Source organism: Ranitomeya imitator, chromosome 2 (assembly GCF_032444005.1).
Source record: "Ranitomeya imitator isolate aRanImi1 chromosome 2, aRanImi1.pri, whole genome shotgun sequence".
In the NCBI taxonomy this organism is placed as follows: domain Eukaryota; kingdom Metazoa; phylum Chordata; class Amphibia; order Anura; family Dendrobatidae; genus Ranitomeya; species Ranitomeya imitator.
Genome location: NC_091283.1, coordinates 88500079 through 88572167, shown reverse-complemented (window position 1 = coordinate 88572167; position 72089 = coordinate 88500079).

Here is a 72089-nt window from a genome sequence, read left to right as displayed (position 1 = left end):
AAACTTCTTGAATGTGGTTTTGTGCACCTTGAGGGGTGCAGTTTTTAGAATGGTGTCACTTTTGGGTATTTTCAGCCATATAGACCCCTCAAACTGACTTCAAATGTGAGGTGGTCCCTAAAAAAAATGGTTTTGTAAATTTCGTTGTAAAAATGAGAAATCGCTGGTCAAATTTTAACCCTTATAACTTCCTAGCAAAAAAAAATTTTGTTTCCAAAATTGTGCTGATGTAAAGTAGACGTGTGGGAAATGTTATTTATTAACTATTTTGTGTCACATAACTCTCTGGTTTAACAGAATAAAAATTCAAAATGTGAAAATTGCGAAATTTTCAAAATTTTCGCCAAATTTCCGTTTTTATCACAAATAAACACAGAATTTATTGACCTAAATTTACCACTAACATGAAGCCCAATATGTCACGAAAAAACAATCTCAGAACCGCTAGGATCCATTGAAGCGTTCCTGAGTTATTACCTCATGAAGGGACACTGGTCAGAATTGCAAAAAACGGCAAGGTCTTTAAGGTCAAAATAGGCTGGGTCATGAAGGGGTTAAGGCACAAGAGTGCATGCGGTGCCGCACTGACGAACGCCACTAACCACCCAGGCTTGGGTAAGGAAAGCACAGAGGAAGTGCACGGCGCCGTACTGGCGGTCACAGCAACTGGACGCTGTAATGTGTGATTCGTGCTGTAGGATAAGTCGGGCGCTAGATAGCAACCATACACCTTCCGCGAACAGACATTCAATAGGGTAGGGGTATCCAAGGACGACTTGCACTCACAACATACACACATTAACAATTGTACACTAGCGCATGGCCGTGCGGTCATGCGCAGTTTATATAGTTGCAGCACAGGAAGTGGCCACAGAAACTTTGCCCTTCCAAGACCTGCCAAGAGGACCAATGGAATGTGCTGCAGAGCCTGAGCACATGACCCTCGATCTCCAATGGGAGATCTTGCCCTGGGCATGCTCAGTGTGTGCAGACAAGGACTTAGTCCCAGAGAAGTCCGCTCGCTGCTGACCAGCACTGGCTTTAATAGCAGAAGCTGAAGAAGCAGCAGTAACTCTCTGTACAGAGTGAGACCGAGCAAGACGCTGGGACCGACGTCCCTGCTGAGCAGACTCCACTGCGGCTGGATAAGAATGGGAGACCGCAGCAGAGATGGCTCGAGATTCCCCCTGTGCAGAAGCGGGAACTCGAGACCTAACACACCTATACAGCATTCCATAGTTTGGGGTACTTTAATGTGATATCTATCACTACAAAAAAAGTGATTAAAAATTTTTCAAGGTTAAATTTCTCTGTCATACAGTATTTTGTGGTATGGGGTACATTACTGTGACATCTATCACTCCAAAAAAGTATAAACATTCAGATGGATTACACTTCTCACCCAAACAGTATTCCTCAATCTAGAGTACATTTCTATCTTGTATAAGACTCCAAAAAAGTGTAAATATTTTTTGCTGAATTCAATTAGTCATTCATACAGTGTTTAGTGAGCGACAAAGATGGCAGAACAATGTGAGGCTTTTGAGGGAGTGACGGGAGAAATGTAGGAGCCAGAGGAAGCTGATGAACCAGCAGAGGTGGTAGCAATTTGTGTTCTGGATTCGGTCGATTTTGATGAAGCACCAAGGCCAAACCCCGATCGCATCCTTTGCCACTGTGGTTCATGTGGACTGCAGACGGGAGAGTCAGGACCAAGGAACTGGTGAGCAGACTGTGGGGCCTATTATGGTTGGAAGAGACAAGGAGAAAAGCCAGGACCAGGTCTGGAGAAATGCTATCAGGCCTGCAACCCGCAAGGTACCAAAGGATAGCATCCCGGAAGGTGGTCATTACTTACGACCCTAGCAGAGATAGGGCACATTGAAGAGTTTGGGACCCATCATCACATCTTGTTCAAGCATTGGGCTGTAGAAATGGACCACTTGCCTTGAAGGCTGCAAGAGCTAATGGCTGGAACTAGGGTCACATTCCTGAAAATAGAGTGGCAACATTGCTGGTGTGCAAAACAAGAACACATGAGCTGTGCGCACAGTGAACAAGTGCGCAACTCATGTGATCTGGTTTTACATACCGTAATTGTTTTCTTGTGTCCACAAGACTGGGGAGGCCTCCACCCCTCTTTTTTTGAGCTGTGCGCACAGAAGCTGTTCTGTCCATTGTGTCCACATGGACATTCCTTTTCTGAATACTGCTCATACAGGTATTGTACATATGACCAAGTTTTAAATACATCAGATAGGATTGCATACATTAGTTAGGAATGCTCTGATATGGGTATACCTTGACGTTTGGTAGAGCGGCTTAATATACATTTTTTACAAAAAACGTATCAACCAAATACCCTGTTTTTTCCATCTTTTTACTAGCACTTGCTGTTAACTGAGATTTTTTTGCAACAGAATGTTTTTGGTTTTACTGTGCTTCTTTTTGTTTTCAAGTCTCTTGGTGGTTTGAACATGTCTCTACGGGCTTGTTCACTGTGCAGGCAGCTCATGTGTTCTGGTTTCACATAATTGTTTTCTTGTGTCCACAATACTGGAGAGGCCTCCATCCCTCTTTTTTTGAGCTGTGCGCGCAGGAGCCGTTCTGTCCAGCGTGTCCACATGGACATTCCTTTTCTGAATCCTGCTCATACAGGTATTGTACATATGACCAGGTTTTAAATACATCAGATAGGGATTACATACATTAGTTAGGACTGCTCTGATATGGGTATACCTTGACGTTTGGTAGAGCGGCTCAATATACATTTTTTACAAAAAACGTATCAACCAAATACCCTGTTTTTTCCATCTTTTTACTAGCACTTGCTGTTCACTGTGATTTTTTTGCAGCAGAGTATTTTTGGTTTTACTGTACTTTTTTGTGTTTTTATTGCTGGTATGCAGTGGGTGTAATCCCAAAAGGAAGGGAGCAGGATGAACCCTTCTTGAGGAATGAAGAAGCCTGGGAGATGCTCCTTGGGGTGGTTCAAGATGGGGCTACTACCACCTCCAAAAGACAACAAAAGTCCCCCAACACAATATAAAGAATAAAATAGATAATTTATTAAATATACAAAATGTTTTTAAAAAAAATTTTTGGAGATGAGAGCAAACCAAAATGACAGGATGGAAAGAAACACACATTGGACGAAACATATATAAAATCAATGTCCTGGATATAAATATATCAAAGGTAGAGATTTAGTATAACCTGTTTGAGACTAGTTAAGTATCATGTATAAGTAAATACAAAATAAAGTGCATAGTGCTCATAACTGAAAGTCTCAAAACAGAAACAGAGCAACTAACAAATCACACAGATATATCTGGGAGTTCCTCTCTCCCTGATTGACACCAGGATTAAAATGTAACAGAAAGATTTAAAGTGCATAATCTCCTAAGGGCAATCAGGGACAGTGTCATGCACATTCTAAATCGAGGGAACTAATAGTAGCAACATAAAATGTATGCACCCCTTCTGAGAAAGACTTTGCCATTGAACTGCGCGTTAAGGATTGCATTGGACAGAACTGAATTCTGGGTATCTATGTTTATCTGTGGCTTATAATTTTTATGCTACTACTATTAGTTCCCTTGAGTTATGATGTGCATGACACTGTACCTGATTGCTCTTAGGAGATTATGCACTTTACATCTTTCTTTTACATTTTAATCCTGGGGTCAATTGGGGAGAGAGGAACTCCCAGATATCTGTGTGTGATTTGTTATGCTGTGGACGAAATGTGCGGGGGCAAAATGTACCTAGGGACGAACTGCTGGGGGCAAACTGCTTGGGGCGAACAGCTGGGGGCGAATTGTGGGGGGGTGAAATGTGCGGGGGCGAAACATCCTGGGGGCCAAAGGCTGGGGACAAAATGTGCGGGTCAAAATGTACACAGGTGCGAACTGCTGGGGGCGAACTGCTGGGGGCAACCTGCTGGGGGCGAAACATCCTAGAACCGAAGGATTGTGTACTGATTTTCTTTGTATAAAATACAAGATGCGGTCTTAACATTTCTCCACTCTACCACGGTCAGTATTTTACCCAGATATTCCTCCCATTTGAGCATATCAGAGCGTCTTGTTAGGGGATCTGTGTCTGGAGCCTGTAGAATATTGTAAATACTAGATATTAAACTCATTTTTTTCTTGCACAGTCTCTCAAAGGAGGTAGGAACGGAGGTCCGTCGATTGTGGAGTAATGATGTGGCAAAGTGCGTAATTTTAATATATTTCAATAATGTAAGAGAAAGGAGGGAAACATTTGTTTTCAGTTCATCATTGGAATGTAGAATTCTCCGTTTTATAGTTGACTATGTCCGCGAACTTAAATAAAGAAATAATCTTTTTGATAGAGCAATTTGCTAGGTTTTTTGCCATCTGAAGGCCAATGTTGCTTGTGTCTTAAAAAAAGTATTACTGATTTACAAATTCTTATTTTACAATATCTATTTTTTTATAGACATATGACATAAATGTGCCACTAATTTGTTTGATGAAGTGACTGATAGCCAAGATATGCAGGCAGAGAAATACATAAGAAGTCATTGTTCCTTCTATTATGTTGTATTGGGATTCAAGAAATGTCTGAAAAAGGAATATTCCTTCAAGGGAATAAAATGAGAAGTCAGATATTTTATGACCCAACAGTTTTATGTCGAACATGTTTCCTTTGAGATTTTCCTCTTTCTCATATGTTGACATCTTATCATGGAAAAATATCAATCAATCCAGTTCTATTTTCACAATGCTAGCACCAAAAGCAAACTTGTACAAATGTTCTGTAAATGAACACTTAGGGGGGACAAGCGTCCTTTCATCAATATGTTCAAGCACTTTCCAAATATAGTAATATCGTCAGTCAATTTCCACATATATTGATCTGCGCATTCTTTGTGGCTCAAATCAGAATTTCTATCCTAAGGGTAAATATGGAGCATGTCCGTGTCTTTCCATCAAAGTTTCTCTCTCTTACCTATTTGCAGTTAGGTATATAAAATGTCACTTTTTTACAGACTGAGTTATTAATTTCCTATAACATATTTAATTTATCAATGTACACAAATCCTTGTAGTTATAATATTTCTTCTGTGCAGACTAAAGTAGCTCGCTATTTGTAACTTGAGACCATGCATTGACATTATGGAAAATAATAATTGAGTCTGAAGGTAAAAAAAAATAAGATTAAATAAAAATAACCAAATAATATTTACAATGTCGTTCAGCTTAACAGTATTTTTTTAAGAACATTAAAAGTGTAATTTTACAATAAAGTAGCACATGTTGAACTTTAAATTGGAAATTCACCTAAAAGCTAAGTAGATTTGATACCCTCAGAATTGTAATGTTTGAGCAGTCATTGAAACCTCTTCAAACTTTACTGAAAGAAATGTAATACTTTCCACCCATTTTAATTAAAAAGTGCATCAATTTCAGTGATGAGTATTAAACATGAAGAGGCACAACCTTTAAAAATAAGAATTATGTAGGAAAGAAATGAAGAGCGTGCTGGGATAAACAATATTATTGTCGTACATCAGACTATAAGTGATCTTATTGGAAATGTCTTTATTATAATCACATTTTGAATGACTTGTATTCTCGACAACTAATTATATTTCAATTATGTGACATGGATTTTTTATGTTATTTGTGAAATTATGTTTCTGTTTTGTGTTTTTTTTCTTATTTCTGTTGCTTTTGTCCATGCAGTTGCATTTGTGTTGATTTGAACTCTTTAAAGCCTCTGCTTTTCATTGTGTCTTTAGACCATATTATTCTTCTCCTCCTAAATAACCTCTCACACTATTTTGATGTTTCCAGTCTTTCATTTGATAACTTTATACATGGCTAATTGCAAGTCTTAAAATGAAAATTATACTTTTCATTTCAGTATTTGATATATATATATTATTTTGACCAGTCACTGAAAATCAACAAAAAACGATGGAAATGTGAAATTCTGCTCCAAATAAAAGAAAAACTCTCCCACACCTATTCACACCTTTCACACCTATTCAGTGCAGTTAGATGTGGGCCCATTTGTTGCTCTACACCCATCCAAATGATAGTGAAGTTCTTGCCACACACGGGCAAGGACACCTGGTGTAACAGAGTGAATAACGTCTGTGATACAATCTTATTCAAAAATCTTAAATCATTGTCGATCTCATGAAGCATATCTATATCAAACATGCATCGTTTGGATCTGCCCGCCGATTTGATAGCGTGCAACAGCCACAATTTCTACCCCATAAACCAGAGACGTTTCTTTAACACCTTATGAACTGTAGTCTTGCTTAGGAGTAATTGTCAAGCACATGCACACACAGATTTTTTAGGGCTCCTTAGGAAGCTATCCCGTGTAGCCTCTACAGACTTGTCACTGACTGATGGCCTACCAGAATGAGGTTTATCCACCAAACTGCCGGTTTCCTTCAACTGCTCATCCCACCGAGTAATGTTATTCCTATGTCATTTCGCTTCATTATAGATGCACCGATTTCACGGTACTTTGGTCACAGATTTGAATTTAGTGAGCCACAGAACACACTGAGCTTTCTTCTGTACCGTCCACATCTCGACTGGAATGGAAAACCACACAACTGGCACAAGCTTGTGGTTGCATGATGTCACAGACCTGGCAGTGTATTAATCAGAGTTCAGTTTATCAGGGGTTAATCTGACAGGGGGCTCAGCAACAGCTTAAATGAGTTTGCATTGCTTGATTGGTTCTTGTTATCTCTCCTCATGAACAGGTCTGATATGATTGGGCCATAGAAAGGACGCCAAAATGTAAACTATAAAGATCCTGTGACACTGGTCAAAAGTGCACTAAGACTTTATGGACACACTATATATATATATATATATATATATATATATATATAAATATATATATATATATACATATATATATATCGTTGGTATTGTAACCTAATTTTTGGGACTAGCCCAGAGAGGGAAGGGCTAAAATGAAAGGAAATTGACAGTTTACATCAGAAAGGGCCCATAATGTATAGTAGGAGGAACTAAGGTCCAGTATGTTAGGGCTGGCGGAACGCACCAAATAATTATAAGGATGGTATAAGGTGCGTTCGCAGCCCGGGGTCCACCGTGCAGGGATGTAACCTGCTGCTGAGTAATGATGGACTATATGGCGGCATAGTGTGGATACACACACGGGTTAGCTTCACCCGGTATGAAGGAAACGAACTCTGTTGTGTCACAGGGCCATGGTAACGCACAAAGAGCGCAAGTAAAGAGTCACAGAACTCTCTCTCAAGATTCAGGGGAAGAGTTCCTCTAGACCGCTTATGCTCGACACCGCTACTGGGGTGTCAGAGATAATTTAAGCTAAAAATTTATTACACAAGAGTGCATGCAGTGTTGCTCTGGTGGATGCCACTAACCACCCAAACTTGGGCCAGTAAAGCGCACTATTAGCGCATTGCGCCGCACTGGCGGTCACTGCTAAGTGATGCAGTATTGTGTGCTAAATGTGTTGGATAGCACTGTCAGGCGCTAGGTAGCTTCCACCATTCGCGAACAGTCAACAACACTAGGGATGGGAATGATTTGAAGCTTTCATCCATCGACAGGTATACTGTTGTGAATTCTGTGGTCAAGCTCCCTCCTGTGGTCATGAGTGGTACTGCGGCTGGTCCTGTCTATGAGCTTCCTTTGGTGGATGTGAGTGGGGCTGCGGCTTCTGAGTTTCCTTCCTCAGGTGACGAGGTTAAGTCGTTAGGTGCTGCTCTATTTAACTCCACCTAGTTCTTTGTTCCTGGCCTCCAGTCAATGTTCCAGTATTGGTCTTGCTCTCTCCTGGATCGTTCTTGTGGCCTGTCTTCACTGCATAAGCTAAGTTCTGCTTGTGTTACTTTTGTTTGCTATTTTTTCTGTCCAGCTTGCTATATTGGTTTTTCTTGCTTGCTGGAAGCTCTGGGACGCAGAGGAAGCACCTCCGTACCGTTAGTCGGTGCGGAGGGTCTTTTTGCGCCCTCTGCGTGGTTGTTTGTAGGTTTTTGTGCTGACCGCAAAGCTATCTTTCCTATCCTCGGTCTATTCAGTAAGTCGGGCCTCACTTTGCTAAAACCTATTTCATCTCTGTGTTTGTATTTTCATCTTTACTCACAGTCATTATATGTGGGGGGCTGCCTTTTCCTTTGGGGTATTTCTCTGAGGCAAGGTAGGCTTATTTTTCTATCTTCAGGGCTAGCTAGTTTCTCAGGCTGTGCCCGAGGCGCCTAGGTCTGGTCAGGAGCGCTCCACGGCTACCTCTAGTGTGGTATGATAGGATTAGGGATTGCGGTCACCAGAGTTCCCACGTCCCAGAGCTCGTCCTATGTTATTATTAACTATCAGGTCACTTTGTGTGCTCTTAACCACCAGGTCTATTGTGTTTCTGAATCACCAGTTCATAACAGTACTGGAGGCCCAAAGTACTAATGCTTCTCAATAGAGGGAAAAGAGAAGTTCTGAGACCATTTTTTTTTCTCTGCACTGTGTTTTGCCTTTCTTTTCCCCTAGACATTTGGGTGGTTCAGGACACAGGTGTAGTGATAGACATTAAAGGTCTGTTTTCTTGTGTGGATCATCTCGCTGCAAGAGTACAAAATATTCAAGACATTGTGGTTCAGAAATCTGTGTTAGAACCTAGAATTCCTATTCCTGACTTATTTTCTGGAGATAGAGCTAAGTTTCTGAATTTCAAAAATAATTGTAAACTGTTTCTGGCTTTGAAACCCCGCTCCTCTGGTGACCCAGTTCAACAAGTTAAGATTATTATTTCTTTTTTACGTGGCGACCCTCAAGACTGGGCATTTTCCCTTGCGCCAGGAGATCCTGCATTATGCGATATTGATGCGTTTTTTCTGGCGCTCGGATTGCTGTATGATGAACCTAATTCAGTGGATCAGGCAGAAAAAAAATTGCTGGCTCTGTGTCAGGGTCAGGATGAGGTAGAGATATATTGTCAGAAGTTTAGGAAGTGGTCTGTGCTCACTCAATGGAATGAATGTGCGCTGGCAGCAATTTACAGAAAGGGTCTCTCTGAAGCCCTTAAGGATGTCATGGTGGGATTTCCTATGCCTGCTGGTCTGAATGAGTCTATGTCTTTGGCCATTCAGATCGATCGACGCTTACGTGAGCGTAAAAATGTGCACCATTTGGCGGTATTATCTGAGCATAAACCTGAGTCTATGCAATGTGATAGGACTTTGACCAGAGCTGAACGGCAAGAACACAGACGTCGGAATGGGCTGTGTTTTTATTGTGGTGATTCCACTCATGCTATCTCCGATTGTCCTAAGCGCACTAAGCGGTTCGCTAGGTCTGCCACCATTGGTACGGTACAGTCGAAATTTCTTTTGTCCGTTACTTTGATCTGCTCTTTGTCATCCTATTCTGTCATGGCATTTGTGGATTCAGGCGCTGCCCTGAATTTGATGGACTTGGACTTTGCTAGGCGCTGTGGGTTTTTCTTGGAGCCCTTGCAGTATCCTATTCCATTAAGAGGAATTGATGCTACGCCTTTGGCCAAGAATAAGCCTCAGTATTGGACCCAATTGACCATGTGCATGGCTCCTGCACATCAGGAGAATATCCGCTTTCTGGTGTTGCATAATCTGCATGATGTGGTCGTTTTGGGGTTGCCATGGCTACAAGTCCATAACCCAGTATTGGATTGGAAATCTATGTCTGTGTCCAGCTGGGGTTGTCAGGGGGTACATGGTGATGTTCCATTTCTGTCTATTTCATCATCCACCCCTTCTGAGGTCCCAGAGTTCTTGTCAGATTACCGGGATGTATTTGATGAGCCCAAGTCCAGTGCCCTACCTCCGCATAGGGATTGCGATTGTGCTATCGATTTGATTCCTGGTAGTAAGTTTCCTAAAGGTCGACTGTTTAATTTATCTGTGCCTGAGCACGCCGCTATGCGGAGTTACGTAAAGGAATCCTTGGAGAAGGGTCATATTTGCCCGTCGTCGTCACCATTGGGAGCAGGGTTCTTTTTTGTGGCCAAGAAGGATGGTTCGCTGAGACCTTGTATTGATTACCGCCTTCTAAACAAAATCACAGTCAAATTTCAGTACCCCTTGCCGCTGCTGTCTGATTTGTTTGCTCGGATTAAGGGGGCTAGTTGGTTCACCAAGATAGATCTTCGTGGTGCGTATAATCTTGTGCGTATTAAACAGGGCGATGAATGGAAAACAGCATTTAATACGCCCGAGGGCCATTTTGAGTACCTGGTTATGCCATTCGGGCTTTCTAATGCTCCATCAGTATTTCAGTCCTTTATGCATGACATCTTCCGAGAGTACCTGGATAAATTCCTGATTGTATACTTAGATGATATTTTGGTCTTCTCGGATGATTGGGAGTCTCACATGAAGCAGGTTAGAATGGTGTTCCAGGTCCTGCGTGCGAATTCTTTGTTTGTGAAGGGGTCAAAGTGTCTCTTTGGTGTTCAGAAGGTTTCATTTTTGGGTTTCATTTTTTCCCTTCTACTATCGAGATGGACCCTGTCAAAGTTCAGGCCATTTATGATTGGACTCAGCCGACATCTCTGAAGAGTCTGCAAAAGTTCCTGGGCTTTGCTAATTTTTATCGTCGCTTCATCAATAATTTTTCTAGTATTGCTAAACCGTTGACTGATTTGACCAAGAAGGGTGCTGATGTGGTCAATTGGTCTTCTGCTGCTGTGGAAGCTTTTCAGGAGTTGAAGCGTCGTTTTTCTTCTGCCCCTGTGTTGTGCCAACCAGATGTTTTGCTCCCGTTCCAGGTCGAGGTTGATGCTTCTGAGATTGGAGCAGGGGCTGTTTTGTCGCAAAGAAGTTCTGATGGCTCGGTGATGAAACCATGTGCCTTCTTTTCCAGGAAGTTTTCGCCTGCTGAGCGTAATTATGATGTTGGCAATCGAGAGTTGCTGGCCATGAAGTGGGCATTCGAGGAGTGGCGTCATTGGCTTGAAGGAGCTAAACATCGCGTGGTGGTCTTGACTGATCACAAGAACTTGACGTATCTCGAGTCTGCCAAACGGTTAAATCCTAGACAGGCTCGTTGGTCGCTGTTTTTCTCCCGTTTTGACTTTGTGGTTTCGTACCTTCCGGACTCTAAAAATGTGAAGGCGGATGCCCTGTCTAGGAGTTTTGTGCCCGACTCTCCGGGCTTGCCTGAGCCGGCGGGTATTCTCAAAGAGGGGGTAATTTTGTCTGCCATCTCCCATGATTTGCGGCGGGTGCTGCAAAAATTTCAGGCTGATAGACCTGACCGTTGCCCAGCGGAGAAACTGTTTGTCCCTGATACATGGACGAGTAGAGTTATCTCTGAGGTTCATTGTTCGGTGTTGGCTGGTCATCCTGGAATCTTTGGTACCAGAGATTTGGTGGCTAGATCCTTTTGGTGGCCGTCTCTGTCGCGGGATGTGCGTTCGTTTGTGCAGTCCTGTGGGATTTGTGCTCGGGCTAAGCCCTGCTGTTCTCGTGCCAGTGGGTTGCTTCTGCCCTTGCCAGTCCCGAAGAGGCCCTGGACACATATCTCTATGGATTTTATTTTGGATCTCCCCGTCTCTCAAAAGATGTCGGTCATTTGGGTAGTTTGTGATCGCTTCTCTAAGATGGTCCATTTGGTACCCTTGTCTAAATTGCCATCCTCCTCTGATTTGGTGCCATTGTTTTTCCAGCATGTGGTTCGTTTACATGGCATTCCAGAGAACATCGTTTCTGACAGAGGTTCCCAGTTTGTTTCGAGGTTTTGGCGAGCCTTTTGTGCTAGGATGGGCATTGATTTGTCTTTTTCCTCGGCTTTCCATCCTCAGACAAATGGCCAAACTGAACGAACCAATCAGACCTAGGAAACATATCTGAGATGTTTTGTTTCTGCTGATCAGGATGATTGGGTGTCCTTTTTGCCTTTGGCTGAGTTCGCCCTTAATAAACGGGCCAGCTCGGCTACTTTGGTTTCGCCGTATTTCTGCAATTCTGGTTTCCATCCTCGTTTCTCTTCAGGGCAGGTTGAGTCTTCAGACTGTCCTGGTGTGGATTCTGTGGTGGATAGGTTGCAGCAGATTTGGACTCATGTAGTGGACAATTTGACATTGTCCCAGGAGAAGGCTCAACGTTTCGCTAACCGCAGGCGCTTTGTGGGTCCCCGACTTCGTGTTGGGGATTTGGTTTTGTTGTCATCTCATTATATTCCTATGAAAGTTTCCTCTCCTAAGTTTAAGCCTCGTTTCATTGGTCCGTATAGGATTTCTGAGGTTCTTAATCCTGTGTCTTTTCGTTTGACCCTTCCAGCTTCTTTTTCCATCCATAATGTATTCCATAGGTCATTGTTGCGGAGATACGTGGCACCTGTGGTTCCATTCGTTGATCCTCCTGCCCCGGTTTTGGTTGAGGGGGAGTTGGAGTATATAGTGGAGAAGATTTTGGATTCTCGTATTTCGAGACGGAAACTCCAGTACCTGGTTAAGTGGAAGGGTTATGGTCAGGAAGATAATTCCTGGGTTTTTGCCTCTGATGTTCATGCTGCCGATCTGGTTCGTGCCTTTCATTTGGCTCATCCTGGTCGGCCTGGGGGCTCTGGTGAGGGTTTGGTGACCCCTCCTCAAGGGGGGGTACTGTTGTGAATTCTGTGGTCAAGCTCCCTCCTGTGGTCATGAGTGGTACTGCGGCTGGTTCTGTGTTATGATAGGCAATTCAGTACCACAATGGACATAGCGGTCAGAGCACATACAGTGATCTGACAATAACCCAAAATCATAGAACGAGCTCTGAGACGTGGGAACTCTGCAGACCGCAATCCCTAATCCTCTCCAAAACAACACTAGAGGCAGCCGTGGATTGCGCCTAACTCTGCCTATGCAACTCGGCACAGCCTAAGAAACTAACTAGCCTGAAGATAGAAAATAAGCCTACCTTGCCTCAGAGAAATACCCCAAAGGAAAAGGCAGCCCCCCACATATAATGACTGTGAGTAAGATGAAAAGACAAACGTAGGGATGAAATAGATTCAGCAAAGTGAGGCCCGACTTTCTTAACAGAGCGAGGATTGGAAAGATAACTTTGCGGTCTACACAAAACCCTAAAGAAAACCACGCAAAGGGGGCAAAAGACCCTCCGTACCGAACTAACGGCACAGAGGTACACCCTTTGCGTCCCAGAGCTTCCAGCAAAATAATTAGACAAGCTGGACAGAAAAAATAGCAAACAAATAGCAAAGAAGAACTTAGCTATGCAGAGCAGCAGGCCACAGGAATGATCCAGGGAAAAACAAGTCCAACACTGGAACATTGACAGGAAACCAGGATCAAAGCATCAGGTGGAGTTAAGTAGAGCAGTACCTAACGACCTCACCACATCACCTGAGGTAGGAAACTCAGAAGCCGCAATACCACTTTCCTCCACCAACAGAAGCTCACAGAGAGAATCAGCCGAAGTACCACTTGTGACCACAGGAGGGAGCTCTGCCACAGAATTCACAACAGTACCCCCCCTTGAGGAGGGGTCACCGAACCCTCACCAGAGCCCCCAGGCCGACCAGGATGAGCCACATGAAAGGCACGAACAAGATCGGGAGCATGGACATCAGAAGCAAAAACCCAGGAATTATCTTCCTGAGCATAACCCTTCAATTCAACCAGATATTGGAGTTTCCGTCTTGAAACACGAGAATCCAAAATCTTCTCCACAATATACTCCAACTCCCCCTCCACCCAAACCTGGGCAGGAGGGTCAACAGATGGAACCATAGGTGCCACGTATCTCCGCAACAATGACCTATGGAATACGTTATGTATGGAAAAAGAATCTGGAAGGGTCAGACGAAAAGACACAGGATTAAGAACCTCAGAAATCCTATATGGACCAATGAAACGAGGTTTAAACTTAGGAGAGGACACCTTCATAGGAATATGACGAGAAGATAACCAAACCAGATCCCCAACACGAAGTCGGGGACCCACACAGCGTCTGCGATTAGCAAAACGTTGAGCCCTCTCCTGGGACAAGGTCAAATTGTCCACTACATGAGTCCAAATCTGCTGCAACCTGTCCACCACAGTATCCACACCAGGACAGTCCGAAGACTCAACCTGTCCTGAAGAGAAACGAGGATGGAACCCAGAGTTGCAGAAAAATGGCGAAACCAAGGTAGCCGAGCTGGCCCGGTTATTAAGGGCGAACTCAGCCAAAGGCAAAAAGGACACCCAGTCATCCTGATCAGCAGAAACAAAACATCTCAGATATGTTTCCAAGATCTGATTGGTTCGTTCGGTCTGGCCATTAGTCTGAGGATGGAAAGCCGAGGAAAAAGACAAATCAATGCCCATCCTACCACAAAAGGCTCGCCAAAACCTCGAAACAAACTGGGAACCTCTGTCAGAAACGATATTCTCTGGAATACCATGTAAACGAACCACATGCTGGAAGAACAATGGCACCAAATCAGAGGAGGAAGGCAATTTAGACAAGGGTACCAGATGGACCATCTTAGAAAAGCGATCACAGACCACCCAAATGACTGACATCTTTTGAGAAACGGGAAGATCTGAAATAAAATCCATAGAGATATGTGTCCAAGGTCTCTTCGGGACCGGCAAGGGCAAAAGCAACACACTGGCACGAGAACAGCAGGGCTTAGCCCGAGCACAAATCCCACAGGACTGCACAAAAGTACGCACATCCCGCGACAGAGATGGCCACCAAAAGGATCTAGCCACTAACTCTCTGGTACCAAAGATTCCAGGATGACCAGCCAACACCGAACAATGAACCTCAGAGATAACTTTATTCGTCCAGCTATCAGGGACAAACAGTTTCTCCGCTGGACAACGATCAGGTTTATTAGCCTGAAATTTTTGCAGCACCTGCCGCAAATCAGGGGAGATGGCAGACACAATTACTCCCTCCTTGAGGATACCCGCCGGCTCAGACAAACCCGGAGAGTCGGGCACAAAACTCCTAGACAGAGCATCCGCCTTCACATTTTTAGAGCCCAGAAGGTACGAAATCACAAAGTCAAAACGGGCAAAAAACAGCGACCAACGAGCCTGTCTAGGATTCAACCGCTTGGCAGACTCGAGATAAGTCAAGTTCTTATGATCAGTCAATACCACCACGCGATGCTTAGCTCCTTCAAGCCAATGACGCCACTCCTCGAATGCCCACTTCATGGCCAGCAACTCTCGGTTGCCCACATCATAATTTCGCTCAGCAGGCGAAAACTTCCTGGAAAAAAAAGCGCATGGTTTCATCACCGAGCAATCAGAACCTCTCTGCGACAAAACAGCCCCTGCTCCAATCTCAGAAGCATCAACCTCGACCTGGAACGGAAGAGAAACATCTGGCTGACACAACACAGGGGCAGAAGAAAAAAGACGCTTCAACTTCTTAAAGGCTTCCACAGCAGCAGAAGACCAATTGACCACATCAGCACCCTTCTTGGTCAAATCAGTCAATGGTTTAGCAATACTAGAAAAATTGCAGATGAAGCGACGATAAAAATTAGCAAAGCCCAGGAACTTTTGCAGTCTTTTCAGAGATGTCGGCTGAGTCCAATCATGGATGGCTTGGACCTTAACAGCATCCATCTCGATAGTAGAAGGTGAAAAGATGAACCCCAAAAATGAAACCTTCTGAACACCAAAGAGACACTTTGATCCCTTCACAAACAAAGAATTAGCACGCAGGACCTGAAAAACCGTTCTGACCTGCTTCACATGAGACTCCCAATCATCCGAGAAGATCAAAATGTCATCCAAGTACACAATCAGGAATTTATCCAGGTACTCTCGGAAGATGTCATGCATAAAGGACTGAAACACTGATGGAGCATTGGCAAGTCCGAACGGCATCACTAGATACTCAAAATGACCCTCGGGCGTATTAAATGCAGTTTTCCATTCATCGCCTTGCTTAATTCGCACCAGATTGTACGCACCACGAAGATCTATCTTGGTGAACCAACTAGCCCCCTTAATCCGAACAAACAGATCAGATAACAATGGCAAGGGGTACTGAAATTTAACCGTGATCTTATTAAGAAGGCGGTAATCTATACAAGGTCTCAGCGAACCATCCTTCTTGGCTACAAAAAAGAACCCTGCTCCTAATGGCGACGATGACGGGCGAATATGCCCCTTCTCCAGGGATTCCTTCACATAACTGCGCATAGCGGTGTGCTCAGGCACGGATAAATTAAACAGTCAACCTTTTGGGAATTTACTACCAGGAATCAAATTGATAGCACAATCACAATCCCTATGCGGAGGTAGGGTATCGGACTTGGGCTCATCAAATACATCCCGGTAATCAGACAAGAACTCAGGGACCTCAGAAGGGGTGGATGACGAAATTGACAGAAATGGAACATCACCATGTACCCCCTGACAACCCCAGCTGGACACCGACATGGATTTCCAATCTAATACTGGATTATGGACTTGTAGCCATGGCAACCCCAACACGACCACATCATGCAGATTATGCAACACCAGAAAGCGAATATCCTCCTGATGTGCAGGAGCCATGCACATGGTCAGCTGGGTCCAGTACTGAGGCTTATTCTTGGCCAAAGGTGTAGCATCATTTCCTCTCAATGGAATAGGACACTGCAAGGGCTCCAAGAAAAACCCACAACGCCTAGCATACTCCAAGTCCATCAAATTCAGGGCAGCGCCTGAATCCACAAATGCCATGACAGAATACGATGACAAAGAGCAGATCAAGGTAACGGACAGAAGAAATTTTGACTGTACCGTACCAATGGTGGCAGACCTAGTGAACCGCTTAGAGCGCTTAGGACAATCAGAGATGGCATGAGTGGAATCACCACAGTAGAAACACAGACCATTCAGACGTCTGTGTTCTTGCCGTTCAACTCTGGTCAAAGTCCTATCGCACTGCATAGGCTTAGGTTTAATCTCAGGTAATACCGCCAAATGGTGCACAGATTTACGCTCACGCAAGCGTCGACCGATCTGAATGGTCAAAGACATAGATTCATTCAGACCAGCAGGCATAGGAAATCCCACCATGACATCTTTAAGAGCTTCAGAGAGACCCTTTCTGAAAATCGCTGCGAGCGCAGCTTCATTCCATTGAGTGAGTACGGACCACTTTCTAAATTTCTGATAATATACCTCTATCTCATCCTGACCCTGACACAAAGCCAGCAAATTTTTCTCTGCCTGATCCACTGAATTAGGCTCATCGTACAGCAATCCGAGCGCCAGGAAAAACGCATCAATATTACTTAATGCAGGATCTCCTGGCGCAAGGGAAAATGCCCAGTCTTGAGAGTCGCCACGCAAAAAAGAAATAATAATTCTCACTTGTTGAGCTGGGTCACCAGAGGAGTGAGGTTTCAAGCCAGAAACAGTTTGCAATTATTTTTGAAATTCACAAACTTGACTCTATCACCATAAAACAAATCAGGAATAGGAATTCTTGGTTCAAACATAGGCTTCTGAACCACCAAATCTTGAATCTTTTGTACATTTATAACGAGATTATCCATTTGAAGAGCACAGACCCTGAATGTCCATGTCCACACCTGTGTCCTGAACCACCCAAATGTCTAGGGGAAAAAAAGGCAAAACACAGTGCAAAGAAAAAAAAATGGTCTCAGAACTTCTTTTTTCCCTCTATTGAGAATCATTAGTACTTTTGGCTTCCTGTACTGTTATGATAGGCAATTCAGTACCACAATGGACATAGCGGTCAGAGCACGTACAGTGATCTGACAATAACCCAAAATCATAGAACGAGCTCTGAGACGTGGGAACTCTGCAGACCGCAATCCCTAATTCTCTCCAAACAACACTAGAGGCAGCCGTGGATTGCGCCTAACTCTGCCTATGCAACTCGGCACAGCCTGAGAAACTAACTAGCCTGAAGATAGAAAATAAGCCTACCTTGCCTCAGAGAAATACCCCAAAGGAAAAGGCAGCCCCCCACATATAATGACTGTGAGTAAGATGAAAAGACAAACGTAGGGATGAAATAGATTCAGCAAAGTGAGGCCCGACTTTCTTAACAGAGCGAGGATAGGAAAGATAACTTTGCGGTCTACACAAAACCCTAAAGAAAACCACGCAAAGGGGGCAAAAAAATCCTCCGTACCGAACTAACGGCACAGAGGTACACCCTTTGCGTCCCAGAGCTTCCAGCAAAATAATTAGACAAGCTGGACAGAAAAAATAGCAAACAAATAGCAAAGAAGAACTTAGCTATGCAGAGCAGCAGGCCACAGGAATGATCCAGGGAAAAACAAGTCCAACACTGGAACATTGACAGGAAACCAGGATCAAAGCATCAGGTGGAGTTAAGTAGAGCAGTACCTAACGACCTCACCACATCACCTGAGGTAGGAAACTCAGAAGCCGCAATACCACTTTCCTCCACCAACAGAAGCTCACAGAGAGAATCAGCCGAAGTACCACTTGTGACCACAGGAGGGAGCTCTGCCACAGAATTCACAACAGTTCTGTCTATGAGCTTCCTTTGGTGGATGTGAGTGGGGCTGCGGCTTCTGAGTTTCCTTCCTCAGGTGACGAGGTTAAGTCGTTAGGTGCTGCTCTATTTAACTCCACCTAGTTCTTTGTTCCTGGCCTCCAGTCAATGTTCCAATATTGGTCTTGCTCTCTCCTGGATCGTTCTTGTGGCCTGTCTTCACTGCATAAGCTAAGTTTTGCTTGTGTTACTTTTGTTTGCTATTTTTTCTGTCCAGCTTGCTATATTGGTTTTTCTTGCTTGCTGGAAGCTCTGGGACGCAGAGGAAGCACCTCCATACCGTTAGTCGGTGCGGAGGGTCTTTTTGCGCCCTCTGCGTGGTTGTTTGTAGGTTTTTGTGCTGACTGCAAAGCTATCTTTCCTATCCTCGGTCTATTCAGTAAGTTGGGCCTCACTTTGCTAAAACCTATTTCATCTCTGTGTTTGTATTTTCTTCTTTACTCACAGTCATTATATGTGGGGGGCTGCCTTTTCCTTTGGGGAATTTCTCTGAGGCAAGGTAGGCTTATTTTTCTATCTTCAGGGCTAGCTAGATTCTCAGGCTGTGCCCGAGGCGCCTAGGTCTGGTCAGGAGCGCTCCACGGCTACCTCTAGTGTGGTATGATAGGATTAGGGATTGCGGTCACCAGAGTTCCCACGTCCCAGAGCTCGTCCTATGTTATTATTAACTATCAGGTCACTTTGTGTTCTCTTAACCACCAGGTCTATTGTGTTTCTGAATCACCAGTTCATAACAGTATACATCCACACACACACGTTTGCAAGTTTACACTCGTGCATTGGCCGAGCAGTCATGAGAACCTTTTAGAAGTAACTCTCTGAGACCTTCCTGATGGTCCAATTGGAGCCGCAACAGAACCTGGGCATGTAACCTCCAACCTCCAATGGGAGGTCATCCCGTGGGCATGCTCAGTATGAAAAAAGCAGGACTTAGTCCCTAAAAGGCCTGCTCACTGCTGATCAGTGCTGGCTACAAAGGCAGAGCCTGGAAAGGCTGCAGTAACCATGCGAACAGTATCAGCTTAAGCGAGACGATGGGACCGATGTCTCCACTGAGCAGGTTCCACTGCGGCTGGAGGAGAATGGGAGACCGCAGTGGACATGGTTCGATATTCCCCTTCTGCAGCAGTGGGAACTCGACACCTAACATTACCCCCTCTCCACGGGCCCCCCTCCTTGGGCCTCGCTACGTTCAAAGGCTGCAATGAGCAGCGGAGCACGAATGTGCTCCACAGGTTCCCAAGTTCTGTCCTCTGGGCTGTGCCTTTTCCAGACCCAAGCAGCAAGGTGCAAACTTAGTGGACTAAACTCGCAGCCTGATATTACGGGTGGAGAGCCACATTAAGTCTCCAGGAGCAAAGGTCGGAGCAGGGCACCGATGTGAATCGAAGGAGGACCTCATTGTCTCCTTGGAGTCCCGAATGGCATCCTGTGTGTGGTTCCAAATGTCACGTGCCCCCACAGCCCAGTCTGCCACCCTGGAGTCAGTGGATGACACGGGCATGGGCACAGGAACCCGCGAATGCTAGCCGTTAGGGTTGAGCAAAACAGATTGGCCAATTTCAAAAGTCGCCGACTTTTGGCAAAGTCGGGTTTCGTGAAACCCGACCCGATCCCACTGTGGGATCGGGTCGGAGGTCGGCGATCTTCGCTCCAAAGTCGGGTTTCGATTTTTATATATATATATATATATACAGTATATATATATATATATATGTCATTGAGACACATATACATATATATATATATATATATATTTACTTCAGCGCGATATAGCAGAAAAGCCGGTAATTCAATTGCCGGCCTTTCATTTCTCCTTCCTAAACCCGACATGATATGAGACATGGTTTACATACAATAAACCATGTCATATCCCCATTTTTTTTGCATATTCCACACTACTAATGTTAGTAGTGTGTATGTGCAAAATTTAGGCACTGTAGCTGTTAAATTTAAGGGTTAAATCGTGGAAAAAATTGACGTGGGCTCCCGCGCAATTTTCTCCACCAGAGTGGTAAAGCCAGTGACTGAGGGCAGATATTAATAGCCTGGAGAGGGTCCATGGTTATTGCCCCCCCCCCTGGCTAAAAACATCTGCCCCCAGCCACCCCAGAAAAGGCACATCTGGAAGATGCGCCTATTCTGGCACTTGTCCACTCTCTTCCCATTCTCGTGTAGCGGTGGGATATGGGGTAATGAAGAGTTAATGTCACCTTGCTATTGTAAGGTGACATTAAGCCAGATTAATAATGGAGAGGCGTCAATTATGACACCTATCCATTATTAATGCAATTGTATGAAATGGTTAAAACACACACACATTATTACAAAGTCTTTTAATGAAATAAAGACACAGGTTGTTGTAATATTTTATTAGACTCTTAATCCACCTGAAGACCCTCGTTCTGTAACAAAGGAAAAATATAAAAACAACAATATCCCATACCTTCCGATGATCTGTCACATCCCACGCTGTAAATCCATCTGAAGGGGTTAAATAATTTTACACCGAGGAGCTCTGCTAATGCAGCTGTGCTCGTGCCTGTAAAACCCCAGCGAATGAATGGAAAGTAGGTCAATGGCCTGTAATTACCTTCATTCACGGTGATCCGCCCCCTGCTGGATGTCCTCATATGAACTTGAGCCTGGGAACTTTTCTGAATATTTTCCCACGCTCGAGGTCATATGACCTTTAAGGATGATTTTACATATAGACACACACCTCCCCCTCGCTTATCCGTTCGGTCATTTCTGAACAGATTATAACCCTGCAAGTTAACAGCCCAGTCATGGCTCTTATCCAGCCAAGTTTCAGATATCGCCACCATGTCATAATTATGCTCCAACACCATTAATTCTAATTCGTGCATTTTGTTGGCAAGGCTTCTGGCATTAGTATACATACATTTTATGTATCTCTCTGCACCTCTGTTCTTTCTTAACCCCTTTCTGACATTAGACGTACTATCCCGTCGAGGTGGGGTGGGCCCCTATGACCACCGACGGGATAATACGTCATATGCGATCGGCGGCGCTCACGGGGGAGCGCCGCCGACCGCGGCCGGGTGTCAGCTGCCTATCGCAGCTGACATCCGGCACTATGTGCCAGGAGCACTCACGGACCGCTCCCGGCACATTAACCCCCAGCACACCGCGATCAAACATGATCGCGATGTGCTGGCGGTGCAGGGAAGCATCGCGCAGGGAGGGGGCTCCCTGCGGGCTTCCCTGACACCCCCCGCAGCAAAGTGATGTGATCGCGTTGCTGCGAGGGTCTGTTACCTCCCTCCCTGCTCCAGCCCCGGATCCAAGATGGCAGCAGATCTGGGTCCTGCAGGGAGGGAGGTGGCTTCACAGAGCCTGCTCAGAGCAGGCACTGTGAAGCCTGCAGTGCTGTGAAACTGTGAGTGCTGTGCAAACTGTCAGATCACCGATCTGTGATGTCCCCCCCTGGGACAAAATAAAAAAGTAAAAAAAAAAATTTCCAAATGTGTAAAAAAACTAAAAAAAAATATTCCTAAATAATAATAAAAAAAATGTTATTCCCATAAATATATTTCTTCATCTAAATGAAAAAAAAAATAAAAGTACACATATTTAGTATCGCCGCGTCAGTAACAACCCAAACTATAAAACTGGCCCACTAGTTAACCCCTTCAGTAAACACCGTAAGAAAAAAAAACGAGGCAAAAAACAACGCTTTATTATCATACCGCCGAACAAAAAGTGGAATAACACGCGATCAAAAAGACAGATATAAATAACCATGGTACAGCTGAAAGTGTCATCTTGTCCCGCAAAAGGGTTAGGGCTAGGGCTAGGGTTAGGGTTAGGGCTAGGGTTAGGGCTAGGGTTAGGGCTAGGGTTAGGGCTAGGGTTAGGGTTAGGGTTAAGGCTAGGGTTAGGGCTAGGGTTAGGGTTAGGGCTGGGGTTAGGGCTAGGGTTAGGGTTAGGGCTAGGGTTAGGGTTAGGGCTAGGGTTAGGGCTATGGTTAGGGCTAGGGTTAGGGTTAGGGTTAGGGCTAGGGTTAGGGCTAGGGTTAGGGCTAGGGCTAGGGTTAGGGTTAGGGTTGGGGCTACAGTTAGGGTTGGGGCTAAAGTTAGGATTAGGGTTTAGATTACATTTACAGTTGGGAATAGGGTTGGGATTAGGGTTAGGAGTGTGTCAGGGTTAGAGGTGTGGTTAGGGTTACCGTTGGAATTAGGGTTAGGGGTGTGTTTGGATTAGGGTTTCAGTTATAATTGGGGGGGTTTCCATTGTTTAGGCACATCAGGGGTAGGGTTGAACGAAACGGGTCGAAATTTTTCAAAAGTCGCCGACTTTTGGCAAGGTCGGGTTTCATGAAACCCGACCCCTGTGTGGGGTCGGCCATGAAGTCGGCGATCTTTTGAATCTAGAATCGGAATTCCGATACCGATTCCTGATATGTTTATATCGGGAATTGGTATTGGAATTCAGATTTAAGTGGAAAATAAAGAATTAAAATAAAAAATATCGCAATACTTACCCTCTGACGCGCCCTGGTACTAACCGGGAACCTTCCTTCCTTAGAATCAGCCTTCCAGGACCTTGCGGTGACCTAAAAAGTACAGCCAAGAAGCAACGAAGAGTGGTGGTGGTGGGAGACTCACTACTGAGAGGCACAGAAGCAGCCATCTGCAGACCGGACATAACTGCAAGAGAAGTATGCTGCCTTCCAGGTGCGATGATCAAGGATGTGACCGATACGATACCAAAGCTCTTCAGCTCCAAGGACGTCCACCCATTTCTTCTGATACATATTGGCACCAATGACACGGCAAGGAAGGACCTACCGACAATCTGCAAAGACTTTGAAGAGTTGGGGAAGAAAGTAAAGGAACTGGATGCACAGGTAGTTTTTTCTTCTATCCTTCCAGTAGACGGGCATGGCACCAGGAGATGGGACAGGATTCTTGATGCAAACAACTGGCTAAGACGATGGTGCAGACAACAAGGATTTGGATTCCTGGACCACGGTGTGAATTACTTGTACGATGGACTCCTCGCCAGAGACGGACTACACCTCAACAAACCTGGGAAACACACATTCGCCAGAAGACTCGCTACACTCATCAGGAGGGCGTTAAACTAGAAGAAGAGGGGACGGGAAGAAAAACATTAGACGCGAACAAAGAAGACCCAGGAAAACATACTCAGAAGGGAGGTAAGAACATTTCTAAAACAATCCACAGTGAGGAGATTGGAACAAAACAAAATCCTCTAAACTGCATGCTCGCAAACGCCAGAAGCCTGACAAACAAGATGAAAGAACTAGAAGCAGAAATATCTACAGGTAACTTTGACATAGTGGGAATAACCGAGACATGGTTAGATGAAAGCTATGACTGGGCAGTTAACTTACAGGGTTACAGTCTGTTTAGAAAGGATCGTAAAAATCGGAGAGGAGGAGGGGTTTGTCTCTATGTAAAGTCTTGTCTAAAGTCCACTTTAAGGGAGGATATTAGCGAAGGAAATGAGGATGTCGAGTCCATATGGGTCGAAATTCATGGAGGGAAAAATGGTAACAAAATTCTCATTGGGGTCTGTTACAAACCCCCAAATATAACAGAAACCATGGAAAATCTACTTCTACTTCTAAAGCAGATAGATGAAGCTGCAACCCATAATGAGGTCCTGGTTATGGGGGACTTTAACTACCCGGATATTAACTGGGAAACAGAAACCTGTGAAACCCATAAAGGCAACAGGTTTCTGCTAATAACCAAGAAAAATTATCTTTCACAATTGGTGCAGAATCCAACCAGAGGAGCAGCACTTTTAGACCTAATACTATCTAATAGACCTGACAGAATAACAAATCTGCAGGTGGTTGGGCATCTAGGAAATAGCGACCACAATATTGTACAGTTTCACCTCTCTTTCACTAGGGGGACTTTTCAGGGAGTCACAAAAACACTGAACTTTAGGAAGGCAAAGTTTGACCAGCTTAGAGATGCCCTTAATCTGGCAGACTGGGACAATATCCTCAGAAATAAGAATACAGATAATAAATGGGAAATGTTTAAGAACATCCTAAATAGGCAGTGTAAGTGGTTTATACCTTGTGGGAATAAAAGGACTAGAAATAGGAAAAACCCAATGTGGCTAAACAAAGAAGTAAGACAGGCAATTAACAGTAAAAAGAAAGCATTTGCACTACTAAAGCAGGATGGCACCATTGAAGCTCTAAAAAACTATAGGGAGAAAAATACTTTATCTAAAAAACTAATTAAAGCTGCCAAAAAGGAAACAGAGAAGCACATTGCTAAGGAGAGTAAAACTAATCCCAAACTGTTCTTCAACTATATCAATAGTAAAAGAATAAAAACTGAAAATGTAGGCCCCTTAAAAAATAGCGAGGAAAGAATCGTTGTAGATGACGAGGAAAAAGCTAACATATTAAACACCTTCTTCTCCACGGTATTCACGGTGGAAAATGAAATGCTAGGTGAAATCCCAAGAAACAATGAAAACCCTATATTAAGGGTCACCAATCTAACCCAAGAAGAGGTGCGAAACCGGCTAAATAAGATTAAAATAGGTAAATCTCCGGGTCCGGATGGCATACACCCACGAGTACTAAGAGAACTAAGTAATGTAATAGATAAACCATTATTTCTTATTTTTAGGGACTCTATAGCAACAGGGTCTGTTCCCCAGGATTGGCGCATAGCAAATGTGGTGCCAATATTCAAAAAGGGCTCTAAAAGTGAACCTGGAAATTATAGGCCAGTAAGTCTAACCTCTATTGTTGGTAAAATATTTGAAGGGTTTCTGAGGGATGTTATTCTGGATTATCTCAATGAGAATAACTGTTTAACTCCATATCAACATGGGTTTATGAGAAATCGCTCCTGTCAAACCAATCTAATCAGTTTTTATGAAGAGGTAAGCTATAGGCTGGACCACGGTGAGTCATTGGACGTGATATATCTCGATTTTTCCAAGCGTTTGATACCGTGCCGCACAAGAGGTTGGTACACAAAATGAGAATGCTTGGTCTGGGGGAAAATGTGTTTAAATGGGTTAGTAACTGGCTTAGTGATAGAAAGCAGAGGGTGGTTATAAATGGTATAGTCTCTAACTGGGTCGCTGTGACCAGTGGGGTACCGCAGGGGTCAGTATTGGGACCTGTTCTCTTCAACATATTCATTAATGATCTGGTAGAAGGTTTACACAGTAAAATATCGATATTTGCAGATGATACAAAACTATGTAAAGCAGTTAATACAAGAGAAGATAGTATTGTGCTACAGATGGATCTGGATAAGTTGCAAACTTGGGCTGAAAGGTGGCAGATGAGGTTTAACAATGATAAATGTAAGGTTATACACATGGGAAGTAGGAATCAATATCACCATTACACACTGAATGGGAAACCACTGGGTAAATCTGACAGGGAGAAGGACTTGGGGATCCTAGTTAATAATAAACTTTCCTGGAGCAGCCAGTGCCAGGCAGCAGCTGCCAAGGCAAACAGGATCATGGGGTGCATTAAAAGAGGTCTGGATACACATAATGAGAGCATTATACTGCCTCTGTACAAATCCCTAGTTAGACCGCACATGGAGCACTGTGTCCAGTTTTGGGCACCGGTGCTCAGGAAGGATATAATGGAACTAGAGAGAGTACAAAGGAGGGCAACAAAATTAATAAAGGGGATGGGAGAACTACAATACCCAGATAGATTAGCGAAATTAGGATTATTTAGTCTAGAAAAAAGACGACTGAGGGGCGATCTAATAACCATGTATAAGTATATAAGGGGACAATACAAATATCTCGCTGAGGATCTGTTTATACCAAGGAAGGTGACGGGCACAAGGGGGCATTCTTTGCGTCTGGAGGAGAGAAGGTTTTTCCACCAACATAGAAGAGGATTCTTTACTGTTAGGGCAGTGAGAATCTGGAATTGCTTGCCTGAGGAGGTGGTGATGGCGAACTCAGTCGAGGGGTTCAAGAGAGGCCTGGATGTCTTCCTGGAGCAGAACAATATTGTATCATACAATTAGGTTCTGTAGAAGGACGTAGATCTGGGGATTTATTATGATGGAATATAGGCTGAACTGGATGGACAAATGTCTTTTTTCGGCCTTACTAACTATGTTACTATGTTACTATGTTAATATACCTAATAGGAATATACTCACCCTCGGACGCGCCCTGCTTCTTTCCGGCAGCCTTCCTTCCTAAGAATCAGCCCTTCCAGGACCTTCGGTGACGTCGCGGTGACGTCGCGGCTTGTGATTGGTCACATGGGCGGCCGCGCGGCCAATCACAAGCCGCAACGCCACCGCGACGTCACCGCAAGGTCCTGGAAGGCTGATTATAAGGAAGGAAGGTTCCCGGTTAGTATCAGGGCGCGTCAGAGGGTAAGTATTGCGATATTTTTTATTTTAATTCTTTATTTTACACTAAAATATGGATCGCAGGGCCTGAAGGAGAGTTTCCGCTCCTTCAGACCCTGGGAACCATGGAAACCCAATGCATTGCATTGGGTTTCGAGTTTCGGCCGACCCCAACCCCGACTTTTTTATAGGATCGGCCGATTTCACTCGACCCGACTTTTGAAAAAGTCGGGTTTCGTGAAACCCGACCCGATCCTATAAAAGTAAAGGTCGCTCAACCCTAATCAGGGGCTCTCCAAACACGACATGGCGTCCGATCTCAATTCCAGCCAATTCTGCGTTGAAAAATAAAACAGTGCTCCTTCCCTTCCGAGCTCTCCCGTGTGCCCAAACAGGGGTTTACCCCAACATATGGGGTATCAGCGTACTCAGGGCAAATAGGACAACAACTTTTGGGGTCCAATTTCTCCTGTTACCCTTGGGAAAATACAAAACTTGGGGCTAAAAAATCATTTTTGTGGGAAAAAAAAAGATTTTTTATTTTCACGGCTCTGCGTTATAAACTGTAGTGAAACACTTGGGGGTTCAAAGTTCTCACAACACATCTAGATGAGTTCCCTGGGGGGTGTAGTTTCCAATATGGGGTCACTTGTGGGGGGTTTCTACTGTTTAGGTACATTAGGGGCTCTGCAAAAGCAATGTGACGCCTGAAGACTATTCCATCTAAGTCTGCATTCCAAATGGCACTCCTTCCCTTCTGAGCCCTCCCATGCGCCCAAACGGTGGTTCCCCCCACATATGGGGTATCAGCGTACTCAGGACAAATTGGACAACAACTTTTGGGGTCGAATTTCTCCTCTTACTTTTGGGAAAATACATAACTGGGGGCTAAAAAATAATTTTTGGGGGAAAGTTTTTTTTTATTTTCACGGCTCTGCGTTACAAACTGTAGTGAAACACTTGGGGGTTCAAAGTTCTCACAGCACATCTAGATGAGTTCCTTAGTGTGTCTAGTTTCCAAAATGGTGTCACTTGTGTGGGTTTCTACTGTTTAGGTACATTAGGGGCTCTGCAAACGCAATGTGACACCTGCAGACCATTCCATCTAAGTCTGCATTCCAAATGGAGCTCCTTCCCTTCCGAGCCCTCCCATGCGCCCAAACAGTGGTTCCCCCCCACTTATGGGGTATAAGCGCACTCAGGACAAATTGGACAACAAATTTTGGGTCCAATTTCTCCTGTTACCCTTGGGAAAATACAAAACTGAGGGTTAAAAAAATAATTTTTGTGGGAAAAAATGTTTGTTTTATTTTTACGGCTCTGCATTATAAACTTCTGTGAGGCCCTTGGTGGGTCAAAGCACTCAAAACACATCTAGATAAGTTCCTTAGGGGGTCTACTTTCCAAAATGGTGTCACTTGTGGGGTGTTTCAATGTTTAGGCACATCAGTGGCTCTCCAAACGCAACATGGCGTCCCATCTCAATTCCTGTCAATTTTGCATTGAAAAGTCAAACGGTGCTCCTTCCCTTCCGAGCTCTCCCATGCGCCCAAACAGTGGTTTACCCCCACATATGGGGTATCAGCATACTCAGGACAAATTGTACAACAAGTTTAGGGGTCCAATTTCTTCTCTTACCCTTGGGAAAATAAAAAATTGGGGGCGAAAATATAATTTTTGTGAAAAAATATGATTTTTTATTTTTACGGTTCGGCATTATAAACTTCTGTGAAGCACTTGGTGAGTCAAAGTGCTCACCACACCTCTAAATAAGTTCCTTAGGGGGTTTACTTTCCAAAATGGTGTCACTTGTGGGGGGTTTCAATGTTTAGGCACATCAGGGGCTCTCCAAACGCAACATGGTGTCCCATCTCGATTCCAGTCAATTTTGCATTGAAAAGTCAAACGGCGCTCCTTCGCTTCTGAGCTTTGTCATGCGCCCAAACAGTGGTTTACCCCCACATAAAGGGTATCAGTGTACTCAGGACAAATTGTACAACAACTTTTAGGGTCCATTTGCTCCTGTTACCCTTGATAAAATAAAACAAATTGGGGCTGAAGTAAATGTTTTGTGAAAAAAAGTTAAATGTTCATTTTTATTTAAACATTCCAAAAATTCCTGTGAAGCACCAGAAGGGTTAATAAACTTCTTGAATATGGTTTTGAGCACCATGAGGGGTGCAGTTTTTAGAATGGTGTCACACTTGGGTATTTTCTATCATATAGACCACTCAAAATGACTTCACATGAGATGTGGTCCCTAAAAAAAAATGGTGTTGTAAAAATGAGAAATTGCTGGTCAAATTTAACCCTTATAACTCCCTAACAAAAAAAAATTTTGGTTCCAAAATTGTGCTGATGTAAAGTAGACATGAGAGAAATGTTACTTATTAAGTATTTTGTGTGACATATCTCTGTGATTTAATTGCATAAAAATTCAAAGTTGGAAAATTGTGAAATTTTCATAATTTTCGCCAAATTTCCATTTTTTTCACAAATAAACGCAGGTACTATCAAAGAATTTTTACCACTATCATGAAATACAATATGTCACGAGAAAACACTGTCAGAATCACTGGGATCCGTTGAAGCGTTCCAGAGTTATAACCTCATAAAGGGACAGTGGTCAGAATTGTAAAAATTGGCCCGGTCATTAACGTGCAAACCACCCTTGGAGGTAAAGGGGTTAAATTATTATTTGTTCTAACCCCACCCCCATGTCACCGCCACTCCCAACTTCCTTATTTGTGCCCAGGTCTCTATCTGCACTATATTCCCCTCATATAAATTGAACACCCTCCCCCATTCCCTAGTTTAAACACTCCTCCAACCTTGTAGCCATTTTCTCCCCAGCACAGCTGCACCTTCCCCATTGAGGTGCAGCCTGTCACTAGCGTAGAACCTGTAGCCAACTGAGAAATTGGCCCAGTTCTGCAGGAACCCAAACCCCTCCTTCCTACACCAATTCTTGAGCCACTTATTAACCTCCCTAATCTCCCGTTACCACGTTGGAGGTCCTTGCTTTCAGCTTGCAGCCTAATTCCCTGAAATCATCTTTAAGGTCCTTCCACCTACCTCTAACTTTGTCATTTGTGCCAATGTGCACCATGACTGCTGGGTCCTCACCAGCACCTCCCAGTAATCTGTCCACCCGATCAGCAATGTGTTGGACTCGAGCGCCAGGTAGGCAGCACACCATTCGACGATCCCTGTCTTTGTGAAAGATTGCCATATCTGTTCCCCTAATAATTGAGTCCCCCACTCCCAGCACCTGTCTGGCCTGCCCTGCTCTCCGATTTCCCTCCTTACTGTAGCAGTCACTCCTCCGGCTTTCAGAGGACATGCCTGGCTGCAGCAGTGCTACCCCTGTACTGGCACCCCTCTCATCTGCCAACTTAGCAAACTTATTGGGGTGTGCCAGATCAGGACTAGCCTCCCTGGCACTCTTCCCTCTACCCGGCCTTCTAACTGTCACCCAGATGCATTTTTGGTTTTGCTATCTGCTATTACCGGGTACCTGAGTTTCACCAAGCCTTCTTTCTAACAGTATTCCAAAAGCTAGAACTATGACCTTGATATTGTAAGGATTCTTTTAGTACATTTGGTGCCTAGTGTATTAAGAATAGAAATGCACATAAGATTAGAATTACTTTTATTATTACTTAGTATATGTGTCAATATACATTGATATTCACTTCTACAGTCATTCGACTGTACATAATGATATTATTTCCTTTTACCAAGATTCTTATTTCACAAGTTAAAGTCATGGATTTAAAACAAAGGCATTTGATGTTTAACAAAACTTTTTCAATAACAAGGATATCTACACAATATACAAGTGCTTCTCACAAAGTTAGAATATCATCAAAAAGTTAATTTATTTCAGTTCTTCAATACAAAAAGTGAAACTCATATATTATATATAGTCTTTACAAACAGAGTGATCTATTTTGTGTTTTTATTTCTGTTAATGTTGATAATTATGGCTTACAGCCAATGATGTGCTTGTTTTATCAAATGGATCATTATGGATCCATTGCTAAGGTGTTGCATCCATATTCAACTACTCAATCTATTCTTTGCCACAGGAAAGAGTTTTGGGTTTGGTTGTTTTTCTAAAACTTTCTCATACAATCCATCAATTAAAAACAGCCTTCCACTGTCAGAATCATCACTAGCCACAATGCTTAGCAAACTCCCTGACTGTGGTGGACTAGGATAATATTAAAATGTAACCATTAATTACTTGCTATTAAAATGTTTCACGTTATCTATCATGCTTAATTGTAGTCTATCCACTATGCCCTAATCGGTAAGTATCAGGATCATAATGTGGACATTAATGAAGATAATATCTACAATGATGTGCCTTATTAGTCATGAAACAGCCCACATGAGAAACTCTCAACCCACCTATGTATAACTATACAAACATTTTTTGAGAATTTGGTGTAGAGCCCCACACCAATACAAAGTGCATTGCTCTGATATGAGTAAGTCTATTGCATTTTGCCCTGTCATTTAGGTTAGATTGTTTATTAACAACAGAGTGTCTTGTATACAGAACTAAGTACAGTCCCTCCAAAATTATCCTTTCTATTTAGGTATTTTGGTGTAAATATGTAACACCAGTCTGTGCTCTCCAACAGATACCTTGTGTCTATTCTGTCTGATAGGTTATCCAATTCATTGACTGCTTCTACAACAGCTTCTATTATATTGGAGGATGAATCATTTATAATATATGGAGAGATCAAAAGCATTCTCATACATTCATTTAACACACATCCCCAGACACACACTGCCCCTTCTAATCATTGAGAGGCTAATATTTCACATCACTAACATAGATCATGTGTCGTGATTATACAGTCCCTAAACACTACATTAGATCGCCTCAACGCGTTTCACCCATTACTATATTCAGTGTGGCAAAGAGTATGAGTTCTTGTGCATATACATCAGCACAAACTTTTGAATTAATCACCCGATGTGTCCAATGAATATAGAAATGCACCATATTAGCATATACAGCTATCCTGTGAATAAGTGATACTTATATATGTATATATATATATATATATATATATATATATATATATATAAAGTATATATATATATATAGTACAGACCAAAAGTTTGGACACACCTTCTCAATTAAAGATTTTTCTGTATTTTCATGACTATGAAAAATGTACATTTACACTGAAGGCATCAAAATTATAAATTAACACATGGGGTATTATATACCTAACAAAAAAGTGAGAAACAACTGAAAATATGTCTTATATTCTAGGTTCTTCAAAGTAGCTACCTTTTGCTTTGATGACTGCTTTGCACACTCTTGGCATTCTCTTGATGAGCTTCAAGAGATAGTCACCTTGCCCTTGTCCATGAATCGTTCCATCAGCCTCATCACTACAGTTTTGGACAGTCTCTCCCCGCTGGGACGACTGGGGTCCTTGCCAAGATATGGGAGGACATTACAGAGGTACTTTGATTTCAAGCCGCAAGCCACCCAGATCTTGATGCCAAATTTGTCTGGTTTTATTGCAATGTATTGCAGAAAACAGCAGCGAGTCTTTGATGGGAAAAGCTGTTCATCAATAGTGATGTGTCGACCAGGGTTGTAGGATGCGATGCAGTTAGTGACAAACGATCTCCACACATCGGAGATTGCAGCGAACTTATCGGTCTCCACTCGCTCACTGCGTGTGAACATGTCATCAAAGCATAGGTGTTGCATGATATCTTGAAAGCGGTTTCGAGTCACAGTTGCAATGATCCTTGGTTTTGCCAGGTGTGCTGGCCAGCTGTTACATAGTGATGGAACCTTGATCATCCCCCGCAAGATAATGACTGAAATAAATGCCATTATTTCCGGGAGACCCATGAACCAATCCACCTGCTCCGTGTGATGTGCATGTTGAGTAGTCCATTCTTGAATGCTGCGAAGCATGTCAAGAGTGGTAAAACAGAGGAAGCTCTGAAGGCGACTCCGGACACTTCATCTGGCCTTAGCACTTGGCTCTCCATCTGTAGGGTACGGTTCTATTGTGGGTGAAATGGAGACGTTTCCCCACTTGTACTTCACGCCACATCTTTTGCGGTCTCTGTCGGATCACTCGCCAACCGAGCTCTCTTTTTTGGTAGAGGAGGAGTCTCCTCATCTGCAAGATAAATAATTTCAAACTAACATTTTGTTTTGGTTCTAAATAAGGCTAGGGAATCCAGCAGGGAACTTAGAAATTTTCTCAGCCTCCGCATGTTCCCCGCATGCGGGAGAGCGGGGATCACGGTCCCTAGCAACCTGCTGTGTTTACTGGTTACCTGCTACACAGCGGGCTGTGGATTGTGTGATTCGCACCCCCGCATCCCCCCCACACAGAGAACTCCTCAAGATGCGTTCCCTGGGGAGGGGGGATGCGGGGGTGCGAATCACACTCCCCGCAGCCCACTGTGTAGCTGGTAACCAGTAAACACAGCGGGTTGCTAGGGACTGCGTTCCCCGCTCTCCCGAATGCGGGAAACATGTGGAGGCTGAGAAAATGTCTATGTTCCCTGCTGGATTCGCAGGGAACTGAAATTCTCTCAAATGTGAACCTAGCAAAAAGATAGTCAGGAAATAAAAATAGGTAATTTGAAAAATCTAACCTGAAGACAGCTCAGAGTCCGAATCCGGTTGAAGGACTATGTCTTCTCCATCTGGGTCATAAGGGTTGGTGTTGCTCAGGATCAGTTCCAATGCCTGTGGAATGGTGTGCCTTCTCTGCATTTTGTTTCTTGTGAACAAAATAGATGAAGGAGTCACCTATTTATCCCCCACAGCACAGAAGACTGCATGCAAGTTTGCTAAGGTGGGGGCTGGGGGTGGGTAACAACACTCAGGAGCAGCTTACATTCTTTTGTTTACACACTCTTACAAGACTGTTGCTGAGTTGGATCAACACAATTGCTCCCTGCAGGTTCCTCAGGCAATGGCCACATTTACAAATGAAAGGGTGCTAATTGGAGCCATCAGAGTTGTCAGTTTGGACTAAAGGTACTGTCACATTTAAGGTACCTTCACACATAACGATATCGTTAACAATATCGTTGCTATTTGTGACGTAGCAACGATATCGTTAATGAAATCGTTATGTGTAACAGCGACCAACGATCAGGCCCCTGCTGGGAGATCGTTGGTCGCTGAAGAAAGTCCAGAACTTTATTTCGTCGCTGGATCTCCCGCTGACATCGCTGGATCGGCGTGTGTGACACCGATCCAGCGATGTCTTCACTGGTAACCAGGGTAAACATCGGGTAACTAAGCGCAGGGCCGCGCTTAGTAACCCGATGTTTACCCTGGTTACCATGCTAAAAGTAAAAAAAAACAAACACTAGATACTTACCTACCGCTGTCTGTCCTCCAGCGCTGTGCTCTGCACTCCTCCTGTACTGGCTGTGAGCCGGAAAGCAGAGCGGTGACGTCACCGCTCTGCTTTCTGGCTCACAGCCAGTACAGGAGGAGAGCAGAGAAGCAGAGCGCAGCGCTGGAGGACAGACAGCGGTAGGTAAGTATCTAGTGTTTGTTTTTTTTTACTTTTAGCATGGTAACTAGGGTAAACATCGGGTTACTAAGCGCGGCCCTGCGCTTAGTTACCCGATGTTTACCCTGGTTACCGGCATCGTTGGTCGCTGGAGAGCGGTCTGTGTGACAGCTCTCCAGCGACCAAACAGCGACGCTGCAGCGATCCGGATCGTTGTCGGTATCGCTGCAGCGTCGCTTAATGTGAAGGGGCCTTAAGCGACGCTACAGTGATCTAGAAAAAGATCCCGATCGCTGCAGCGTCTCTGTGTGGTCGCTGGAGAGCTGTCACACAGACAGCTCTCCAGCGACCAACGATGCCGGTCCCCTGGTAACCAGGGTAAACATTGGGTTACTAAGCGCAGGGCCGCGCTTAGTAACCCGATGTTTACCCTGGTTACCAACAGAAACGTAAAAAAAAAAACACTACATACATTCCGGTGTCTGTCCTCCAGCGCTCTGCTTTCCTGCACTGTCAGCGCCAGCCAGCCGTAAAGCAGAGCGGTAACTTCACCGCTGTGCTTTACGGCTGGCCGGCGCTCACAGCCAGTGCAGGAAAGCACAGTGCCGGGGGACAGACACCGGAATGTAAGTATGTAGTGGGTTTTTTTTTACGTTTACGCTGGTAACCAGGGTAAACATCGGGTTACTAAGCGTGGCCCTGCGCTTAGTAACCCGATGTTTACCCTGGTTACCAGTGAAGACATCGCTGAATCGGCATCACACACGCCGATTCAGTGATGTCTGCGGGAGATCCAGCACCGAAATAAATTGCTGGACTTTCTGCTCCGACCAACGTTGGCACAGCAGGATCCAGATCGCTACTGCCTGTCAAACTGAACGATATCGCTAGCCAGGGCGCTACAACGTCACAGATCGCTAGCGATATCGTTCAGTGTGACGGTACCTTAAGGGTCATTTGACCCTCCTTTGGGACTTCAGGGGGTGAGCTCGACATTTCTGGGAAGGTGCTGTCCAAACTTTTGGTCTGTACTGTATATATAAGACTACATCTTTAACTTTTGTTGATCTGCATCTATAGGAAATCTATCACCAGGTTTTTGCTACCTTATTTGAGAGCAGCTTAATGTAGTAAAAGAGACGCTGATTCCAATGATTTTAGTTTACTGGGTGCAGCAGCTGTGACTAAATCAGAGTCCTTAGATGTAGCATGAAGCAGAGCTCTGAAAGCTAACCCAACCCACACCACAGGTTTCTCTGTACATTTTGTATTGACAATGAGCTACTTATCAGAGTATGGGGCGTGGTTGAACAAGTGCTCATTTGGTCAAAGCAATGATAATCTCCTTGTGATAAAACATTCATTGCAAATAATTCAACTGCACACAGCTTAATAAATGCCACAACATTAAAATCTGTGTTACAGCCCCTATATTATACTGTTTTCAGGCTACATAGCAAAAACCTATTGACAGATTTCCTTTAAGTCGGCTTTGTCATTAATTTTTGCTATGATTGATATGGCAAATTGCAATGAAAAAATAGACAAGCTTAGATGTGTATTTGATGTTGGAGATGGTAATATGTCATTGCATTTGCCTTTAGCATATCTTATATATTCAGCCTGATTTGGTGGTTCCTATAGTTTTATGTAGCAGGAAACAGTAAAAGCAAAACTTTACCTTTCAATCCTATTGCATTATTTATGCTGTTTAACTAATATGTTATCATGTCTCCCTTTACATAATTCACCTCCAGCAATACATGTTATTATCATTTCAACGTTTTTCGCTATTTAATGTTTCGATTTTGCCAAGCAAAGACTTTGCAACCGAGGTGAATGTTTTAAGTTTTTGCTTATTTTTAATTCATAGTAACCTTTTAGCCATTAAAAGACAAGATCATCAGAAGTCTAGGCACACTGTAAGAAAACACTTTTCTTTTTCAGACACCCTCTGGGACAGCTTTTATTTTGTTTGTTTCTATGTGTTTCATTTGGGCACTCGCCTCCAGCAGAATGTACAATACTATACCAAACTTGTATTAAGTTTCAGCTTCACACTTAGCTTTTGGTTTTTCGATTATTGTATGAAATAGTGGTAAATGGTTTTGATATTTCTATTACAAAAAGAAAAAAGAAAAAACAATTAAAAAAATGAATAAATCCAATCTGAAAAATTAAGAATCCTCATTGCAGTGGCTATCAGGTCTTGATGAACACAGATGTTTAAATGATTCCTTTTGTAATAGAGCTCCTATCAAGATGTATATGGCCTCTGATGTACCTTGACCTGCCTCCAATTTCATACAGAGGCTAAGATGCCTTTACTGTATATTGTGGCATAATCCCTCATATCTAGAATTAGCAGAGATAGTCTGCTCTGCAAAGGAATATTTATATACCTAATATATAGAATCTAATTGAGTCTGTAAGGCTTGATTCATATTGCGTTAATGTGACCGCGCTAATGGACAGCGCTGCACGGCGAAATTAACGCCGTGCAACGCGTCCGTTAGTGCGCCCATTAACAGCAATGGTGACGCGCATCACTAGCGCGTGCCACTTTTGGCACGCGCTAGCGATGTGCCGGTGTTTTGTGGCGCGCCGTGGACGCTGCTTGCAGCGTCCGCAGCGCGCCCGAGGTCCGTTCCCCACTCTCGCAGATCGGAGATCTGCGAGAGCGGGGATGTTTAACGCGACCCCATAAAACAACATTGCGTTAGCGAAATCCGCTAGCACTAGACGCTAAACGGATTGCTCTAACGCAATATGAACCTAGCCTAAGGTTACAAATAGAAGTCACCCGAATGGCAAACCATTTGTCTGTGTTATGGGTGAATTTTGTTGCTGAATTTAGTGAGGATTCATTAAGAATTTCTCCACTAGAATAAAACTCTGATACAAAAATTTGCATACGGCAGATTTAGAAATATGGATTACATGTCAATTCCCTCATGTTGAAAGTCCAAAACTTCAACACTAACTTTCACACAATATGCACATACTGGTTGTTTGGAATATACTCTGCATTCACTCAATCAGTTTGTCATGTTTGTGAATGTCCTCAGATAATTGGCCATAACACAGCCTCATTTTAGGGTTCACAGTATAATGAGCTCTTTGCATTTCTACTACAATAAGCTTAGATCAAAACAGAATCCTCAGATGATCTTTAACCCCTTACAACCACCGATAAACCTTTTAACAGCGGGGGTTAAGGGTATTTATTCCACAGCGCCACTGAGCATAGCTAAGACCACGGAGAACATGATCCGGGTGGTTTCTAACATCCCCCTTCGCGTGATCGCCATTATTCACTGACTAACGGTGATCACAAAAAATGTCTGGCTTTCTATTAATTTCTTTCTCTTCTGATATGTTCTAGCATATCAGAGGAGAGAGAAATGGGGTCCCCCGAGCCCCCCCCAGAACATTCACCATCCACAGATCGTCCTGCTCCATCCACTGGCCCTTAATATCATCTTCCTGGAAGAAAAAGGCAACCACATGTGCAACGCGCCCGCCGAGATCTGCCGGCTGGTACGCAGCAACAATAGGAGATTTTTCCTCTTATTGTCCACCAATTTTGCATTTGAAAAGTCAAAAGGTTCTCCCTCCCTTCTGAAGCTGCCATTTGCCCATATAGTCGATTTCTCTCACATATGGAGTATTGGTGCACCCAGAAGAAATTGCACAGCAAATTTCTGTGGTCCATTTCCTCACGATACCCTTGAAAAAATAAAAAAGTTTGGCTCTAAAGTCATTTTTTTGTAAAAAAAAAAAAATGTTAATTTTTCCCCTTCACATTGCTTTAGTTCTCGTGAAGCACATGAAGGGATAATAAACTTTTTGAATGTGGTTTTGAGCACCTTGAGGGGTGCAGTTTTTATAATGGTGTCAATTTTTGGGTATTTTCTGTCATATTGACCCTTCAAAGTCACTTCAATTGTGATGTGGTCAGTAAAGCATAGTTTTGTAAATTTTGCTGGAAAAAAATGAGAAATCACTGGTCCATTTTTAACCCTTATAACGTCATAAGAGAAAAAAATATGTTTCCAAAATTTTGCTGATGAAAAGTAGACATGTGGGGAATGTTATTTATTAACTATTTTGTTTGACATGACTCTCTGATTTCTGGGCACAAAAATTAAAAGTTTGAAAATTGCAAAATTTTCAAACTTTTTGCCAATTGTCGTTTTTTTTCATAAATAAATGCAAGTCTTATCAAATAAATGTTATCACTAAAATGAAGTTGCTTTGGCAACTGTACCACACAACATGTACCCTGCATCTGGCAGGTGAGTATAAAGACACATTTGCTCCCTCCTGATATCCACCGTACGTATATGGAATATGTCCGGAGTGATACTACAGAGTTGACTCAGGCTAGAAACACCAGAAAAATTGGAGTACGTAGACCACCACAAAATACTGTGCCAGCGATTATGGGTGAGCAGGACTAACTGATTAATTATATGTGCATGGTGTGGATGATCCACCCATTGATTTTGCTGATCATAGGGACTTTCTAAAAGTTTTGTCTTGGTTTACCCCTGGTTATTGTTGAGTCCTTGCCTATCTCATTTGCTGCACCAGTGTGTCTCTACAACTATTCTCCTCCTTCTTGCCTATATGTATGGCTTTTACTGTTTGTATTGATTCAATAAACTTTTTATATTTTATCTACTTTGTGGTGGTCCAATTTTTCTGGTGTTTCTAATCTCATAATTTCTCATTGATACACATAACTTAATTTATGAACATCTATGGATTGATTACTTTGCCTGTATGGATTGGACATGTTGTTCTGACATCTGGTTTGGTCAGAATTTCATGTCGCCAGCAACTTTCGAAATACATTTACTTAGAAAATTAGTGACATATATTTAATATATATATATTCAATTTTCCTTTTATCTTATGGGACCCCAGAGGTCAAACCATCACTCTCTCTGAAAATGGAAAGAGTGCAGCTGGTTTTCATGCTCTACCTCTTTCATTGTTTCCTGCACAGCTGGCAATTTAATATTCAATTGTCAATGCATATTTTTAAATCATTTTATACACCACAAACAGTATATATACTGCGTTTTTTTATTTGTTCATAGCACAAAATAAAAATAGAACTAAACAAACAAGAAAAACAATTCAAAGCTCAGCATCATTTTCTGCAACTAGGACATAGCCATGGAATTATAGACGCCGATGATGCCTATCGGAGACTACTAGACTGGGGATATGATAGCAAACCAGAACATCACGAAGAAGAAAGTTTTGATGGAGTAATGGAGTATGAGGAATAGCCCAGGGCATTTTATAGTCATAGTGATTTCACAGCTTGACTGTATGAGAAGCTTTGCAGTGAACATTGCAAACATCTGCGCAGTCACGAAGGACTTCCTCATTTAGTTAACTTGAAACAGGGAAATTGCCAATTCAATCCGTGCTTAACATGTTTGTGTTGAAGAAAAACTCCTGAATTTAGATTGAGCCAGTGCTAGTTCAGAATAAAAGAGGTTTTCAAAGTTTTCATAAATATTTGTAATGCTTCATTTCAAATACCATAATGATATATACCAGTATATATCAACAGGATATTACTGCAAAGAATATATTGTGATTTACACATGTTTTAAAGTATACAGTCATGGCAAAAATTAAGTTGTCTTAAAATTAGGAAAATACAAGCTCACAATTTTAGATGTAGATCTGTTAAATAAATAGAAAACCTTGCATCATTTCCTTTACACTTTACACATTTTGTCTGCTCTGTGTTGGTATATCACATACAATTCCAATAAAATGTATTTAAGTTTGTGGGTGTAATATGAAAAAACGTGGAAAAGTTCACAGGGTAAGAATACTCTTTCAAGGTAAGCTACCAAAAATACGTAAGGCCATTGTATTCTACTCATATTTTTACAAATAAATTGTTCAAATGCCAATGTCGCAATGCAAACCATGTACCTGTATAATATTGTGATATGACATAGTCGCTGTGTAGCTCCTTCTGGTGTGGATTTTTACAACAATTTTCACTCATTGCAAGAAACAAAATTAATTGGCAAATCTGTGATAAATCTGCATCTAATTTGTGCATATCTTGCCTTTTTATATGCATGTCAATATTCACAGTGATTTTCTGTACTCAATTTAATACAACTATTGACATTTTTTTAAAGGGGGTTGCCTAAACTTTTTAAGTTAGTAAAATTGTAAACTACTTTAAAGAGTAAGCATTTTACGAATTGTTAAAAGCAGATATTAAAAATATATCTCCAGTCTCAAAAAATAATCTTCTTCACTTTATTGTTTACTGCTCGCAAATTGTGTCGTCACCTGTGTAGTTTATTAATGATGGCTGATCTAGGTAAGCAGCAGTAGCAAAGCATTCACGGGCTCTTTGCTATAAAGCATGTAGGCGCTGCTCTGAAAACTTACCAGATCACCGGATCTAGCAAGCTTCATGGCCCTAGTAGTACTCTTATTCTGCAGAGGCAAAGTTAGACTGAACTGTCAATAAATCGGGAGTATACTTGCTCCCGACTACCAACAAGCCATGAGTCAGGGAAGAAGATGGCTCCTGAAAATACATCATGACCCAACCCCTTTAAGATCTTATTCATTAGGCCTCGTGGCATAGGCTCTACATGTAATAAAAAAATTAAAGCCTATTCATGAACAAACTAAGACACATTTTTGTCTTCCAAAAGTGATACGTTTCTAATAAAAAAAAGGAAAAAGCAGAAACCGTTCTACAGTAGACAACAATCAGTTCCAGCGTTATAGAAATATATTTAGTGGCAGCTACTGTGTGTTGAGAATGTGTGATAAGGATGGCAATATCTGCTGAATTATATATATGGTTTTGATTTATTTTATGGCTTCAGTACAGTTACAGATTTTTTATGCCTAAAATGTGAAAGTGGTTACAAGTGGAAATATATACTATAAATGAGTTACAATGTAATACAATTGTTTTTATATTATGTTTTCTAAAATATGCCCTTTCATATGAGTTGGTAAAATGATCTCTGTGGAAGCTGGGTAATGATAATAAGTTGCCATTTTCTTGTTTGTATCATATTCAATATATATTTCCTTTGCTGTCTATGGCATATCTCAATTTAACACCAGTTGTGAAATTACTCTTCTGAGCCAGTTTCAAATTGTTTTTTTTTTTGTTGTTTTTAGCAGAGCAGGTACCCTGAATGAAAAATAAAGTGGTGCTCACCTTTTCATTGCTCAGAAAGTTTAGAATTAAAATGCACTCCTTAAGCATTTATATAAAATAATTAGATGTGAATATGAAACCATGCAAACAATAAGACAAAAAGCAAATGTAGAAAACACAAAATGTTTTGTAAATAAATATGTAAACTACAATTAAATACTGAAATTCATCATAGTTCAAGCACACAGCAACATTCCTACTTAGTATACAGTCATGGCCAGAAGTTTTGAGAATGACATCAAAATTATATTTTCACATGATCTGCTGCCCTCTGGTTTTTATTAGTGTTTGTCTGATGTTTATATCACATACAGAAATATAATTGCAATCATATTATGAGTACCAATAGGTTATATTGACAGTTAGAATGAGTTAATGCAGCAAGTCAATATTTGCAGTGTTGACCCTTCTTCTTCAAGAACTCTGCAATTCTCCCTGGCATGCTCTCAATCAACTTCTGGACCAAATCCTGACTGATAGCAATCCATTCTTGCATAATCAATGCTTGCATTTTGTCATAATTTGTTGGTTTTTGTTTTTCCACCCGTCTCTTGATGATTGACCACAAGTTCTCAATGGAATTAAGATCTGGGGAGTTTCCAGGCCATGGACCCAAAATCTCTATGTTTTGTTCCATGAGCCATTTAGTTATCACCTTTGCTTTATGGCAAGGTGCTCCATCATGCTGGAAAAGGCATTGTTGGGCGCCAAACTGCTCTTGGACGGTTGGGAGAAGTTGCTCTTGGAGGACAATCTGGTACCATTCTATATTCATAGCTGTGTTTTTAGGCAAGACTGTGAGTGAGCCGATTCCCTTGGCTGAGAAGCAACCCCACACATGAATGGTTTCAGGATGCTTTACAGTTGGCATGAGACAAGACTGGTGGTAGCGCTCACCTCTTCTTCTCCGAATAAGCTGTTTTCCAAATGTCCCAAACAATCGAAAAGGGGATTCATCAGAGAAAATGACTTTGCCACAGTCCTCAGCAGTCCACTCCCTGTTCCTTTTGCAGAATATCAGTCGGTCCCTGATGTTTTTTCTGGAGAGAAGTGGCTTCTTTGCTGCCCTCCTTGAAACTAGGCCTTGCTCAAAGAGTCTCCGCCTCACAGTGCGTGCAGAAGCACTCACACCAGCCTGCTGCCATTCCTGAGCAAGCTCGGCACTGCTGGTAGTCCGATCCCGCAGCTGAAACAGTTTTAAGATACGGTCCTGGCGCTTGCTGGCGTTTCTTGGGCGCCCTGGAGCCTTTTTGACAACAATGGAAGCTCTATCCTTGAAGTTCTTGATGATGCGATAGATTGTTGACTGAGGTGCAATCTTTGTAGCTGCGATACTCTTCCCTGTTAGGCCATTTTTGTGCAGTGCAATGATGGCTGCACGTGTTTCTTTAGAGATAACCATAGTTAACTGAAGAGAAACAATGATACCAAGCACCAGCCTCCTTTTAAAGTGTCCAGTGATGTCATTCTTACTTAATCATGACTGATTGATCGCCAGCCCTGTCCTCATCAACACCCACACCTGTGTTAATGGATCAATCACTAAAACGATGTTAGCTGCTCCTTTTAAGGCAGAACTGCAATGATGTTGAAATGTGTTTTGGGGGTTAAAGTTCATTTTCTGGGCAAATATTGACTTTGCAAGTACAGTAATTGCTGTTAAACTGATCACTCTGACATACAGGAGCATATGCAAATTGCCATTAGAAAAAATGAAGCAGTAGACTTTGTAAAAATTAATATTTGTCTCATTCTCAAAACTTTTGGCCATGACTGTACATCTGGTTTATTATAGCATGATCCATTCATTGTATGTTGAACTTTGGATAAATTTAGTCATAAATATAAAGTCTGATGGAGCTTGTACTGTACCACACAGATGCTGAAAAAAACTAAGAAAACACTCAGGTTACTTAAAAAAGGCAGCTCTCTAGTTCAAAGCAAATAAAAACCGCCGATACGCCTTTTAACGGCGGCCGCTAAGGGTACTTAAACCACAGCGCCATTAATTAACGGCGCTGTGGAAAAAGTGAATAGCGCCCCCCGAGAGTTGGATTTTCTCCGGGGTCTTGGCTGCTGGGGGTAGCCGAGACCCCAGAGAACATGATTCGGGGGGTTTTTTACCCACCCCGCATTTGCGATCGCCGGTAATTAACCGTTTACCGGCGATCGTAAAAAAAAAAAATGCAATCTCTTTTTAATTTCTCTGTCCTCCGATGTGATCGCACATCGGAGGACAGAGAAAAGGGGTCCCAGGTAGCCCCCCAATACTCACCTGTCTCCCCCGGTGCTCATCGTGGCTCCCGGTGGGCGCCGCCATCTTCAAAATGGTGGGCGCATGCGCAGTGCACCCGCTGGCCGGCCCCGCGAGAATCTTTGGGGTCTCGGCTGCCGGGGGTAGCCGAGACCCCAAAGAGCATGATCGGGGTCGGTTTTACCGACCCCTGTTTTGCGATCGCCGGTAATTAACTGTTTACCGGCGACCGCAAAAAAAAAAAAAGTAAAGTGTAATTCTCTGTCCTCTGATGTGATCGCACATCAGAGGACAGAGAAATAGGGGGATTCGGGGACCCTGACATACTCACCTGTGTCCCTGGATCCTCCTGCTGCTCCTCCTGGCCGCCGGCAAAAGAAAATAGCGGGCGCATGTGTAGTGCGCCTGCCATCTGTCTCCATCTGCTGGCCGGCAGGAGAACAGCAGTTGGGGCTAAAATTAGGGTTAGGGTTAGGGCTAGGGTTAGGGTTAGGGCTAGGGTTAGGGTTAAGGCTAGGGTTAGGGTTAGGGCTAGGGTTAGGGTTAGGGCTAGGGTTAGGGTTAGGGTTAGGGCTAGGGTTAGGGCTAGAGTTAGGGTTAGGGCTAGGGTTAGGGTTAAGGCTAGGGTTAGGGTTAGGGCTAGGGCTAGGGTTAGGGCTAGGTTTAGGGTTAAGGCTATGGTTAGGGTTAGGGCTAGGGTTAGGGTTAGGGTTTAAGCTAGGGTTAGGGCTAGGGTTAGGGTTAGGGCTAGGGTTAGGGTTAGGGCTAGGGTTAGGGCTAGGGTTAGGGTTAGGGCTAGGGTTAGGGCTAGGGTTAGGGTTAGGGTTATGGCTAGGGTTAGGGCTAGGGTTGGGGCTAAATTTAGGGTTGGGGTTGGGGCTAAATTTAGGGTTAGGCTTCTTTCACACTTACGTCGGTACGGGGCCGTCGCAATGCGTCGGCCTGACATACCGACGCACGTTGTGAAAATTGTGCACAACGTGGGCAGCGGCTGTAGTTTATCAACGCATCCGCTGCCCAATCTATGTCCTGGGGAGGAGGGGGCGGAGTTACGGCCACGCATGCGCGCTCAGAAAAGGCGGATGCGACGTACAAAAAAACGTTTCATTGAACGTTTTTTTGTGCGGACGGTCCGCCAAAACACAACTGATCCAGTGCACGACGGACGCGACGTGTGGCCATCCGTCACGATCCGTCGGCAATACAAGTCTATGGGCAAAAAACGCATCCCGCGGGCACATTTGCAGGATCTGTTTCTTGTCCAAAACGACGGATTGCGACGGATACCAAGCGATGCAAGTGTGAAAGTAGCCTTAGGGCTAGGGTTAGGGTTGGGGCTAAAGTTAGGGCTAGGGTTGGGGCTAAAGTTAGGGTTAGAGTTGGGATTAGGGTTAGGGTTTGGATTAGGGTTGGTATTAGGGTTAGGGTTGGCATTAGGGTTACGCTTGGGATTAGGGTTAGGTTTGGGATTAGGGTTAAGGTTAGGGTTGTGATTATGGGTGTATTGGGATTAGGGTTAGGTTTGAGGTTAGGGTTGAGATTAGGATTAGGGATGTGTTGGATTTAGGGTTTTGATTAGGGTTATGGTTAGGGTTGACATTAGGGTTGTTTTGGGGTAAGGGTTGTGATTATGGTTAGGGTTAGTGATTAGGATTATGGATCAGGTTGGGAATAGGGTTAGGGGTGTGTTGGGGTTAGGGTTGGAGCTAGAATTGGGGGGTTTCCACTGTTTAGGTACATCAGGGGGTCTCCAAACACGACAGCCAATTTTGCGCTCAAAAAGTCAAATGGTGCTCCCTCCCTTCTGAGCTCTGCCGTGCGCCCAAACAGTGGGTTACCCCCACATAAGGAGCATCAGCGTACTTGGGATAAATTGGACAACAACTTCTGGGGTCCAATTTCTCTTGTTACCCTTGTGAAAATAAAAACTTGGGGGCTACAAAATCTTTTTTGTGGAAAAATATATATATATTTTTTATGACTCTGCATTATAAACTTCTGTGAAGCACTTGGTCATTCAAAGTTCTCACCACACATCTATATAAGTTCCTTGGGGGGTCTAGTTTCCAAAATGGGGTCACTTGTGGGGGGTTACTACTGTTTAGGTACATCAGGGGCTCTGCAAACGCAACATAACGCCCACAGACCATTCTATCTAAGTCTGCATTCCAAAACGGCGCTCCTTCCCTTCCGAGCTCTGCCGTGCGCCCAAACAGTGGTTTACCCCCACATATGGGGCATCAGCATACTCAGGATAAATTGGACAACAAATTTAGTGGTCCAATTTCTCCTGTTACCCTTGTGAAAATAAAAACTTGGGGGCTACAATATCTTTTTTGTGAAAAAAAAATATTTGTTATTTTCAAGACTCTGCATTCTAAACTTCTGTGAAGCACTTGGGCATTCAAAGTTCTCACCACACATCTAGATAAGTTCCTTGGGGGGTCTAGTTTCCAAAATGGGGTCACTTGTGGGGGGTTACTACAGTTTAGGTACATCAGGGGCTCTGCAATCGCAACATAATGCCCAGAGACCATTCTATCAAAGTCTGCATTCCAAAAAGGTGCTCTTTTCCTTCCGAGCTCTGCCGTGCACCCAAACAGTGGCTTACCCCCACATATGGCACATCAGCGTACTCGGGATAAATTGGACAACTATTGCAGTCCAATTTCTCCTGTTACCCTTGTGAAAATAAAAACTTGGGGGCTGCAATATCTTTTTTGTGGAAAAAAAATATTTTTTATTTTCACGACTCTGCATTCTAAACTTCTGTGAAGCACTTGGGCATTCAAAGTTCTCACCACACATCTAGATAAGTTCCTTGGGGAGTCTAGTTTCCAAAATGGGGTCACTTGTGGAGGGTTTCTACTGGTTAGGTACATCAGGGGCTCTGCAAATGAAACATAATGCCCGCAGACCATTCTATCAAAGTCTGCATTCCAAAACGGCACTCCTTCCTTCCGAGCTCTGCCGTGCACCCAAACAGTGGTTTACCCCCACATATGGGGTACCAGCATACTCAGAACAAATTGGACAACATCTTTTGGGTTCCAATTTCTCTTGTTACCCTTGTGAAAATAAAAACTTGGGGGCTAAAAAATCTTTTTTGTGGAAAAAAAAAATATTTTTTATTTTCACGACTCTGCATTCTAAACTTCTGTGAAGCACTTGGGCATTCAAAGTTCTCACCACACATCTAGATAAGTTCCTTGGGGGGGTCTAGTTTCCAAAATGGGGTCACTTGTGGGGGATTTCTACTGTTTAGGCACATCAGGGGCTCTCCAAACGCGACATGGCGTCTGATCTCAATTCCAGCCAATTCTACATTGAAAAAGTAAAACGGCACTCTTTCTCTTCCAAGCTCTGCGGTGCGCCCTAACAGTGGTTTACCCCCACATATTGGGTATCAGCGTACTCAGGAGAAATTGCACAACAACCTTAGTGGTCTAATTTCTCCTGTTACCCTTGTGAAAATAAAAATTTGTGGGCAAAAAGATCATTTTTGTAGAAAAAATGCGATTTTTTTTTCACGGCTCTACATTATAAACTACTGTGAAGCACATGGGGGTTCAAAGTGCTCACCACACATCTAGATAAGTTCCTTAAGGGGTCTAGTTTCCAAAATGGTGTCACTTGTGGGGGGTTTCCACTGTTTAGGCACATCAGGGGCTCTCTAAACGTGACATGGCGTCCAATCTCAATTCCAGCCAATTCTGCATTGAAAAAGTCAAACGGCGCTCCTTCACTTCTAAGTTCTGCGGTGCGCCCAAAAAGTGGTTTACCCCCACATATGGGGTATTAGCGTATTCAGGAGAAATTGCATAACAAAATTTATGGTTACATTTCTGTTTTTACGCTTGAGAAAATAAAAAAAATTGTTCTGAATTAAGATGTTTGCAAAAAAAAGTTAAATGTTCATTTTTTCCTTCCACATTGTTTCAGTTCCTGTGAAGCACGTAAAGGGTTAATAAACTTCTCGAATGTGGTTTTGAGAACCTTGAGGGGTGTAGTTTTTAGAATGGTGTCACACTTCATTATTTTCTATCATATAGACCCCTCAAAATGACTTCAAATGTGATGTGGTCCCTAAAAAAAAAATGGTGTTGTAAAATGAGAAATTGCTGGTCAACTTTTAACCCTTATAACTCCCTAACAAAAAAAATTTTTGTTTCCAAAATTGTGCTGATGTAAAGTAGACATGTGGGAAATGTTATTTATTAACTATTTTTCGTGACATATCTCTCTGATTTAAGGGCATAAAAATACAAAGTTTGAAAATTGCAAAATTTTAAAAATTTTCGCCATATTTCCATTTTTTTCATAAATAATCGCAAGTAATATCGAAGAAATGTTACCACTAACATGAAGTACAATATGTCACGAAAAAACATTCTCAGAATCAGCGGGATCCGTTGAAGCGTTCCAGAGTTATAACCTCATAAATTGACAGTGGTCAGAATAGCAAAAATTGGCTCGGTCATTAAGTACCAAATTGGCTCTGTCACTAAGGGGTTAAATGAGACACGGCATTGATGCAATTCAGGTGTTTGCGCACCCTGACTATGTATGTCTGCCATCTCCCAAGTTGTAATTTTGTGGCGGTGAACTTGTTGAGTGTGCAGAGCTGTTACACAAAAATGCAACATTTTTGATATTTTACAAATGGGATACAGCAAGCTTAGTCTGATTTTGAAATTGTAGCATATCTTCTAGGTTATACAGACCTCATCCACACTAAAACCAAATTTGTTCAGTTGCTAAAGTTGTACAGGAGGGGAGATCTCATTTTGAATTTTTTTTGTAGCATCTACTGTATGTTACACAGGCCTCATCCACAGGCCCCAAAAAATTTATTTGGTTACTAAGATCATACAGTAGGGTAGGTCTCACGTTGAAATTGTTTGGAGCATCTAGTCTATGTTATATATGCCTTATCCATAGGTCCCAAAAATGTATTCTTTTAATAATATCATACAGTAGGGTAGATCTCATTTTGAAATTGTTTGGAACATCTAGTCTATTTTATACAGTCTTCATTCAGCCAAAAAAAAATTCTTTTGTTACGTCAAACAATAGGGAGCATCTCACTTTGAAATTGTTTGCAGTATCTTAGCTATGTTATATAGGTGTCATCCACAGGCCCAAACAAATTTCTTCACTTTCTAATGTCATACAGTAGGATAGATCTCACTTTGAAATTTTTGGAGCCTTTAGTCTGCTTTATATAGTCCTCATTCACCCCCAAAAATATTCTGTTACTATCGTCATACAGTACAGTAGGGGAGATTTCACTTTGAAATTGATTGTAGCATCTAATGTATGTTATGCAGGCCTCATCCACAGGGCCAAAAAAATGTATCTGGTTACTAACGTTATACAGTAGGGGAGATCTCACTTTGAATTGTTTGTAGCATCTAGTCTATGTTATACACATATCATCTAGTAGATATGTTTACACCGCACACTCTTATGACAACGTGTGGATTGCTTTGTTTAAACATTTATTGTCAAATAAATTCAAAATAAGGGAGCGAAACAGAAATATAGTGCTGGAAGCGATATATACAACAGACGTTTCGGCTCACCCAGAGCCTTATTCATTGAATCGCTTATCCACAATAAGAAGTGAGTTGAGGCGGATAGGGTAGAGATCCCTCAGTGCCAAGATAAGGCTATAGCTGTGTTGCTGGTCGTATGTCCAATACAGGCGGTGGCCCAGTCAGTGTGTGATAGCCTGCAAAGTGGTGGATGTAAGCGGCGCTCCCGCGCCTTGCTACGTATTGGACATACGACCAGCAACACAGCTATAGCCTTATCTTGGCACTGAGGGATCTCTACCCTATCCGCCTCAACTCACTTCTTATTGTGGATAAGCGATTCAATGAATAAGGCTCTGGGTGAGCCGAAACGTCTGTTGTATATATCGCTTCCAGCACTATATTTCTGTTTCGCTCCCTTATTTTGAATTTATTTGACAATAAATGTTTAAGCAAAGCAATCCACACATTGTCATCAGAGTGTGCGGTGTAAACATATCTACTAGTATCTAGGATCATTTGATCCATTACACCAGCACCTCACAACTCTGACCGAGTGCACGCCATCTATATATTTGATACACATATCATCAACAGGCCCACAAAAATGTATTCCGTTACTAATGTCATACAGTAGGGTAGATCTAACTTTGAAACTGTTTGCAGCATCTAGTCTATTTTATACAGTCCGCATTCAGCCCCCCCCCAAATTATTTTGTTACATTATACAGTAGGGGATATCTCATTTTGAAATTGTTTGGAGCATATTTTCTTTGTCATACAGGCCTCATCCACACTTGAACAATTCTTTGTTCTGTGACTAACGTGATTCAGCATGCCATATTTAACCTTGTCATTTAGTGCTGTTGGAAATCAGCTGTTTGCAGAGCTGGTGCAGAGTCAAAATCTAATTTTTAGTTGCTAATACTGTGCTCCTACCACACTATCTGAGCATCATGACTGGGAAAAAGTGAGGTTGTGGTGGATGGGGGATTAGGCTTGGTGTTCAATGTGTTCGTGGGGTAGGTGATAATGTTTGTGAAAAGACTAGGGAACCAACAACGACACATCCTTTACAAAGACAACTGACAACTTCTGTTACTGGACAGGCTAATTCTCTACCTTTCTTTTGGCAGATGCACAGTGGTACGCCTTGTTGATGAGGCCCAGAAAGAACATGTGCACGAGTAGATGGCAAGCACAGCTTCAAATGGCCTCTCCTCCTTTTTCTCCACCTCAACATCACACCCATTATAGTGTACAGAGGTGGCATCCCAATTACTCTTCATTCCCCCCACGTCACAACTCTTCAACTGACCAACTGACTGTAGATAACCACAGATGGGTAAGTCTGAAGAGTAAGGTTGAGCGAAACGGGTCAAAAATTTTCAAAAGTCGCCGACTTTTGGCAAGGTCGGGTTTCATGAAACCCGACCCGACCCCTGTGTGGGGTCGGCCATGAAGTCGGCGATCTTTTGAATCTGGAATCGAAATTCCGATACCGATTCCCGATATGTTTAAGATATCGGGAATTGGTATCGGAATTCAGATTTAAGTGTAAAATAAAGAATTAAAATAAAAAATATTGCAATACTTACCCTCTGACGCGCCCTGGTACTAACCAGAAACCTTCCTCCTTCGAATCAGCGCTTCCAGGACCTTGCGGTGACATCGCGGTGATGTCGCGGCTTGTGATTGGTCGCGTGGCTGCCCATGTGACCGCTCGCACGACCAATCAGAAGCCGTGACGTCACCGAAGGTCCTTCAAGCGCTGATTCTTAGGAAGGAAGGCTGTCGGAAAGAAGCAGGGCGCGTCCGAGGGTGAGTATATACCTAATAGGAATATACTCACCCTCGGACGCGCCCTGCTTCTTTCCGGCAGCCTTCCTTCCTAAGAATCAGCGCTTGCAGGACCTTTGGTGACGTCGCGGTGACGTCACGGCTTCTGATTGGTCGCGCGAGCGGTCACATGGGCGGCCGCGCGACCAATCACAAGCCGCGACGTCACCGCGACATCACCGCAAGGTCTTGGAAGCGCTGATTCGAAGGAGGAAGGTTCCCGGTTAGTACCAGGGCGCGTCAGAGGGTAAGTATTGTGATATTTTTTATTTTAATTCTTTATTTTACACTAAAATATGGATCGCAGGGCCTGAAGGAGAGTTTCCTCTCCTTCAGACCCTGGGAACCATGGAAACCTAATGCACTGCATTGGGTTTCGGGTTTCGGCCGACCCCGACCCCGACTTTTTTATAGGATCGGCCGATTTCACTCGACCCGACTTTTGAAAATGTCGGGTTTCATGAAACCCGACCCGATCCTATAAAAGTAAAGGTCGCTCAACCCTACTGAAGAGCTCTTCACACATTCTATGCCATGGGCATCAGAAGTGTACTCAAAAGCTTCACAGAGTCAAGAGGAGGAAATCTGCACAGTTGCCCAAAATTGTTTTACTGTAGCTTGGATCTGGGACATCAACCCTTAGATGAGGTCATCCTTACAAGACTCAGATATCTAAGGCTCACACACACTGTACTGTGCTGTTAGTGCAGGAAAAGGAGAAGGGTGACTCTAATGGTGAGGAAGGTGATAACACAGAGGATGACAATGAGGTGGTAGATCCCAGTTGGTGTGAACACAGAGCCACCATAACATCTTTGCCTGTACCTCTCTCACTGTCTAGCAGTTTTATCTACTTCACCGTACTCTGCCCTCTGTCAGCACTGCAGTCAGCCCATGATCCTGCAGTTGTGGTCATAAAGAAAATTGTTTCCTCCTACACATGACAAAGTGTAGGTCACTTCCTCACGCCTTCTGAGGAAGTGACCACACAAAACATGCGTTGGGGCAGCTGAAGCACTCTGCATCACAAATGTAAGTTCTTACTTTGTTTTCTCCTTACATATTCTATTTGCACGCTTCAGAGCAGCACCTTATATTTTGATGCACTTTAGCTGATAGTGGCATGGTTCCCCTCAAGATCTATTTTGCACATTAGATTTATTTCAGGTAGCACCAAGTTATAAATTATGCAGTGCTTCTCATTCATCATATTTGGTATTGCAGCCTTTGTGATTATTTAGGTAAATTTGTCTTTTAATCTATTATATTTAATAAAATGTATTTTTTATGGTACATATACTTTATTTTCTTTGTTGGTATTTAAAAATTGTTAGGCCTAATATTGGGATTCAGCCAGGAGGCCATATTTTGCTAATCCAAATAGTTTGTGATAAAATTGGTTTGCAGTAAGAAATTGGTAGGCCATATTTTCACTTGAAAACTGTTAGGGCTAATATTGGGGTTCAGCTATGAGGCTATATTTGCTAATCCAGATCATTTGGGATAAAACTGTGTTGCAGTGAGGAATCAGAAGGCCACATTTCCACTTAAAAATCGTTTTGGCTAACACTCTGCTGCAGGCACCAGGCTTCATTTCAAAATCAAAATAGTTTGGGATGACAGTCTGGTGCAGACACCCGACCTCAATTCATCATTAAAATCATTTGGGATACTAGTCTGGTACAGGCACCAGACCTCAGTAAATAGTCAAAATCTTTTGTTCTAATTCTGTGGTTCCGCTGCCAGCCCACATGTCATGACTAGTGTTGAGCATTCCGATACCGCAAGTATCGGGTATCGGCCGATATTTGCGGTATCGGAATTCCGATACCGAATTCCGATACTTCCCGCGTATCGGATACCGGAATCGGAAGTTCCCAGAATTCAAACTGAACGCAGCAGCCAATGAGGAATGAATGGAAGTGTGGGCACATCCTGTTTAGCATGGTGGGCATGTAAGTACTGGCAAGGCTGTGATTGGCTGCTGAAATGATGTCACTCTGCACTATAAAAAACGCTGCCGCCATTTTGCGCTCACTCTGCTGTGATTTCAGTTAGGGACAGGACGCTGTGTTCTAACTGAGGGCCAGTTGAGATAGCTAATTGCTTTATTTTCCTTTCCCAAGGCTAATTTAGCAAAACGCTGTGTGTTCTTCACTGTTCACCTTGCTCTTGCCTTGCAGCGCTGTTTTAACAGCGTTCTGCAAGGTCTCTGTGTGTGTGTGTGTGTGCAGCTCACTCTGTAGTCTGTGTGCAGCCATATACCCGGTTGTATTCAGCTCAGGGGGGGTTCACACTGCCTCACACAGTTGTCCTTTTTTGCTCATAGTGCAGCCTGCTGCACATTTTTTCTCAAATTTCCTATTAGTGTTTTTCCACCCGTCTCCAGCTAAATTGTGGAAAAACACTACATAGGATAACCTAGAGGGTTTTTTTTGGGCCTTGCAGCGCCGTTTACGGCTGTCTGCACGGTCTCCGTGTGAGCCCAGCTCGCCCTGTAGTCTGTGTGCAGCCATAGCCGGTTGGATTCAGCTCAGGGTTCGTTACTGCCTCATACCTTGAAAAAAATTTCCCTTTTTTTCAAATAGTGCAGCCTGTTTAAAATTTAAAAAAAAAAAATTCCTATTAGTGTTTTTCCACCCGTCTCCAGCTAAATTGTGGAAAAACACTACATAGGATAACCTAGAGGGGGGTTTTTGGGCCTTGCAGCGCCATTTACGGCTGTCTGCACAGTCTCCGTGTGAGCCCAGCTCGCCCTGTAGTCTGTGTGCAGCCATAGCCGGTTGGATTCAGCTCAGGGTTCGTTACTGCCTCATACCTTGAAAAAAATTTCCCTTTTTTTCAAATAGTGCAGCCTGTTTAAAATGTAAAAAAAAAATTTCCTATTAATGTTTTTCCACCCGTCTCCAGCTAAATTGTGGAAAACACTACATAGGATAACCTAGAGGGTTTTTTTTGGGCCTTGCAGCGCCGTTTACGGCTGTCTGCACGGTCTCTGTGTGAGCGCAGCTCGCCCTGTAGTCTGTGTGTAGCCATAGCCGGTTGGATTCAGCTCAGGGTGCGTTACTGCCTCATACCTTGAAAAAAAATTTCCTTTTTTTCAAATAGTGCAGCCTGTTTAAAATTTAAAAAAAAAATTTCCTATTAGTGTCTTTCCACCCGTCTCCAGCTAAATTGTGGAAAAACACTACATAGGATAACCTAGAGGAGGGTTTTTGGGCCTTGCAGCGCCGTTTACGGCTGTCTGCACGGTCCCCGTGTGAGTTAAACTTGCTCTGTAGTCCGATCTGCAGAAAAAAAAAAAGGAAAGTTCACCAAACACAACTTAACACTTGTGTAGGCCACATTTGAAAAATAATAAAGTTTAGTCCACACTTTACAACATTAGTGTTTCTTACACCTGTTAGGAGCAGCATTTCAGGAATAAGCACACTAAGGCCTTAGTACTTTTCTGCTTATCTTTATCTGTCAACCAAGATGAAGAGGGCAGGGAGTAAGGCACGTGGGCGTGGGCGCGGAGCAGGGAGAGGAGCAGGGAGAGGACGTGGTGATTCTGTGCCTGCTGCGGGCACCGTTGACTCGTCGTCACTCAGTTTCAGCAGGGAACAGTCCTTCATGCGCAGCTTTGTCGGAGAGCGCCGTGCACCACTGCTGCGTGAAGACCAAATTGAAGCCGTTGTCAGGTGGATGGCAGCTAACGCCTCGGCATCGACTTCAGTTAGTGCCACATCCTCTCAGGCACAGAGCACTGGAGAGCAGCCATCTGTCTCTTCACCACCTGCCAAATTGGCCAGGCAGTCAGAGAGCCCAGGACAGGAGCCGTCTCTACTTCTGTTCTCTGAATCTCTTGGCTTGGAAACAGGGGGCCAGCCAAGCAGCATTGGAGAAATGGAAGAAGAGGCAGTGTGCAGTGATGCCCAACAGCTTTGTCTCTCTTACTCTGAAGAGGCGGGTGGGCCAGTGCCTCCGGTGACCACAGCGCAGTACGCATCTGATGATGAAACTCAGGTGCCGATTTCTGGTGCATACTGTGCTGCCGAGACTACCCAGGAGGATCAGTTGGTGGCAGAGGGTAGTGGAGATGATGAGGTCGTTGACCCATCGTGGCGTGAGGAACAGGAAGGTGGTGGGAGCAGCTCTGAGGAAGAGATTCCCGTTACGGGCCAAAGAGGGAGAGGGAGGGGGAAGACTGCGGAGCCTGTAGCCTCCACTTTGGCACCCGTTAGGATCCTGTCTCTTTCCAAAGCCAAAAAGGTCGCTCCCAAGACTTGCAGTGCCTGGTCCTTTTTTGACACAGTTGCAGATGACATTTGTTTTGTCAAATGCAAGCTGTGTCATCAGAAAGTAAAAAGAGGGAAAAATGTCAGCAACCTCAATACCACAAATATGTGGAAACATGTGCGGACCAGGCACGCGGTGGAGTTACAGAAACACACTGAAGATGTAGGCCAACCAACAGCGGCAGCTACCACCTCTTCAGCTCGTGTTGCCTCTTCCTCCAGCTCACGCACAGCTGGTTTGGCTTCCTCCCAGGATCGCCATGGAAGAACCTCTGGCACTGTTGTCCAGAGACCTTGTGTAATTCCACCCACAGCACCACCTTCCTAGTCATCCTCACACTCCCAGTCTACTCTACAGCCATCGGTAGTACAGGCATGGGAGAAAAGGCGGGCATTCTCGGCCAACCACCCCCGAGCACAGGCTCTGAATGCAGGCATTGCCAAACTGTTGTCCCTGGAAATGCTCTCATTCAGGCTGGTGGAGACTGACAGCTTCCGTGACTTGATGGCATTGGCAGTCCCACAGTACAAGGTGCCCAGCCGCTTTTACTTCAGCAGGCAAGCTGTCCCTGCCCTGCACAGGCATGTTGAGGGAAACATAAAACATGCACTACTGAACGCCGTCAGTAGCAAGGTCCACCTCACCACCGATGCGTGGACCAGTCAGCATGGACAGGGGCGATACGTTTCCCTCACTGCCCATTGGGTTAATGTTGTTGAGCCAGGTACAGATCGTGCGAGTGGCGCAGGACGTGTCCTGCCCACTCCAAGGATTGCAGGAATCCAGTCTGTACGCATTGACTCCTCCTCTTACACAAGTTCCTCAGAATCATCTCTGCAGGAGCCGTCACAGTCCACCTCCACATGGACCCTTGAACGTTTACAAAGCAGCTCAGTGCGTCGAGGCAGTGGGGGAGGCTCTGCCCAAAGAGGGAGCAGAAGCAGTGCCTCTGCCCAAGGCAAGCCCAGTATGGCACAACTCTGGCACACTTTTGTGTGCCCGCCCCAAATGTCTACACCATCACCGGCGGCTCCAGTCAGCAGGAGGCAACGGTTCCATCAGATGGTGACAGACTACATGGCTTGCCCTCTTACTGTACTCCCAGACGGCTCTTCCCCATTCAAGTTTTGGGTCTCTAAGCTGGATACATGGCCAGAGCTAAGCCAGTATGCATTGGAGGTGCTGGCTTGCCCTGCGGCTAGTGTCTTATCGGAACGTGTCTTTAGTGCCGCAGGTGGTGTACTAAAAGACCGTCGCATTCGACTATCCTCCGATAACGTTGACCGGCTTACTTTCCTGAAAATGAACCAGGCCTGGATCTCGCAGGAATTTGCCACTCCTCTGCCTGATTAAGTAATTGGGTGTCATCCAGGTCTCCTGCTGTGTTCATCTTTCTACCACCTGAAAACATGCGCTACTGAACGCCGTCAGTAGCAAGGTCCACCTCACCACCGATGCGTGGACCAGTCAGCATGGACAGGGGCGATACCTTTCCCTCACTGCCCATTGGGTTAATGTTGTTGAGCCAGGTACAGATCGTGCGAGTGGCGCAGGACATGTCCTGCCCACTCCAAGGATTGCAGGAATCCAGTCTGTACGCATTGACTCCTCCTCTTACACAAGTTCCTCAGAATCATCTCTGCAGGAGCCGTCACAGTCCACCTCCACATGGACCCTTGAACGTTTACCTATGACCGACATGAGCACAGCCGTGGCCAAACGTCAGCAGGCCGTATTGAAACTAGTTTCATTGGGGAATCGAAGCCACACAGCGCAGGAGCTCTGGAATGCCATCAAGCAGGAGAGCGATGTGTGGTTACTGCCAGCGAATCTCCAGCCAGGCATGGTAGTGTGTGACAATGGCCGAAATCTGGTGGCAGCTTTGGCCCTTGGCAACCTCACTCACATCCCATGTCTGGCACATGTGCTCAATTTGGTTGTGCAGAGTTTTCTGAGGGACTATCCGGATCTTGATGCCCTGCTGCACAAGGTCCACCTAGAGTGTGCTCACTTGAGGCGTTCCAGCTTGGCAAGATCCCGCATTGCTGCTCTGCAGCGCCGATTCCGCCTTCCGGAACACCGCATCATATGTGACCTACCTACCCGGTGGAATTCCACGTTACATATGTTGGAGCGGTTGTGTGAGCAGCAGCAAGCAGTTATGGAGTACCAGCTGCATCAGGCGCAAAGAAGTCGCAGTCAGCGCCGATCAGACTTCACAACCACAGAGTGGGCCACTATGAAGGACGTCTGCCAGGTTTTGCGTCCTTTTGATTATTCCACGCGGATGGCAAGTGCAGATGATGCACTAGTCAGCATGACTGTCCCCCTTATCTGCCTGCTTCAGCAAACTTTGCAAGGGTTAAGGGATGATGTTGTGGAAGAGGTGGAGGATGAGGAGTCACCTTTTCCATCAGCTTCTGGAGAGTCAGCGCCACGTGGTTCCTCACAAAGGGGTACACAGGGGCCACTTTGTGAGGAGGATGAGGAGGAGTCAATGGAGGAGGAAGAGCTCCGTCCAGAGGAGGGAGCGACACAATTGTCCAGTGGTCAGTGTGTACAGCGAGGGTGGGGTGATGACGAGCGGGCAGAGATCATGTCTCAAGCAGGGGACAGCGTTTCTGGGCCAGTTCGCAGTCTGCAGCACATGGTGGATTTCATGCTGCAGTGCCTGAGAAACGACCGCCGCATCGACCACATTCTCAACATGCCTGATTATTGGGTGTTGACCCTCCTCGATCCTCGCTACCGGGACAACGTCCAAAACCTCATCCCAGCGTTGACCCGGGAGCGTAAATTGCGGGAGTACCACGACACCCTGGTGAATTCCATCATCTTCTCCAGTCCAACTGAGAGGAGTGCTGCTAGTGCTTTACAAAGCAGCTCAGTGCGTCGAGGCAGTGGGGGAGGCTCTGCCCAAAGAGGGAGCAGAAGCAGTGCCTCTGCCCAAGGCAAGCCCAGTATGGCACAACTCTGGCACACTTTTGTGTGCCCGCCCCAAATGTCTACACCATCACCGGTGGCTCCAGTCAGCAGGAGGCAACGGTTCCATCAGATGGTGACAGACTACATGGCTTGCCCTCTTACTGTACTCCCAGACGGCTCTTCCCCATTCAAGTTTTGGGTCTCTAAGCTGGATACATGGCCAGAGCTAAGCCAGTATGCATTGGAGGTGCTGGCTTGCCCTGCGGCTAGTGTCTTATCGGAACGTGTCTTTAGTGCCGCAGGTGGTGTACTAAAAGACCGTCGCATTCGACTATCCTCCGATAACGTTGACCGGCTTACTTTCCTGAAAATGAACCAGGCCTGGATCTCGCAGGAATTTGCCACTCCTCTGCCTGATTAAGTAATTGGGTGTCATCCAGGTCTCCTGCTGTGTTCATCTTTCTACCACCTGAACTGCTATTCCTGGGCTCCAACACCGCCAGTTGCGGCTCAGAAGTGCAGGCTGCACAGTAAAAACATACGACCCAGTGTTATTGGGTTTCAGTAACGTCAGCTGATCCCCAGCTGTGTTGCCGGCAATGTGTCCTGCGACCGCCACGCTGGCACAACAACCTAAATGTAAGGGAACCTGTCCCCCCCCCCCCCCCGTCGTTTGTTACTGAAAGAGCCATCTTGTGCAGCAGTAATGCTGCACAAGGAAAAGGTAGCTATTTTATTTTAGCTCCTTGCACACGCAGAACTTAACACTTATAAAATGTGTTCACTGATACCGTTATACCGTCCCGGAGCTGGGACTTTCCTTCGTAATGTGACGCAGCACAGCCGTCATTCCTACCCCCTTGGTGCCATGCGCTGCCTCCTCAGCGTTGTTTTAAGCTGTCACGGAGCCTGCGCTGTTCTGTTATCCCTTGGCCATGCCCTATTTGCGCTGCCTGTCTTCTGACATAATTTGGTGTCAGGCTGGCTGCGCCTGTGCGGCCGCGCTGCCTGAGATCCCGCCTCGCAGTGTCTTCTGATTGAATCACACTGCGGGCCTGGGATCCATGGGCATGCGAAGTGCATATCTTCCCCTCGGGCTCTCGCTCATCTCCCTCCGCCTTCTTTAGACTGTGCGCCATCAGCTGATCCCTAATAGCATGCCACGGCCGTGACACCGCACAGTCTGAAGAAGAGGGAAGGAGGGGAGTGAGAGTCGAGGATATGCACTGTGCATGCCCATGGATCCAAGGCCCGCAGTGGAATTACGTTAGACGACACTGCGAGGTGGGATCTGGAGCAGCGTGGACGCACAGGCACTGACAGCCTGACACCAAATTATGTCAGAAGACAGGCAGTGCTAATTGGGCATGGCCAAGGGATAACAGAACAGTGCAGGCTCCATGACAGCTTAAAACAACGCTGAGGAGGCAGCGCACGGCACCAAGGGGATAGGAATGACAGCTGTGCTGCGTCCCATTATGAAGGAAATTCCTACTTCCGGGACGGTTTTACGGTATAAGGGGACACATTTTTAGTGTTTACTTCTGTGTTTGCAAGGAGCATAATTAAAAGAGCAACCTTTTCCTTTTGCATCCTTAGTGCTGCACAAGATGGCTCTTTCAGCTACAAACGTCTTGGGGGCGGTTAAAGGTTCCCTTTCAACTTGCTCCAATCAGGCTTCGGCCTACACTCTGTTCCTCTGCTCCTCCTGCTGTCCCTGGGCTCTAACACCGCCAGTTGGTGCCTGGAAGTGCTGTCTGCACAGTCAACAGTCGCTCCTCTGTTATTGGGGTTCAGTAACGTCAGCTAATCCCCAGCTGTGTGTGCGGCAATACCTCCAATCTGCTCCTCCTGCTGTCCCTGGGCTCTAACACCGCCAGTTGGAGCCTGGAAGTGCTGTCTGCACAGTCAACAGTCGCTCCTCTGTTATTGGGGTTCAGTAACGTCAGCTGATCCCCAGCTGTGTATCCGGCAACGTGTCATGCGACCGCCATGCTGGCACCCCCCTAGGCGTTTGTTACTGAAAGAGCCACCTTGTGCAGCACTAATACTGCACAAGGAAAAGGTCGCTCTTTAAATTATGCTCCTTGCAAACGCTGAACTACACACTCATGTAATGTGTCCCCTCACACCGTCCAACCGTCCCGGAGGTGGGACTTTCCTTTGTAATGTGACGCAGCACAGCCGTCATTGCTACCCCCTTGCCACCGTGCGCTGCCTCCTTAGCGTTGTTTGATTCCGTCATGTTATCCCTTGGCCATGCACAGTTTGCGCTGCCCGTCCTCTGACATCATTTGTTGTCGTCCTGGCTGCGCCTGTGCGTCCACGCTGCCCGAAATCCCACCTCGCAGTGTCGTCTAATGTGATCCCACAGTGGGCCTGGTATCCATGGCCATGCGCAGTGCATATACTAGCCTCTCGCTCCCCTTCTTCACGCTTCTTCAGACTAGGCGGCGTCAGCTGATCCCTAATAGCATGCCACGGCCGTGACGCCGCACAGTCTGAAGAAGCAGGAAGGAGGGGAGTGAGAGGCGATGATATGCACTGAGCATGCCCATGGTTCCCAGGCCCGCAGTGGGATTACATTAGATGACACTGCGAGGTTGGATCTCGGGCAGCTTGGACGCACAGGCACTGCCAGCCTGACACCTAAATGATGTCAGAAGACGGGCACCCCTAAGTGTGCATGGCCAAGGGATAACATTACAGCGCGGGCTCCGTGACAGAACCAAACAACGTTGAGGAGGTGGCGCACGGCACCAAGGGGGTTGGAATGACGGCTGTGCTGTGTCACATTACAAAGGAAAGTCCCACTTCCGGGACGGTTTGACGGTGTGAGGGGATACATTATATGAGTGTGTACTTCAGCGTTTGCAAGGAGCATAATTTTAGGAGCCACCATTTTCCATGTGCAGTATTACTGCTGTACAAGATGGCCCTTTCAGCAACAAATGCCTGGGGGGGGGGGTTAAAGGTTCCCTTTCAACTTGCTCCACTGCAGGCTTCGGCCTACACTCTGCTCCTCTTTGATTCCCTGGGTTTCAACACTGTCAGTTGCCACCTGGAAGTGTTGTCTACACAGAAAAAACACTAGCTGATGTGTCAGTGGGGTTCAGCACCGCCAGCTGTTCCCCTGCTGTGTAGTCGGCAACGTGTCCAGCACAAGCCACGCTGGCACAACAGAACAAAAGCTGCCACCAGTGCAGGCTTCGGCCTACACTCTGCTCCTCTCCTCCTGCTGCTGCCCCTGGGCTCAAATACCGCTAGTTTTTGCCCGGAAGTGCTAGCTGCACAGAGAAAAACAACAGCCAATGTGTTAGTGGGGTTCAGCACCGCCAGCTGTTTCCCTGCTGTGTAGCCGGCAACGTGACCTGCAAACGCCACGCAGGCACATGAACTGAAATTAAAGGGACCCTGCCACCCACCCCAAGGTGTTTCTATGTATCACAGCTACCTTGTACAGCAGTAATGCTGCATTTGTACAAGGTGGCTGACTTTTTATCCTTGACAACGTGGAACTCAACACGTACAAAATGTGTCTCATTGAGACCATTCCACTGTCCCTGAGGTGTGACTTTCCTTTCTAATGACACGCACCACCCCCCTTGGTAGCGCTTCCCGTCTTCTGACATCATTGTTTGGCTGCCTGTGCCTGGGCGTCCGCCCTGCCCGACACAACCCCCCTCGTTGTCTCATATATTTTGGCTGCGAGGGTGTGATTGATGGGCATGTGCAGTGCATATGTTCGCCTGTCTTAACTCATCTCCTTCCGCCTTCTTCAGACTGTGCGGCCTCATGGCCGTGGTAGGCGATAAGGGATCAGCTGAGGCCGCCCAGTCTGAAGCAGGTGTAAGGACATGTGTGAGCGGCAAACATATTTACTGCACAAGGCCACGAATCCCAGCCACGCAGTGTGATTTTTTGAAAACCCACTGCGGGCCTGGGATTCATGGCCATTGCTAACCGCACCGGAAAAACATGAAATGAGGTCAGAAGACAGGCAGCGCTCACAGCGCATGGCCAAGGGATCAAAATAGCGCAGACTCCTGTACAGCGAATAACAACGCTCAGGAATCAGCGCCCAGCATCTAGGTGTAAATTTTGACACCTGTGCTGCGTCTCCTTAAAAAGACAAATCACGCCTCCACTACTGTTTGACAGTATAATGGGCTAAATAGTGTACGTATTTTATTCCGCGTGTGCAAGGAGCAAAATTAAGAGAGCAACCTTTGACTTGTGCAGCATTAATGCTGCACAAGGTGTGGCTCTTGTACCTTGCAACACCTGAGGGGGGGTTAAAGGTAACTTTTGAAATTGGTTCAACTAGTCTTCGGCCTACACTCTGCTCCTCTCCTCCTCCTGCTGACCCTGGGCTCTAACACCGCTAGTTTTTGCCCTGAAGTGCTAGCTGCACAGAGAAAAACACCCGCCATTGTGTTAGTGGGGTTCAGCACCGCCAGCTGTTCCCCTGCTGTGTAGCCGACATCGTGTCCAGCACAAGCCACGCTGGCACAATTGAACAAAAGCTGCCACCAGTGCAGGCTTCGGCCTACATTCTGCTCCTCTCCTCCTCCTGCTGACCCTGCGCTATAACACTGCCAGTTGTAGCCTGGAAGTGCTAGCTGCACAGAGAAAAACACCCGGCATTGTGTTAGTGGGGTTCAGCAACGCCAGCTGTTCCCCTGCTGTGTAGCCGGCATCGTGTCCAGCACAAGCCACGCTGGCACAACCGACCAAAAGCTGCCACCAGTGCAGGCTTCGGCCTACACTCTGCTCCTCTCCTCCTCCTGCTGACACTTTGCTATAACACCGCCAGTTGTAGCCTTGAAGTGCTAGCTGCACAGAGAAAAACACCAGTCAATGTGTCAGTGGGGTTCAGCAACGCCAGCTGTTCCCCTGCTGTGTAGCTGGCAACGTGTCCTGCAAACGCCATGCAGGCACCTGAACTGAAATTAAAGGGAACCAGGCCTCACCCCCCCAGGTGTTTCTATGTATAACAGCCACCTTGTACAGCAGTACTGCTGCATTTGTACAAGGTGGCTGACTTTTTCTCCTTGCCCACGTTTAATTAAACACGTACTAAATGTGTCTCATTGAGACCATTCCACTGTCCCTGAGGTGTGACTTTCCTTTCTAATGATACGCAGCACCACCCTTGGTAGCGCTTCCCGTCTTTTGACATCATTGGTTAGCTGGCTGTGCCTGTGTGGCTGCCCTGCTCGAAACAACGTCCCTCTGTGTCTTATTTTTTGGGACAGCGAGGGTGTGATTGATGGGCATGTGCAGTGCATATGTTTGCCTGTGTTCACACATCTCCTTCCGCCTTGTTCAGACTGGGTGGCCTCATGGCCGCGGCATGCGATAAGGGATCAGATGAGGCCGCCCAGTCTGAAGCAGGTGTAACGACATGTGTGAGCGGCAAACATATTTACTGCACAAGGCCACGAATCCCAGCCACGCAGTGTGATTTTTTGAAAGCACACTGTGGGTCTGGGATTCATGTCCATCGCTAACCGCAACGGCCGACATGAAATGAGGTCAGAAGACAGGAAGCGCTCACAGCGCATGGCCAAGGGATAACAATAGCGCAGTCTCCTGTACAGCAAATAACAACGCTTAGGAAACTGCGCCCATGCACCAAGGTGTTATTTTGGACACCTGTGCTGCGTCTCCTTAAAAAGACAAGTCACGCCTCCACTACTGTTTGACAGTATAATGGGCTAAATAGTGTACGTGTTTTATTCAGCGTGTGCAAGGAGCAAAATTAATTGAGCAACCTTTGACTTGTGCAGCATTAATGCTGCACAAGGTGTGGCTCTTGTACCTTGCTACACCTGAGGGGGGTTAAAGGTTACCTTTAAAATTGGTTCAACTAGGCTTCGGCCTACACTCTGCTCCTCTCCTCCTGCTGACCCTGGGCTCTAACACCGCTAGTTTTTGCCCTGAAGTGCTAGCTGCACAGAGAAAAACACCCGCCATTGTGTTAGTGGGGTTCAGCACCGCCAGCTGTTCCCCTGCTGTGTAGCCGGCATCGTGTCCAGCACAAGCCACGCTGGCACAACAGAACAAAAGCTGCCACCAGTGCAGGCTTCGGCCTACACTCTGCTACTCTCCTCCTCCTGCTGACCCTGGGCTCAAACACCGCCAGTTTTTGCCCAGACATGCTAGCTGCACAGAGAAGAACACCAGCCAATGTGTTACTGGGGTTCAGCACCGCCAGTTGTTCCCCTGCTGTGTAGCCGGCAACATGACCTGCAAACGCCACGCAGGCACATGAACTGAAATTGAAGGGAGCCTGCCCCCCACCTCCAGGTGTTTCTATGTATAACAGCCACCTTGTACAGCAGTACTGCTGCATTTGTACAAGGTGGCTGACTTTTTCTCCTTGGCCACGTTTAATTAAACACGTACAAAATGTGTCTCATTGAGACCATTCCACTGTCCCTGAGGTGTGACTTTCCTTTCTAATGATATGCAGCACCACCCTTGGTAGCGCTTCCCATCTTGTGACATCATTGGTTGGCTGGCTGCGCCTGTGCGTCCGCCCTGCCTTAAACAATGCTCCTCGTTGTCTTACTTATTTTGACTGCGAGAGTGTGATTGATGGGTACGAGCAGTGCATATCTTCGCCTGTCTTAACTCATCTCCTTCCGCCTTCTTCAGACTGTGCGGCCTTATGGCCGCAGCATGCGAGAAGGGATCAGCTGTGGCCGCCCAGTCTGATGCAGGTGTAAGGACATGAGTGACAGGCGAAAAAATTTACTGCGCAAGGTCACGAATCCCAGCCCCGTAGTGTGACTTAAACAAAAGACACTGCGGGTCTGGGTTTCATGGCCATCGCTAACCGCACCGGCCAACATGAAATGAGGTCAGAAGACAGGCAGCGCTCACAGCGCATGGCCAAGGGATAACAAGAGCACAGACTCCTGTACAGCAAATAACAACGCTCAGGAATCTGCGCCCAGCACCTAGGTGTACATTTTGACACCTGTGCTGCGTCTCCTTAAAAAGACAAGTCACGCCTCCACTACTGTTTGACAGTATAATGGGATAAATAGTGTACGTGTTTTATTAAGCGTGTGCAAGGAGCAAAATTAATAGAGCAACCTTTGACTTGTGCAGCATTAATGCTGTTCAAGGTGTGGCTCTTGTACCTTGCAACACCTGAGGGGGGGTTAAAGGTAACTTTTGAAATTGGTTCAACTAGGCTTCGGCCTACACTCTGCTCCTCTCCTCCTCCTGCTGCCCCTGGGCTCAAACACTGCTAGTTTTTGCCCGGAAGTGCTAGCTGCACAGAGAAAAACACCAGCCAATGTGTTAGTGGGGTTCAGCCATGCCAGCTGTTCCCCTGCTGTGTAGCCAGCATCGTGTCCAGCACAAGCCACGCTGGCACAACAGACCAAAAGCTGCCACCAGTGCAGGCCTCGGCCTACACTCTGCTCCTCTCCTCCTCCTGCTGCCCCTGGGCTCAAACACCGCTAGTTTTTGCCCGGAAGTGCTAGCTGCACAGAGAAAAACACCAGCCAATGTGTTAGTGGGGTTCATCAACGCCAGCTGTTCCCCTGCTGTGTAGCCGGCATCGTGTCCAGCACAAGCCACGCTGGCACAACAGACCAAAAGCTGCCACCAGTGCAGGCCTCGGCCTACACTCTGCTCCTCTCCTCCTCCTGCTGCCCCTGGGCTCAAACACCGCTAGTTTTTGCCCGGAAGTGCTAGCTGCACAGAGAACAACACCAGTCAATGTGTCAGTGGGGTTCAGCAACGCCAGCTGTTCCCCTGCTGTGTAGCTGGCAACGTGTCCTGCAAACGCCATGCAGGCACCTGAACTGAAATTAAAGGGAACCAGGCCCCACCCCCCCAGGTGTTTCTATGTATAACAGCCACCTTGTACAGCAGTACTGCTGCATTTGTACAAGGTGGCTGACTTTTTCTCCTTGCCCATGTTTAATTAAACACGTACTAAATGTGTCTCATTGAGACCATTCCACTGTCCCTGAGGTGTGACTTTCCTTTTTAATGACACGCATCACCCCCATTGTTAGCGCTGCCCGTCTTCTGACATCATTGGTTGGCTGGCTGTGCCTGTGCGTCCACCCTGCCCGACACAACGCCCCTCGTTGTCTCATATATTATGACTGCGAGGGTGTGATTGATGGGCACGAGCAGTGCATATCTTCACCTGTCTTCACTCCCCTCCTTCCGCCTTCTTCAGACTGTGCGGCCTCATGGCCGTGGCAGGCGATAAGGGATCAGCTGAGGCCGCCCAGTCTGAAGCAGGTGTAAGGACATGTGTGAGCGGCGAACATATTTACTGCACAAGGCCACGAATCCCAGCACCGCAGTGTAACTTTATGAAAAGGCACTGTGGGTCTGGGATTTATGGCCATCGTTAACCGCAGCGGCCAACATGAAATGAGGTCATAAGACGGCCTGCACTAACAGGGTATTGCCAAGGGATAACACAAGAGCGCAGTCTCCTGTACTGCAAATAAGAACGCTATGGAATCTGCGCCCAGCACCTAGGTGTAAATTTTGACACCTGTGCTGCGTCTTCTTAAAAAGAAAAGTCACGCCTCCACTAGTGTTTGACAGTATAATGGGCTAAATAGTGTACGTGTTTTATTCAGCGTGTGCAAGGAGCAAAATTAATTGAGCAACCTTTGACTTGTGCAGCATTAATGCTGTTCAAGGTGTGGCTCTTGTACCTTGCAACACCTGAGGGGGGGTTAAAGGTTACCTTCGAAATTGGTTCAACTAGGCTTCGGCCTACACTCTGCTCCTCTCCTCCTCCTGCTGACCCTGGGCTCAAACACCGCTAGTTTTGGCCCGGAAGTGCTAGCTGCACAGAGAAAAACACCAGCCAATGTGTTAGTGGGGTTCAGCACCGCCAGCTGTTCCCCTGCTGTGTAGCCGGCATCGTGTCCAGCACAAGCCACGCTGGCACAACCGACCAAAAGCTGCCACCAGTGCAGGCTTCGGCCTACACTCTGCTCCTCTCCTCCTGCTGCTGCCCCTGGGCTCAAACACCGCTAGTTTTTGCCTGGATGTGCTAGCTGCACAGAGAAAAACACCAGCCAATGTGTTAGTGGGGTTCAGCAACGCCAGCTGTTCCCCTGCTGTGTAGCCGGCAACGTGACCTGCAAACGCCACGCAGGCACATGAACTGAAATTGAAGGAAGCCTGCCCACCACCCCCAGGTGTTTCTATGTATAACAGCCACCTTGTACAGCAGTACTGCTGCATTTGTACAAGGTGGCTGACTTTTTCTACTTGCCCACGTGGAACTCAACACGTACAAAATGTGTCTCATTGAGACCATTCCACTGTCCCTGAGGTGTGACTTTCCTTTCTAATGATACGCAGCACCAGCCTTGGTAGCGCTTCCCGTCTTTTGACATCATTGGTTAGCTGGCTGCGCCTGTGCGTGCGCCCTGCTCCAAACAACGCCCCTCGGTTTCTTATTTATTTTGTCAGCGAGGGTGTGGTTTATGGGCACGAGCAGTGCATATGTTCGCCTGTCGTCACTCATCTCCTTCTGCCTTCTTCAGACTGTGCAGCCTCATGGCCGCGGCATGCGAAAAGGGATCAGCAGAGGCCGCCCAGTCTGAAGCAGGTGTAAGGACCTGTGTGAGCGGCGAAAATATTTACTGCTCAAGGCCACGAATCCCAGCACCGCAGTGTGACTTTATGAAAAGGCACTGTGGGTCTGGGATTAATGGCCATCGTTAACCGCACCGGCCAACATGAAATGAGGTCATAAGACGGGCAGCGCTAACAGGGCATTGCCAAGGGATAACACAAGAGCGCAGACTCCTGTACAGCAAATAACAACGCTCAGGAAGCTGCGCCAAGCACCAAGGCGTTATTTGGGACACCTGTGCTGCGTCTCCTGTTATGAAAGGCAATTCAGTACTACAATGGACATAGCGGTCAGAGCACATACAGTGATCTGACAATAACCCAAAATCATGGAACGAGCTCTGAGACGTGGGAACTCTGCAGACCGCAATCCCTAATCCTCTCCAAACAACACTAGAGGCAGCCATGGATTGCACCTAACTCTGCCTACGCAACTCGGCACAGCCTGAGAAACTAACTAGCCTGAAGATAGAAAATAAGCCTACCTTGCCTCAGAGAAATACCCCAAAGGAAAAGGCAGCCCCCCACATATAATGACTGTGAGTTAAGATGAAAAGACAAACGTAGAGATGAAATAGATTCAGCAAAGTGAGGCCCGACTTTCTTAACAGATCAAGGATAGAAAAGGTAACTTTGCGGTCTACACAAAACCCTAAAGAAAACCACGCAAAGGGGGCAAAAAGACCCTCCGTACCGAACTAACGGCACGGAGGTACACCCTTTGCGTCCCAGAGCTTCCAGCAACAAATTAGACAAGCTGGACAGAAAAAATAGCAAACAAATAGCAAATACGAACTTAGCTATGCAGAGCAGCAGGCCACAGGAATGATCCAGGGAAAAGCAAGTCCAACACTGGAACATTGACAGGAAGCCAGGATCAAAGCATTAGGTGGAGTTAAGTAGAGAAGCACCTAACGACCTCACCAGATCACCTGAGGGAGGAAACTCAGAAGCCGCAGTACCACTTCCCTCCACCAACAGAAGCTCACAGAGAGAATCAGCCGAAGTACCACTTGTGACCACAGGAGGGAGCTCTGCCACAGAATTCACAACAGTACCCCCCCCCCCTTGAGGAGGGGTCACCAAACCCTCACCAGAGCCCCCAGGCCGACCAGGATGAGCCACATGAAAGGCACGAACAAGATCGGGAGCATGGACATCAGAGGCAAAAACCCAGGAATTATCTTCCTGAGCATAACCCTTCCATTTAACCAGATACTGGAGTTTCCGTCTAGAAACACGAGAATCCAAAATCTTCTCCACAATATACTCCAATTCCCCCTCCACCAAAACCGGGGCAGGAGGATCAACAGATGGAACCATAGGTGCAACGTATCTCCGCAACAATGACCTATGGAATACGTCATGTATGGAAAAAGAATCTGGAAGGGTCAGACGAAAAGACACAGGATTAAGAACCTCAGAAATCCTATACGGACCAATGAAACGAGGTTTAAACTTAGGAGAGGAAACCTTCATAGGAATATGACGAGAAGATAACCAAACCAGATCCCCAACACGAAGTCGGGGACCCACACGGCGTCTGCGATTAGCGAAACGTTGAGCCTTCTCCTGGGACAAGGTCAAATTGTCCACCACATGAGTCCAAATCTGCTGCAACCTGTCCACCACAGTATCCACACCAGGACAGTCCGAAGACTCAACCTGTCCTGAAGAGAAATGAGGATGGAACCCAGAATTGCAGAAAAATGGCGAAACGAAGGTAGCCGAGCTGGCCCGATTATTAAGGGCGAACTCAGCCAAAGGCAAAAAGGACACCCAATCATCCTGATCAGCAGAAACAAAGCATCTCAGATATGTTTCCAAGGTCTGATTGGTTCGTTCGGTCTGGCCATTAGTCTGAGGATGGAAAGCCGAGGAAAAAGACAAGTCAATGCCCATCCTACCACAAAAGGCTCACCAAAACCTTGAAACAAACTGGGAACCTCTGTCAGAAACGATATTCTCTGGAATGCCATGTAAACGAACCACATGCTGGAAGAACAATGGCACCAAATCAGAGGAGGAAGGCAATTTAGACAAGGGTACCAGATGGACCATCTTAGAAAAGCGATCACAGACCACCCAAATGACTGACATCTTTTGAGACACGGGAAGATCAGAAATAAAATCCATAGAGATATGTGTCCAAGGCCTCTTCGGGACCGGCAAGGGCAAAAGCAACCCACTGGCACGAGAACAGCAGGGCTTAGCCCGAGCACAAATCCAACAGGACTGCACAAAAACACGCACATCCCGCGACAGAGATGGCCACCAAAAGGATCTAGCCACCAACTCTCTGGTACCAAAGATTCCAGGATGACCAGCCAACACCGAACAATGAACCTCAGAGATAACTTTATTAGTCCACTTATCAGGGACAAACAGTCTCTCCGCTGGACAACGATCAGGTTTATTAGCCTGAAATTTTTGCAGCACCCGCCGCAAATCAGGGGAGATGGCAGACACAATTACTCCTTCCTTGAGGATACCCGCCGGCTCAGACAAACCCGGAGAGTCGGGCACAAAACTCCTAGACAGAGCATCCGCCTTCACATTTTTAGAGCCCGGAAGGTACGAAATCACAAAGTCAAAACGGGCAAAAAACAGCGACCAACGAGCCTGTCTAGGATTCAACCGCTTAGCAGACTCAAGATAAGTCAAGTTCTTATGATCAGTCAATACCACCACGCGATGCTTAGCTCCTTCAAGCCAATGACGACACTCCTCGAATGCCCACTTCATGGCCAGCAACTCTCGGTTGCCCACATCATAATTTCGCTCAGCAGGCGAAAACTTCCTGGAAAAAAAAGCGCATGGTTTCATCACTGAGCAATCAGAACCTCTCTGCGACAAAACAGCCCCTGCTCCAATCTCAGAAGCATCAACCTCGACCTGGAACGGAAGAGAAACATCTGGTTGACACAACACAGGGGCAGAAGAAAAACGACGCTTCAACTCTTGAAAAGCTTCCACAGCAGCAGAAGACCAATTGACCAAATCAGCACCCTTCTTGGTCAAATCGGTCAATGGTTTGGCAATACTAGAAAAATTGCAGATGAAGCGACGATAAAAATTAGCAAAGCCCAGGAACTTTTGCAGACTTTTCAGAGATGTCGGCTGAGTCCAATCATGGATGGCTTGGACCTTAACAGGATCCATCTCGATAGTAGAAGGGGAAAAGATGAACCCCAAAAATGAAACCTTCTGCACACCAAAGAGACACTTTGATCCCTTCACAAACAAAGAATTAGCACGCAGGACCTGAAAAACTGTTCTGACCTGCTTCACATGAGACTCCCAATCATCCGAGAAGATCAAAATGTCATCCAAGTACACAATCAGGAATTTATCCAGGTACTCTCGGAAGATGTCATGCATAAAGGACTGAAACACTGATGGAGCATTGACAAGTCCGAATGGCATCACTAGATACTCAAAATGACCCTCGGGCATATTAAATGCAGTTTTCCATTCATCTCCTCGCCTGATTCGCACCAGATTATACGCACCACGAAGATCTATCTTGGTGAACCAACTAGCCCCCTTAATCCGAGCAAACAAATCAGATAACAATGGCAAGGGGTACTGAAATTTAACCGTGATCTTATTTAGAAGGCGGTAATCTATACAAGGTCTCAGCGAACCATCCTTCTTGGCTACAAAAAAGAACCCTGCTCCTAATGGTGACGATGACGGGCGAATATGCCCCTTCTCCAGGGATTCCTTCACATAACTGCGCATAGCGGCGTGCTCAGGCACGGATAAATTAAACAGTCGACCTTTTGGGAATTTACTACCAGGAATCAAATTGATAGCACAATCACAATCCCTATGCGGAGGTAGGGCATCGGACTTGGGCTCATCAAATACATCCCGGTAATCAGACAAGAACTCTGGAACCTCAGAAGGGGTGGATGACGAAATTGACAGAAATGGAACATCACCATGTACCCCCT